The 72089-nt window shown below is 32.8% G+C and overlaps 3 protein-coding genes across 3 annotated transcripts; 2 read left to right on the top strand and 1 right to left on the bottom strand.

Annotated features, from left to right (window-relative positions):
• Window positions 1-1433: 1433 nt before the first annotated feature.
• On the bottom strand, window positions 1434-10504 carry LOC127736897 (putative ankyrin repeat protein RF_0381). Its single transcript, XM_052247462.1, has 4 exons — window positions 10466-10504; window positions 9220-9788; window positions 3930-4239; window positions 1434-1492 (listed from the first exon to the last, which is right to left on the bottom strand). Exons 2-4 carry the CDS (start codon window positions 9766-9768, stop codon window positions 1434-1436), a joined length of 918 nt encoding a protein of 305 aa, XP_052103422.1. The 5' UTR covers window positions 9769-9788; window positions 10466-10504.
• Window positions 10505-12718: 2214 nt separating this feature from the next.
• Window positions 12719-19255, top strand: LOC127737846 (putative ankyrin repeat protein RF_0381). The gene is made up of 3 exons (XM_052248789.1): window positions 12719-13283; window positions 14374-14686; window positions 16469-19255. The coding sequence occupies exons 1-3, from the start codon at window positions 12729-12731 to the stop codon at window positions 16906-16908; spliced, it is 1308 nt and encodes a 435-aa protein (XP_052104749.1). The 5' UTR covers window positions 12719-12728; the 3' UTR covers window positions 16909-19255.
• A 10088-nt stretch (window positions 19256-29343) lies between these two features.
• On the top strand, window positions 29344-48683 carry LOC127737845 (uncharacterized MFS-type transporter YhjX-like). Its single transcript, XM_052248787.1, has 11 exons — window positions 29344-29466; window positions 34530-34719; window positions 36974-37100; window positions 38668-38807; window positions 39120-39237; window positions 39377-39432; window positions 40995-41115; window positions 41635-41757; window positions 42673-42882; window positions 43753-43852; window positions 48548-48683. The coding sequence occupies exons 1-11, from the start codon at window positions 29385-29387 to the stop codon at window positions 48601-48603; spliced, it is 1323 nt and encodes a 440-aa protein (XP_052104747.1). The 5' UTR covers window positions 29344-29384; the 3' UTR covers window positions 48604-48683.
• The last annotated feature ends 23406 nt before the right edge of the window (window positions 48684-72089 follow it).

Raw genomic sequence — 72089 nt, 5'->3', positions numbered from 1 at the left:
ATGTACGTGAAAACATAAGAAATTTACAGAATAAGCATAATTTTTACAGAATAGAGAAAAATTGCCACAAAAATGACATTTACAGAAATGAAGTCTGGTAGCCGGAATATGACAGTTGTTTTTCACTTGTTCTGTTGATTAATAGCGTCTGATTTTGTCAGTTTTTATGGACTTCCCCTTTTTGAATTTGCCTTGGAGTTCGATATTTTTGTTATCCTTCTTAAATACAGAAATAAGCACTAAGCATTGTCCATAATATCTTATTTGGTGAAAGAACAGAATATGTATTGTAACGTTAACGCCAAAATGAAAATAATACAAGAAAAAAACTGTAACTTTATTTGGTTATATTCAAAAACAAAACACATCCTCATATAACAATACTTATTTCAACCTATCCAAAGAATGTTCGTAAATTCAAGTAACTCTCTGAAACTGGTTACTGGACTTTCATATTTTATTTCATATGGCTGTAAGAAAAACTAATTTTACATAATAAGTAGCAAATAATTTGGATTTAGTGAACGAAAACTGTTTTTATTTTGTATCACGTATCTTTCCATATGTTGTCACTGTACAATGCTTGTAAACTTTAGAACACCTGGTCGGTCAGTAGTGTTTAGCGATCTATTCGCCATAGCTCCATATTATGCAATCTGCTTGGATAATGATATAAAAAAAAACGGGGAGTATCCCTCCTAAATTTGTAAATTTAAAATGGCGCCTTAGATTCACAATCGACGTCATTGAGGGACATTTCAAAAGGTATCGACGTAAAAAAAACCCTGTGAAAAACATCTTTTTGGAAACTGCTTCACTGAATGATGTTGTATCATACGTTGATGGAGATCTGCAATTTAGGTGCAAATTGAAAATGTAAATTTAATTTACTATTTTTGACGGGATTTATCGAAATAATAGCTTACCATGTGTTCTTTTATACTAGATGGCAACGGAAGCAATTTTATTTTATTGCTTATGTTTGATCGTATCGCTTTGAAGATTATCAATGTGCACAAATTAACAAGTGATGCTGGATTTGAAGCATAGTAACTAAGGAAATGTAACATCTCCGGATTGTTTTTGAGGGTTAATGGAACATCACTAACTATGATTGAGTCTTTTAAATATGACAATGTTGACACGTTGTATCCATGTAATACCATCAGTTCTACAATATCCCACGATCCCTGACGTATAGCTAGTTCAAACGGGCTGATATCGTAATAATCTCCTTGCCTGAAACATCGGCCAGTTAAATCAAATCGACAGTTCCAGTCTATGAGTACTCTGACTATATCGATATCCTTTTGCTGAATTGCCATCACAAGAGGTGTAAGTCTAGAGTAAGGGACTGAAACATGAATATAAGATGTTAGGTGTAAGTTTAGAGTAAGGGACTGAAACATGAATATAAGATGGTAGGTGTAAGTCTAGAGTAAGGGACTGAAACATGAATATAAGATGTTAGGTGTAAGTCTAGAGTAAGGGACTGAAACATGAATATAAGATGTTATGTAAAATCAGATCAATCAACTGTTCACATAGTTTTGCCTATTTATAAAATGCCAATTACAAACATTTCTTTATTCATTCATTGATTCGAGTTTCTTTGATTAGAATTTTCTTATGTTAGAGGGATTTCTCTTCCTTGGTGTATCTAGTTTAAAAAAAAAGAGTTCAAAAATGCGTCCGATGATCCCGCCTTCCATGCAACATGGCCGTCAAGACTAAAAATAAAACACAGGAGTAAAATGCAAGTATTGTCGTTTATCTTGAAAACCGATATAGAAAATCTGACCGGAGAAGAATTGTTCAGAAAGTAAAGAAATACCTATGTCCATTATGACCAAAATTGTCAGATGACTCCTTATTGCCTAAAATGACAATTTGACACCTTTTTGGCTAATAAACTGTAAATTAGCAAAATGATCTGCAGGACAACATCTACAAACAAAACCGAAACAAAAATGTGGACAGCAAAATACGATCTACAAATAAGAGTGCACACGCTGCAATGTGTAACCGGCTTTACTGATCATGATTACATTTTATGTTTAAAGTTTTTAGGTAAAGGTTCTTCTACAAATATCGCATACAATTACATTGTCAATGATGCATGAAAAATGAGGTCAAGGTCAGATGAATACTATCAGACGGACATGTACAGCTAACAATCATTCCATACCCCAAATATAGTTGACCTTTTGCTCACAATTGCTGAGTAACGGACCTTATCACGAAAACTGAGTCATACAAGTGGGTTCAAGGTTATGTGAACACTTACATTGAAATCCTCCCTTCGAAGTTGAAATCATCCCTTCGTAAATTTTACGGACGTCATCACGAGTTGGTTGACCTCTTTGGAATAAATGTTTCACAGATGATATTGGATATGTTCCTTATGTCGTAACTACAATACCCTTCCCTTTTCACGAATGTGACCTACCCAATTAGACTACTTACCGGATTTGTAATAACATAAGCAACACGACGAGTGCCACATGTGGAGCAGGATCTGCTTACCCTTCCGGAGCACCTGAGATCACCCCCAGTTTTTGGTGGGGTTCGTGTTGCATAGTCTTTAGTTTTCTATGTTGTGTCATCTGTACTATTATTCGTCTGTTTGTCTTTTTATTTTTGGCCATGGCGTTGTCAGTTTGTTTTCGATCTTTGAGTTTGACTGTCCCTCTGGTATCTTTCGTTCCTCTTTTACAATTAATTCAATCACCAATTAAAGACGACTTTTTCTATTAATATCTTAGAAACAGACCTCACCACGAAAACTGGACTAATCATGAAAATGAGGTCAAGGTAAAATAAATCCTAGTAGACAGACATGTCTTACTTTGACCTATAATGGTTTACTTTTATAAATTTTGACTTGGATGGAGAGTTGTCTCATTGGCACTCATACCACATCTTCTTATATCTATGTTTACCTTACAATCATTCCATTTACACCAAATACAGTTGACTTACATGAATTGCTTATCGTATCTGAGAAAAGGATCATGAAAACTTAATGTTGACCAATAAACTATGAAACAGAGGTCAAAGTCATATGAATCCCACCAGACATGCACACCTTAGAACAATAACTCCATACGCCAAATATATCAAAATAAAAAAGAAAATTTCAGAAGATTAATAGAAACCGGTATGTCGCTCCGAATTCATATGCTATAGGACTACTGGATACCACTTACAGAGGAGGATCCAGAAAAATATATGGGGGTGTCTCGAAGGACAGAATTTTAAGTGCCGTATTCAAGAAATGCATTCGAAGAACATGCGAATTGAATTTACTAGACTATATAAGTGATCTACATGCTATACTATGTTAATTATAGTAGACCTGCATGAATAAAAGACAAATATGCGTTCTTGTCCTAATGCATGGTTACACGCAGGGTGGTTTCAAATGACCAAGTTCACTTCTTGCACTGGCAACTAGTCATATACTCATTGTTTAAATTTAATCATTATAGCTGGCCTTTGCTAGTCTTGTATGTTTTTTTAATTTTAGTTCATTTATATGTTTTGGAGTTTAGTGTGACGTCCATTTTCACTGAACTAGTACACAATTTTATTTAGGGGTCAGCTGAGGACCACCTCCGGGTGCGGGATTTTCTCGCTGCGTTGAAGACCCATTGGTGGCCTTCGGCTGTTGTCTGCTCTTTGGTCGGGTTGTTGTCTCTTTGACATATTCCCCATTTCCATTCTCAATTTTATATGAAGGATAGTCAATGGCTGCTGATAAACGTTGTCGGCATTTCCCCCAAAATCAAACCATCAGTACAAGTATGAAGGTGGGAAGGTCAATGAGATAAAAGTGCACAAAAGGTGTATGCTTCTCTCTTGGAAAATAGCCACAAGTCTTATCTTCGGATAAATTGAAACACTTTTTTCAGTGAAAAAAAACTTACATCTCATATTTACATCGGCCCCATGATCCAAGAAAAGTCGAACCATTTGATGGCATTTGACATGTTCAGCCATAATGAGAGGATTGGAAAGTTCTGTTGTCGTCAAGTTCATATCTGCACCTGCTTGTGTCAGAAGTACGGCAATGCACATGACGTCATCGGTAATTTTTGGCCTTTGTTGGTAGATTGGAACATGATGATCCAGTAGATTGGTTAAAGGTGTTTTACCAGATGTGTCCACATGGTTTGGATCGGCGTTAAGTTTCAACAAATATTCAACGGCATCTACTTTCTTTGTAATCGATGCAAGCTGTAAATAAGCAGAGATATTATTTGTATCTGATGTAAATGCGCATAGAAAAATTGTTTATTGCTGTGTCTAAACAATACAAAATATAAAGAACTATTTAACTTAAAATCGCTCAACTCGATAAGAGTTCGGAAGCATTGCTTTATAGTAAGTGGTAATAAAATGGGCTCAGCTTGATACGAGCGCAGAGGTCAAACCCTGAATAGTTGGGGTAAGTATAGACACTACATTCAAACTTGACACAGCTCTGAAATCGGATTAGGATTAAATATTTGTCACAGCATAGGTTTCTGACACAGACTAAATGTGGTCAAAGAACTAAAAAAATTTAAATTGGACTTTTACTTCTTATGATTTAATATCCAATACAGGCGGTGTTGCCACGATGTCACAAAAGCAAGGGTTCGAATCCCGCTGAGGAACTAACAAAAATTTGCTAACGCAAATTTACAGATCTAACATTGTTGGGCAAAATTTGAGACGAATTATATATATATAAATTGAAAACAACGTTCAAACCTATGATTGCGTTGGATAAAAACCGCAATTTTTATACGTGTGCATGCAAAACAAATTTCTTGGTAGAGGGGTCTAAATACAGCACAAACAACATTTTCGAAAAGACCAAAAAAGTAAAAAAGTATATTTTAACAAAACGCATTTGACTAACAGGTCGAACAACAAATGTTCTTAAATCCTGCTGACTGCCATTGGCGATTGCCAAATAAACGGATCACAAGGTGTAATAAATGGATCTTAACTAATTTATGTCTCGTCAGTGATGTTAGGAATCGAAACGGTTATTGGAAGGCCAAAAAAACGGATCACAAGATGTAACAAAATAGATCTTATTATTAATTTATTACCAAACAGAAAACAATAAACTTGCGGAAAAGATGGTATACAGCAAACATGAGGTGCAAAAATTTGTACACCATATCCGGATTTCGACAATTAATGTCTCTTCAGTGATGTTAGGAATCGAAACGGTATTTGGAAGGCCATATAATTTACCTCAATTTAGGATAGACTCTTGAATTTTGAAAGAGTCAAAATAGGATGAACGGATCATATAAACCCGAAGGCAAATATAATACAAGCGCAAACGAAAAAATATAAACAAGTCTAAATTGAAAACAACGCTCAATCCTATGTTCTGAAAATTAATTTACACAGAATAACAAACAAACCTACCACGAAGTTATTCAAAATTATTACAAAAAAAAAATGAAAAAAAAAAACAATTTCCAAAATATCATTCATCATTAATACAATGTCTTTAAAAAATTTATAAAACTTACCTTTAACTATTTTTAAAAATACCTAAAAATGAACAGTAAATTTCAAACTATATGTGTACATAATTTCTTTTCTAAAAATCGAATTTATGCTGTTTCTATTTTTAACTTTGAATCTACTTACAATTTCTATTAATTGTGCAATAAAACTCTGAATTTGGATTGTGATTAAATATTTGACACAGCATGCATAGGTCTCTGATACAGAATGAATGTGATCTAAGAACTTAAAAAATTGAAATTGGACATTTACCTATTATGGTCCAAGATCCAAAATCTGTTTACATGGTTAGATTCAGCATATCAAAGAATCCCAAGAATTAGTTTTTTTTTTTTGAAATCAAACAAAACAAGTTTTAATTTTGGACCTTTTGGACCTAAATATGGACCAATTTAATAACAGAGCCCCAAATCCTAAATCTAAATAAACGGTAAGATTCAGCGTATCGAAAAACCCCATATATTCAATTTTTGTTGAATTCAAACAAATTTAAATTTTGGACCCCGATTTGGACCAACTTGAAAATTGGGCCTACAAACAGCATATTAAAGAACCCCAAGAATTATTTTTTTTGTTAAAATCGAACTAAGTTTAATTTTGGACCATTTAGACCTTCATGTGGACCAATTTGAAAACCGGGCCCAAAATCAACAATCTTATAACAGGGTTAGATTCACCATATAAAAGAATTATCTTTTTGTTGAAATCAAACAAAGTTTAATGTTTGACCCTTTGGATCTTAGTGTGGACAAATTTGAAAACATGCCCAAAAAACAAAAATCTAAATACATGGTTAGATCCGGCACATCAATGAACCCCAATAATTCAATTTTCGTTAAAATCAAACTAACTAAAGTTTAATTTTTTAATCTTTGGACCTTAATGTGGACCAATTTTAAAACGTGGCCCAAAATCTAAATACACGGTTAGATTAGCACATTGAAGAACCCCAAGAATTCATGACTTTGAGTTAAACCCCATTGCAATTGGTCAAGAAATAATCAATTTATACAAAGTTTTAGAAAAGTATTGTTTTTGGCCTCTTTTTCCTAAACTGTTAGGGCCATAACCCCCAAAATCAATCCCAACCTTTCTTTTTTGGTATGAAACCTTGTGGTACAATTTCATAGAGATCCATAGACTTTTACTCAAGTTATTGTCCGGAAACGAGAAAAAATGCTTGTTTTTGGCAACTAATTCCTAAACAGTTAGGACAATTACTCCTATAATCAATCCCAACCTTCCTTTTGTGGTATGGAACCTTGTGGTACAATTTTATAGAAATCCATACATTTATACTCAAGTTATTGTCTGGAAACCAAATGTCTTTGGACGACGACGACGACGACAATGTCATACCATTACGGTCGTATAAAAATGCTTTATCTATAGTCTTGACAATTTCTGCAAAATCGTTTTACATATCATAACGTATAATCAGAACTGAAGAAAGAAAATATGACTAAGTTTGGCCTTATAATTTATAAATTTTAATCCCGCAATCAACTAACAATTGCTCTGATTATATCACCAGCCCAGTAGACTGCACTCCTTTGCTGACATGAAATATCATTGATAATGTAATATTATTCCATAAATTACAAACCATAAAATGTTAAAATCAATCGAAACACTAAGGGTATTGTCAGATTTTGCGAATTTGTGGTTTTCATTGCGCTTCAACTTCATGATGTCTTTTGTTTTCATTCTGTTTTGATTAGAGCGAGGCTGGAGCTGACATGAAATATAATTGATGCGTGCATTTTCGGAAAATGTTCTGTTCATAAATCGAAAACAAATCACTAGAAACACTTGACAAAAGTTTGGTAGTTTGTGGTTTTCAATGCTCTTCGTATTTGATATTCTCCTCGTGCGTCACTGGCGAGTCTTATGCAGACGAAACACCTGCCCAGCGTAATCACACCTTGATTATAAAAAAGTAATCACCCGGTCTGGAAAAAGTATTAATCGGGTAAGAATAAGAGAAATTGCATTTATCTTGTGATTTAATATTTTTGCTTATTTTCTGTTCCTTTTAATCTTTTTTTAGATTTTGATGATCTTTATTGCAAGCCGTTTTACTATTTATCATGACTTCAAGGTATCTAATAAATTTTATCTTATGTAGTTAATAAGATATTTTATATAGTTAATAAGATATCTTATATAGTTTATAAGATATCTAATATAGTTTATAAGATATCTCATATAATTTATGAGATATCTTATATAATTTTCTTTATAAGAAATCTTATAAATTATGTGAGATATCTAATAAAATATAGGATATCGTATAAAATATATGAAACATCTTATAAAGTATATAATTTTCTTTATAAGAAATCCTATAAATTATGTGAGATATCTAATAAAATATAGGATATCGTATAAAATATATGAAACATCTTATAAAGTATATAAGATATCTTCAAAAAATATTTATAAGATATCTTATAAACTTTATAAAATGGTTTATATACTTTATGAGATATCTTATATATTAAATGAGATATCTTATATAATATATGAGATGTCTTATATAATATATAAGATATATTATATAATATAGTTTTTATAAGATATCTTATAAACTTTATAAGATATCTTATATACTTTATTAGATTTATTATATACTTTATACGATATCTTATAAACTTTAAAAGATATATTCTTAATTAATAAGTTATCTTATAAAGTATATAAGATTTCTAATGAAGTTTATAAGAAATCTTATAAAGAAAATTATATGAGATATCTTATAAATAATATAAGATATCTCATATAATATATAAGATATCTCATATAATATATAAGATATCTTATAAATTACATGAAATATCTTATATAGTATATGAGATATCTTATATACATTATAAGATATCTCATATAATTTCCTTTATAAGATATCTTATAAACTTTAGAAGATATCTTATAAAGTATAAAAGATATCTTATAAAGTATAAAAGATATCTTATAAAGTTTATAAGATATCTCATAAAAACTAGATTATATTAAATATCTTATATATTATATGAGATAGCTTATATATTATATGAGATATCTTGAAGTTGGAATAAATAGAAAAACGGCTTGCCATAGATCTTAAATTATTTTATGCAACTGTTGGCTTCGAGCTTTATCCAAAAACATGCATACCAAAATATTTATCATAGTGCGTGTAAGTCATAATGTAATACATTTTAATTTATAAAGGCTCCTTGCTAATTTTCAGATACTTTGAGATTTTTGTACCAGACGATGGTTTGTTTCCTGAGAGTTAACCTTAGAAACAGGTAACGCATTGAGGGAATTGTCCCAGGATTAGAAACGCACACTGTTTCGTATAGTCTAAAGAATTTGAAATATTCAACATGTAAAAAATGGCAACTTAATTTTTAATCAGATTTACAACTTGAAAACCAAATAATTTGAGTTGAGTTTTGAACCATAAAGTGTCTAGTATAGGAGTTATAAATAATGTAAAAAAATATGTATTTTATCATTTATTTCATCTTTCTATTTAATTTTGAATTTGATTTCCGCAATAAAGTAATTCCCTTCCTTCTCTGGCTTAGATTATATCATAAGTTTCAATAAATATTATTTCGCAATAAAGTAATTCCCTTCCTTCTCTGGCTTAGATTATGTCATAAGTTTTAATAAATATAATGGTTTACGTACATGTAATGCAGTTCTGTTGTCTCTAAAGCTCTCTAGGTTAACATTGGCTCCTGATTCAAGAAGCATCTTCATTAATGGAAAGTAACTGTCTATATCCTTTGACGACATCAATAACATAAGTGGTGATATACCGTTAAAAGTTTGAATATTTACGTCACATCCGCTTTGTAAAAGCAAATTAATTGCAGTTTCTGAACCATCTTCTACTGCAACATGGAGAGATGATCTGCCATGCATATCCTGGGCATCTACTGTTTTCCTGTCTTTTTCAATCAACATATTAGCTATATCTAAATAATTTGTACTGATACAATACATAATAGGAGGCATCCTCCATTTATCTCGTATACTGACGGAAGCACCATGATCCAGTAATATTTTTACACAATCAATCCTTCCTTTTCCACAAGCAAAATGTAAGATAGATTTACGATGAGAATAGTTATCATAGCACTGGTCTACATCAGCACCATTGTCAATAAGTCTCTGAAGCTCGTTACTATTGCCACAATCTACAGCATTATAGAGTTGTGCTGCTAGTACTGCCATATTGAGATATGCATAAGGGCCTACAAATTATGAAAATAAAGAGCAAACAAAAGCTTACAAAAGTATGAGGCTTTACTGCTTCGTCATTTTATTTCACTTTTTTCATAAATCATAGTCTTCATCACAGAAATAACCTCTCTCTGCATATAATGAACCCGTCTCCTTTTTTTTAAATGTCGAAGATGGCAACAAACTGTTCCGTAACTCCGTATCAAAGTCAAAAATATATTACAAGTTACAATAAATAGCCCTTACTCAAATAAGTTTTTTTTTTCTGTGAATTCGAGTATTATTTGATACAGTATAATTCAAATTTTTTTAATTTTTAGTTGTGTTTTTGATATCTTTAATATCTATATTATTACGTTAAGAGCTTTTGTTGTCATGATCTATATTACAAACAGTTTAAGAACCTGTGTTGTGTTTGTAGACTTGATGGTCTTTTCGTCGTCTTTAATATTTTTTTTTTGCCATGGTGTTGTCAGTTTGCTTATGAGTTTTGCATACCCCCTTGGTACCTTCCTTCCCTTTTTAAAAAGAAGAGGAGTCGGGATTGAAAAACAATTTTGATGCGATAACAAAATTGCGACATTTCCATTAGCTGTTTGTAGAGTTTCGTCAAGGACTAGAATGCAAGTTTTACTACTATTGCTTGCGGACTTTACTTTTGGTAATGTTTAAAGATAAACTGACTTACTTTCTGTTATGTTGGTGCTACACAGATTACGCACCAACCCCAAAAGATCGGTATGTAAAACCACAGAGAGCATTCGAAGATCAGTTATTTATATACGCAATTATTATATTGCAATGCATACACAAACTGGTATGTGTTGCATTTGATAATTAGGATTTAAATCGGCGTATGTGCAAAGTAACAATAGATGTTAGTTTTGTTCACTTTTTTTTTTTTAGAATTATAAAAAAACATTGGAAATAAATAGTATGGAAAGTAAGCCATGTAAATATTTATTGCAGAAATAAGCCAAATTTTAATAATCAACTTTTAAACTACTTTGATTTTACTACCCTATGAAATATAACAAGAGATATATTTTCCTTCCAATGTCAACTTGTGTTCCTGCAAAATTAGTATTCCCGTTGTGAGAATGTAATCCCATTCTCATTCTCATAATGTCAACGTTTTTTTTTAAACTATATCCTGGCATAATATGGTCTAACATTCTAATTTTGTTTTAAATAAGTGGTTACAAGATTTGTTTTACATATTTATATTGACATATTTTATATGCTTATCTGTTTTTGTTTCGGATAAAACATATACCACTTGGTATTGTCACAATCATTCATATCGTGTGCAATTTACCGGTAACCATTTTAAAACACTTTCCGTCATCTACATGTTATAACGATGAGGCCAATATTCTATTGAGTTACCTTACGGTCATTTATTTTCACTACATATAAATTGAATGCTGATTTTGTAAATTTGAGCAATAAGAAAGCGAGTTTTGTAGAGAAAGCGTCTCTGCGCTTCATGCAAAATGTGTTTCGTCACTATAATTCGTATTGCTCAAACTTACAATATCGGCGTTCAATTTAAAATGAAAATCTAATGTTTCTTTTTATTTTATATTAGATTAATGTACATGTTCACTGCAAAGGAATATTGTTTCCAACGATAATATGTAATTAAAATTAAAGTTAAAAAAAAAAAAACAACAACAACAACAACAAAAAACAGCGTTAATATGTTTGGATATGGGCTTAATTTAATGTTGAATAGAAACGGAAATACTACGACTTATTAGATATCAGTTTTTAAAGTTTGGGCAAAAGTAAATCAGTCATTTTCTTGCCAAAAAAATAAGACGAAAAGTATGGTCAAGACCGATTATTTACAGACGGTTACGCATTGAGGGAATCCTCCCAGGATTAGAAACGCTCTCTAGCTGTTTCGTATAGTCTAAAGAAGTTGAAATAATTTATATGTAATTAATTAATATAATGTATGGTAAAGGCTTCATGAAACGACATAGATAATCCATATGCTTAGTGAAGTTACTCAAAATGTGTGATTTCAAATAAAAACGCAGTAAGTATAATAACATATATAAGATATTAGGAATTTCTGTATTTTACCATAGGAATCTACTAGGCAGTAGGACTGCAGTTGTTAAATTTATGACAGTACAAGTATGACTGATAAGGTAATTTACGTTATTTACTCTTTTAAAAAAAATCATAATTACACGGTCAGTAGAATATTAAAAGGAGATGCTCGAAGATCGAAATAGAGATTGTTACTTTGATGATATTAATAGAAAAACACACATGCATGATGTACACACTTAAGTGCCAAGGGGCTCTTTGAGGGGTGATTACACGTGTTGAATTATCATAACAATTGTTGTATTTCTTATTTTGTAAATTGAAGATGTAACCAAAGAATTGTATATCTTAGATGTTATATAATTATCTAATTTACAAAATGCATTGCTGCTATAAGCTTAATGTAAAACAAAAGAAGCACACATGTTTGTTTGATTATCGTATACAATAACAAGTTTAATGTGATACGAAAATACTCTGTAATATAATTTTAGCCAATGAGATATAGCATGGTAACAGTCAGAATGAAGACACTTACATATAGAACTACTCGATAACGTTACTCTGACTGAGCCGACCCGTCTCAATTTGCTGTTACTCAAAACACAAAGCTTGCTAGACAAGGAATCAGCAATTACAAAAGTCGAGTATTGAACTCACGACCTCTACCAATAATTCTTTTTTTTATCTTATATCTCTATTAATCGTAAAACTTAAAAACATATGTAAATATTAAAAATAAATTATAAAAGCAAAATATTGAAAGTAAAGAAATGAAATAAGACTGTAAAAATACTCTCTTCATGTTGTTAATTAAGTATATGTAACTTATATTTCTGCCTGTTATTATTTATGATTATTATTATTACAGAATTTTTGTAAACAAAATGGAAGATCTATCAAGTCGTTTGTACTATTCAGTTGTCGATGACAATATCGATGAACTTCGGAGACTTATAGAAAATGGAGCGGATGTAAATCAGATTTTCGAAGATTCTGATAGAATCAGTACAAAATCTATTTTACATATTGCAAGTGAAAAGGGGAGACTCGGTTGTGTGAAAGTTCTTCTGGAAAACGGTGCCTCGGTAAATGTTCGAGATCCATGGGGTATAACACCAATTAGATTCTGCATAAACGCAGACAATGAAGAAATAGCTGACCTTTTAATAAGACAAGACAAAGAATCTGCCGATTCCAAGGACAAATATGGAAAATCGGTTTTACATGCTGCAGTAGAAGAAGGGTCAGAAAAGTTTGTGAAGCTGTTTCTTCGCAATGGCGCTGATGTTGATATAACCACAGACGTCGGGGTCACTCCTCTGATGACACTGATGACGACAAAGGGACTTGATAACTATTTTGTAGTCATGAAAATACTAATTGATGCAGGTGCAGATATTCATGCTCATGATTTTAGAGACAAAAGGACAGCGCTGCATGTAAGATTATTATAACTAATAATACATGACAACACAAGCCCAATATGAAGACACAGGAAAGACTTAAATAAATTATTCTAAACACAAAAACCCAGAGAAACAGAGTATATGTTTGAGACATGGATTGTTATGAGCCTGTTTTCGAGCATGACAGTCATCCTATTATCCAAATACAAACGGTGAAAATGAAGCTCTTATTTCACACCCAAATTATTTGCTATTCTGTCCATCTGTCCATCCGTCAGTCCGGCAAATCAGCTTTCCACACTTTTTTTCTTCGTTCTTGAAGATATTGATTTGATATATGGTATATAGTTTTATCATGACAAGTTATAGATCAAGTTTGAATTTTGTTCCGGTCTGATGATTTAGTCCAGAGTTATGGACCATAACTCTGGACCATATCTAATGTTAGACTTACTATGTTAAACCATATTTCTGTTCAAAGGGAGATATCTCATTTTTAAAAGACATTCTTTGTTAAATTATTTGAAGAATTTTTTGGCAGGTTTGTTTGTTATTTAGTATAAACTAATTTTCTATAAAAAAAAATTATGAAGAGAAATCCTTTAATTAGATAATAATCAATTTTTTTAATGTATATATTTCAATACATTACATTGTGTAGATAAAAGTTGTTGACATTTTATAGATAAGTTACAAATCTATATTAGTTTGTGACAAATGAAAGAAAAAATATTTGGAACTATTAATTATATTTGATTATAATTTGAAAATAGATATACACTGTATTACATCATATCTAATTTTAGAGAACTATTAATCATATCTAATGGTTTTTTTCACTCATATAATCAGTTTTCCACACTGTTTTTAGTCATGCTTGAAGATATTGACATGATATTTACTTTTTGTTTACACCATGGCAAGTTATAGAACAAGTTAGCATTTTGTTCCAGTAAAATGAATTTTTACCCGGTAGGGGACTATGTTTTGCCATGCAATACTCTCAGAACGCTTGTTTAAACTAGATATGACATAGATATTGGCATGTTTAAAGTATGCTCCTCACCCTTTCTCGTCAATTCTTCATCGATTTTGAATTCATATCAAATATTTGTCGTTTCAGCTTGCCGCTATCACAAAGAAGGTAGACGCGGTTGAACTCTTGCTTAGTCTCAATGCTGATCCAAATGAACTGGATAAAGGTTTAAGAACCCCATTGACTAACTTAATGTGTCACCATATTTCACTGAGAGGTCGAACAATTACGGACATACAAGATGACGTCATGACAATTGTCATTCTCTTGACACAAGCAGGAACTGATTTGAACAATAATACGACAGACTTCGCAAATCCTTTGATAGTAGCAGTGTATCTTAAATGTTCGCAATTGGTACGCTTTTTCCTTGATAATGGTGCAAATGTCGATCTAAAATGTAAGTAAAGATCTAAAAATGCATGCGGAACATGATAATAGGTTTTGCTTGTAACTTATTTAAAAAAAATATTATACAGTGACATCTATTTGGTATCAATCAGTTAGTTAATTCAGGGGAAAGGTTAGTTATGTCATTCGACACCAATGTATTTGCAAATGAATACAGGGAGGTAATGGAGTTGACGCCAATTAGACAGCAATCTAATTACACAAAGGAATACATCTAGAGATCAACAAACACAGATATACCACTTTATACGTGCCTTTACAAATAATCATTACCGGTACTTAAAAAACTGAAAGAGAAAAACCAATGTAATCAAAATGTGCTTTGTTCATGTTTTTAGCAAAACAGAGGTGGAAGATACCAAAGGGAAAATTAAACTCATAAGTCGAAGACAAACTGACAACACCATGGCAAAATACGAAAAACACGACCAAAAAGACAAACAACAGTATGCAAAACACAACACAGAAAACTAAAGACTGAGCAAGACGGACCCCACCAAAAACCGAGTTTATCTCAGGTGCTCCTGAAGGGTAAGCAGGTCCTGTGCCACCTTTCGTGTTGCTCATGTAAGTAAAAACCCGGTGAGAAGTCTAATTCGATGATGTCACATTCGGGGAAAAGAGGGCGGGATTGTGGTTACGTCAATTAGAACATCCGTCGTCATCTGTAAACAGATATTCCATAATGTTCAACCAAGGCGTGATGGTGTCCGTAAAATTTTGGAAGAGGAGTCTTCAACTTCATCACTTGGAACCCTTGGTTTAATAGCTTCCCTGTAAGTAGCAACCTGCTATAAAGAAAATCATGATAGAAAATACATGCTTTGGAATATCGTATCAACTGGGAAATATCTATACTACTAAAGGAAGAGACCGATTTCATTGAGCCGCAACAACTCTGAAACCATACAAAGTCGGAAATATTTGTGATATGACGTATAATTGTAGTGTTTTGTACTTCCTAAATTTGTCTTTGAAACAATCTTTTTTCCACAGAAAACGCAATTTTTTGGAGAAAATATCCAAATTCGGAGACCGCTATCTATCCGTGTCTTATACGCTTTCAGCCGACGTACTGCCCGCGAAATTCAAGTGAAAGTAAGAAGAAATGATAGAAAATAGGACAGTTAGGCCTATAAGGATCCTGTATTGTATTGTAAGTGCATCAATTTGCTAAATTAAACGACATCCACCCTTTTTACTCGGGTGCAGAACTGTCCAAAAATGAAATGAGCGTTGAACTTGTCGAAGTGATCTCCCCCCCTTTTTATGTGTAAACACAGGCACCCGACGTCCACACTCTTTGTTTCATCACTTGCCTAATTGTACCGCGATTTCGCGGGCATCTTCTTGTATACTCTATATGCAGACGCTCCTGTCGGGATGTAGGAACATAGAAATGGAAAGTTCACAATTTTGAAGCTGAAATTATTTCTTTTGTCGCTAAGTGTTGTTGCCAACGACCCCTCATTTGGTGAAAAGTCATTACAAATGTCCTTTTGTACTTAAGACAGACATGTGTTATTATTATGATTTTATAGAAAATATAATTGCACAAATCAATAATTTTCAATGACATATTAAACACCTCGTTTTGTTTGGAAACTCACTCACAAAAACGCATTTTATACTAAAAAAGGTAGAGAAAAAACATATAACACATAACCCTTTTGTGAAATTGTTGGGTTTATTTTTCGTTTCCTTTTATATCATACATATTCAAGTATACAAATTTATTTAATAATATTAATAATGTTTTTGACTTTTCCAGTGCCTTTCTCTGGAGTAACGCCACTTTTGATTGCTGTAAAGCAAAACGACATCGACTCTATAAAAGCTTTGATGAATTGGAATTGCCGACTTGATATCGTTGGACGATGTCGTATTCGTGGCAATGACTATGAACTTGATCCATTTGAACTTGCCATCGACCAAGCATATTGGGATATCGTTGAAATGTTGTTGTTGACTGGATACAATACTTCTAAACATTTGTATCTTCGAGATTTCGATTCTGATGCTGATAGGCCATGTTCTTTGAAAGACAATCCTGATATGTTGAATGTATTACAATTGACTGCTTCAACACCTCAGACTTTAATGAAATGTTGCGCATTAGCGATAAACAAAGCTTTAAAAACTAACATTTCAAGCAAAATAGATGCACTACCTCTGCCTGTCAGTATAAGAGATTACTTAAAAATTCAATGATGACTACATTATATATATATATATGTGTGTTTAATACTCAATTGTCACATAATACATGCTTAATTTTCTTTTTCTTCATTGCGTAAAATTTTATTTTCGTTAATTTCTTCCATTTCGGATACCAACACTTCCGTAGTTATGTGATTGTTATAGTGATGATATATTCCACAGGAGAATAACAATTCGGATTGTTGTTGTTTTTTCTGTATTAGTCCCGACATTATTCAATCTTCCATTATCTTGTTATAGTCACAAATAGCAAACCCCTGATGATTAAAGTTATTCCAGTGATATCGTTATTCTTTTTACCCTTATCGCTTTCATTTACACTATACTAGCAACTACGAGTTGCCCTTTAAATTCATAATTCACAATGTGAACAACAGTTTTAATATTAACACGACCAGGATAGGTGACAGATTTTCAGCATTCATAATCAAAGCAAAAATTTTTGCTGTTATATAATTTCAAACAGTATTCTGTATAATAAGTGCAAAACCATGAAAAGCTGTCCAGAGGAAGGGTCATGTAGCAAACTTTTCAACAGTATTGTCCAACAAGCATTATCTGTCTAAATGTCTGGCCTGGTATGTTCAATTGGTTTGCCTAGACCTGTTCTTGTGAATGGTCTGTAGCAGTCATGAAATGCACATCTAGATCTAACTGTTCAGTGAAAAGTTAAATTGCTATACTACTTAGATTTTCTAAGGTTAACTTAGGTGTGGTCAGTGCTCTTAGGTATTTCTGTGCAGGTTTACCCATCTGTTTTATCAGATTAAAGAGCGAAACCGGGTGAGTCGTCAGGGTAAGCGTCTCCTGATTGGCTTGCATTACCCGCCATGCGAATCCACACTCAATTGTCACAATCGGTAAAACAGATCAGACGACGTTTCTGATATATATAAAGATTTAATACTGGGAATACATGTCGCGAGTGAGTTGGGACACATACACATCTTATCGGTCAACCAGTTCGTGATGGTGACTTAAACTTGGGAAGTGTAGATTTCAGTCATTCTTCTTCATAACTCTGAGCAGTTTTTGTGTAAGGGGCACTATACCAAAACATTTAAGCTATCTGTTGGGTCGTTTATCTTTTTTCGTTTTTAAGTCGGAGATGTCTGTATTATTGCTATTAATTTGTCTTATTATTTTAAAGCGCCAATCGATCTTATTCGTTTAATAATAGTTCGCTCAACGAATTTGGTTTTAGAAATATTTAATTTCCATACATTTAGCAACAGGATTGGAAACGAGACGTCGCAACTTATAACGTTTCTACGTATTTATACATCATTGGATTTCAAATATTGGTTTTTGTTTACTCATTTATATAATACTGTTTTGTTTAAAAACTATTTTCAATAATTATTAAGTCCTCTCCAACTTACACAACACAAATATATGATGACAGCAAAACATGATAACATAGACTTCGGAACAAAAAGTGATGGAGTATAGGTGCAAACACAAAATACTCACTGCTGACTTCGAATAACAGTATATTGCTACCTGTTTCATCAAACTTCGAACTTTAAAAAAACCGAGTTACTTTCGTAAATATATGCTTCATTTCATTTTTAATGTGTTTGTTTTATTATCTTTCTGTATGCCACCCCAAGTGTTTACTCAGGTAAAGAAAAAGGGCCATCACTGGAATTCTTCAGTCCGACAGTAAAACTCTTTCAAAAGTGTGTCGTCCGTTTGACTGTGCAGAATTTATAGATGCGCGAAAAAGTCCGGTCGGAATGGGGCCGTTAAATTGATGCCTCACGTACGGCGAGTGACACGCTCTCTGCACATTGAAGAACTTTAGCAACAACTGTCTGAGGGTTAGATAGGTGGTTTGTTCAAAATGGTGGTAAAATGTCTGCCTCTATCCACATTGCCCTTATTTCCCAGTTGCAGTCCAAATTTCCCATCCTTCGTTCAGATCGATCTATCTTTCAGACTATACCTTTTGTATGAATTAACACTTTTGTTTCTCGTCCAATAATTGCCACTGGACGTTAATAAGCAACAATCAATAAATATATATATATATGTATGTATCATCAGCTTATTGATTAAAGATGTCTATCGATGATCGTTGTAATAGTGCCGACGATCTAAATAGCTACAAATATCACTTTTTAATTTTATCTTATCGGTTGTAGCATAAGGAAACTTAATGTCAAGTCTTCTAACGTTGTTTACTCTACTGTAAGAGTGCATGTGTGCGTGCGTTGATATTAGTAAGTGCAGCTTTAAAACATTATCTCTTTTTAATTTCTTATCTTTATATTTATTATTACATGCTAATTGATATTTTGTAATGTTCTGACTATAATTGTTTACTTGTATTTACGCAGATGTACTAAATTTTGACAATGTAAATAAAGAATAAACAATGTAGATGTTTGTGATTAATTAGTGGGGCTCGTAGGGGGACACGAAGAAATCTGCTAAAGATGAAATAAAAGTTACAGATTTTCAATATCTGGAGCATTCTAAATTAGCATTTGCATCTAAAAGGAGAAAATAGATATTACTTCATTTTAAACTTTTGTTTTCATCCTTTTCTTTTGTGGGCAGGAGGAAGGGTTTACTTAAGGTTTTCAAAATACATGTTTTTCTTTCTTGATTTAAATCTCTATAGCCAGTTTAAATTTTTGTATCTTTGATGAGTTAATGTGGTGAAACTTTCTAAACAGTTTGATTTTTTCTAATATATTTTGTGTACAAGCTAAAACAAAAATAGCTCATTTTTTGTTTGATGGATTGATTCAGTAAATCCTTTTTCATCGTAGGGGATCGTTCACACGACTGTCATTCGGTATATCGGGAAATATGAATGTGAAAGAATAAGTAACGGTGGTCAGGTATTGCGATTGGATCGTTAAAGATCTGGTATAGGACCGTGAATGAAATCTTATCGAGAAGACACATACAACGTCAGTAAATAATCTAATATTTATGAATTATAATGGCAAATATTGGAAAAATAAAACTGTCTGTCAAAATGGTATCACATTATTATCGGTATCCGAGAAAAAACAAGGTTTAAAAGTATACCGTTTTTACAAAAATACATCAGTTTGCTCCTCGAAATTTCAAAAAAATAAAAATGTAAACAAACATTATTTTTTTCCAATTTTTAATGCATAAACTACTTTTCTCTTAAAAATGTCGTTAAATATTAGTGTTTAAAATAGCTCTTAAAGTTATTTTGATCAGAAACTTTGCAAAAATGGGAATATTTGTAAAAAAATTGATATTTCGGATCGTGAAAGATCGGGTACCCCATTTTGAGGCTCGTGAAAGATCTTTTGCCGCTTATTCGTTATCTCAGATTCTTGTAAAGACCCAACAACAAACTGGCAGTATTTGGTCACAGCCTTTAAAATTATTTAAATTTATACATATTGTATATAAGTAATCTCAATAAACATGTATTTATGTGATACAGATCGCTGGCAATTTAACTGTCACTGGTATATCTGAAAATATGATTTAACCGGCATATCGCTGATTATGGTAACCGTACTGTCAAATATATATATATATATATAAATGACTACCACAGATTGTGGTAACTGAAGATAAGATTAAAACAATTTGGATCATCAGGGGAACATAGGTGATGGATCAAAACTCTTACATCGTTCATCTGTAGTTAATGATACAATTTATAAAACGAAATGTTTTTTGATGCAGCAAAGTCTGCAAATCCGAGTAAATCCGAGTAAATCAGTCTTTGAGGACAGTTCTTTTACATCGATCAGAATTCATTAACTCAAACATCACCTGAAAAGATAGCATAAACCAAAACAGTTTTTAATTCTGATTATATTTACAAGACAATAAAGATGCTAAATTTTTTCATTGCATTTTCAGTATCATTATCAAATTTGTTTACTGATATTCTGAAGTATTGCCGCTTTTTTCTTTCGTTAAATTCATATTTCAAAGATTCGATCACATTTATTTTATCTAACTCCTTTAAATTTCAGTTTGGTCTAAGGAGTCTTAGGGCATGACAATTGAATATGAAAAATGGAACAATATCAGTCATGGTAATTTTCAAGTGTTTCTTCCTTCATTGTTAGTGTATTGTTACTTATTAAGTATCTGTTTTCTATTTCGATGTAAAAGAGTGTCCACATTTGCAAACCAAACAAGACAACAAAATTTTAGATTTAAATGGCATGTGCATCTACAGGCACTCTACAGAATCAACCATTGAATAAGTCATTACAAAAATTGGCCAATCAGATAACACAACTCTGTGTCCACACTTGTTATATTTACAAGAATAGTCAATTTACTGGGAGGGAGGGCGGGTTTTTGGTTTTATATTTTAGTTCAATTGTCTTCTGCCTTCCTCCTTGGATCCAAATTGAAGAAGGCTCGTTTACGTCAGATTTTAAGGCTCAATAACCACCGATGAGATTATGGTCTACTTAAAAACTCTCTAATAACCAAACAAAACATATATGGCACAGCACACCGTGATAACTGAATTTAAGTACAAGACTTAAATTCTACTATTGCAAAAATCCATGAAAACGATCAAATCTTTCTTTAAACAAATGATAATTTATATTTGTAATTGTTATAACAAAAGATTGGATTTGCATGAATTATTCAGTTTTACTTTTGTTTGTAAATAGGGCTATGATGGTTCAATGCCGTTGGATCTAATTATTTGATAATACCACACCGACTAGTTGCCTTATAACAATAATAGTCTGTCTGTCCGTCCTTCATAGGTTTTATGTTCAGATTGTCTCATCTGTTTCCATTAATTTTTATGCACATTCATATCTATAGAACGAAGATCCTTATGGTTTTTGTAAAACATTGAAGAAAAATAAAATGTATAAAAAATGCAGAAAAACAACTGTCATATTCCTGACCTGGTCCAGGCATTTTCCTAAGAATATGGTAGGTTAGACCTAGTTTTCTAGCTAGCTCGCCCACTTGTATGACAGTTTTAAATGTTCCGTAATAATGACAAATCGGGTGAATAACGAAAACAGAAATAACTGGTTAATTTGGCCATAACTGGGATCCAGCAGCCAAAAACTGTGTAAACATACATCACAGACATACAACACAACACTACTGAATTAAACGTTCAAACACACTTACAGTTAAATCAAACAAAGACTACAACAAAAAAAGTTTGTGTAGTTGACAATACAGTTAGTATAGTAAAGCATAATGGCATATACACTTTCCCTATAAAATACAAATTTAAATGAAAAAATGAAGACAAGGGTATAAAAAAATGAAAACAACACTATAAAAATCCTATGTGTCTGAATCTCATCTCTGGACCCACCCGCATAAGGAAGGCCCAAAAGCCAAAAACCTGAAAGCTGGACATATACCGAACCACGTCAAGAGTCATACGACCAAATATAATAGACGAACATAAAAGTACAAAGACAAATAAAGAAAAACTGTAGAGTAGATAAAATTCTACACAGAGTCAGCACCTAGAATCTATAACTTAAGCCCATCCTGTATTATTTGTTAAGTAGACACTGCATATTTATATATTATGTCTTGGTACTTTCCAATGAACTTTTTAAGAAAAAGGACGAGACGTTCTTTCACAAAACCCTACTCAACAAACAAAGCTCATACACTGATGACGTTTTACAAACTCTGAGTAGCAGCTGCAAGCGCCTGAAAATCGTATGAGTTGAGAAACTATACTCCATACGCGAATGCGGTTGGTAAATTGCTGCTAAGGTGAGGAAAATTCATATAATTTCAAAATCGAAATCATCTTGTTTGTCATAGACTCTGGTATTGAGATGACCGCTGTAGTCAAATTCGGGGTATATGTCTAAAAATGAGGCTGAGAAAGCTGTTCATTTGGTGTCTGTAAACTCTAGTTCGTGACTATTAATAGGGCCCAATCAATAAAGTGTGTACGACAATTTACGCTCCTGGAGGTCTTTTTTTATATCTTGGATGCCTATTTACATGTACCATTGTCTCTTAAATAAAAACACGTCTAAATATAGGTCTACATGGTCTATATGTATAAATATATATCACCATAGAAAAATGAAAGCATTAATTCACGTTCTTAGTAAATAGTTACAAGCTTCAACCAATTACAAGTATATCGATTGGTAAAAGAAATGTTGTTTTCTGATCATTAATTCTGGTCACGCCTTGTCTTGCACGATCAAAATAATATGTGCCTCATCTTTCACTATCAATTTTGATTAAAAATCAACAAAATTATACTTTTTAAAAAATAATATGAACTTTTTCAAGTAACAACATACTTTTATTTTTACTGGGCTATCTGACACACTAAAGATTAAGTTTCAAATATATCATGATATATTGGAATGTCACCATTATAGATACAAAACGCGATTTTTTTCAATGATTCTCACAGGATTGTGTGTCGTCTTTTGTGTTTTCTTTAAAAGTACTGCATTTTTTCTTTAACTTAGTGCACAGAATTATTAAGGAAGTTGAATCATTTTTAAAGAGGGACGAAAGATACCAGAGGGACAGTCAAACTCATAGATCGAAAACAAACCGTCAACGCCATGGCCAAAAATAAAAAGACAAACAAACAAATAATAGTGCAGATGACACAACATAGAAAACTAATGACTAAGCAACACGAACCCCACCAAAAACTGGGGGTGATCTCAGGTGCTCCGTAAGGGTAAGCAGATCCTGCTCCACATGTGACACCCGTCGTGTTGCTTATGTTATTACAAATCAGGTAAATAGTCTAATTCGGTAGGTCACATTCGTGAAAAGGGAAGGGTATTGTAGTTACGACATAAGATACATATCCGATATCATCTGTGAAACGGTTATTCCATAACGGTCAACCAACTCGTGATGGCGTCCGTAAAATTTACGAAGGGATGATTTCAACTTCACCATTTGGAACTCTTGGTTTAATAGCTTCCTTGTGAGCAGCAATCCTCTATCAAGGAAATCATGATAGGAACTACAAGCCCGGGAATATCGTATCAATTGGGAGATATATACTCCGTATGCAGGCGCTGCTGGAATGTTGCTACATATAAATGGAAAGTTCACAATTGGGAAGCCGAAATCATCTCTTTTGTCGTAAAGTTTTGTTTTCAACCGACCCTCATTGTCAATTTCTAGATGTAAGTCAAGATATGAGGCAGACTTAATTTAACAGACATATATATTTTTTTCTGATTTGTTCAACCTATTGAAAATACAGCAGGATTTTCACAGATTCTGAAGTAGAATTACGCTTGATTGCATTCACGATCCGATACCAGATCTTTCACGATCCGATCGCAATGCTTGACCACGGTTTGTAATTTTTCACGATCCGATCGCAATGCTTGACCACGGTTTGTAATTTTTCACGATTTTTTTTTTTTTTTGATATACCGAATGACACCCGTGGTACAGTAGTTTGTAAACAAAATCTGTGTTGTTTACCATCTCATTGTCATTACCTCATATCATTGTCATTACCATTATGAAAAAAGGCTTTCTCAATCCCATTTTTAAACGTTCTCAATTCATTCATCTGAGATGCACAGTAAAACAATTACTATATGGAAGTTCTTATTGATAATTGACTGTTCCCTCAAAATACAGCAGTTTTATAGTGCCAGTAAAAGTAACATGTACCCTTCGATGTTGTTTTTTTAAGCTCACACTGCTATATTCACTGGTGCACTAGAAAACAGAACACACCACAAGTCCGTCGTATTTTGTTCAAAATGATAATGTCAACAGGACCAATATTAACTAAACTTGACCGGAATGATTTTTCGTGTGTCCTGTAAAATGTTTTGTTTCAAACAACACATAAACATGGTCGCCATGGCTGAAATCATAAAGAACTAAATACAAATACGTGTTTTATATCTTGATAGCATACTAGTAATAGAAAGAGAAATTCCAATTAGTTAAAATACCCTGAATAGCAAAATCTGCCCCTTATACTTCTTACCAAAATGTTCAGACGACTCCCTATAAGAGTCATTGTCCTTACATGACTATGTTTTACAAGTTTTAGCGTTTTCCTATTATCTTGAAAACTATTTTAATAATATAGACATCATATGTAAACGGAAAAAAACGATTAACGATAGATTTTTAACAAAAAAGCCAATATGACCAAATGTTCCTCCTTACGGTGACTTATAGTTGCTTATATCCACGTCCTTTGGTCATTGGGAATAGTTGTCTCATTGACATACATACGATGTCTCCTTAATTTTCATTTTGGCATGAATAATGTATAAAAAGTCATCTATAAATATTAATCATTTTGTTCTGATGGAATAAAGATGTGGCCATCAGGAGAAATGGCAAATTTTCAAAAATATTCTCCTCTGAAACTACAAGGCGAAATGCTTTGAAACTTGAGCTGATTGATGATAGTAAGATCCTTTACAAATGACTACCCTTAAATGTTGATATAATGGTAAACACGGTGTCATTTTAGGCATATTGCTACAACTGAGTCGTGTGAAAATAAGATTTTCATCTTCTCCTATCCTTCTTGGCCAGTTTTAACGTACTTTAACAGAACTGATGTACATGTATAAAAGGTCTTTAATCATCATTGATTTGTTTGTCATTGTATGAAAAACGTTGGCTGAACCTGCAATGTGCAATGTTTTAAAAATTAAGGCGATTTAAGAAATTATATGGTACCTTCTCTCGTCTTAACTTTAAAATCTTAGCTGAAAATTAGTTATCATTATGAATAGTTACCAGGCGAGCGATGCAGGTTGTTGTGAGCCTCTAAATCACCTCAATAGTGCACTTTACTGTGTTAAATTAAATGTCACAAATTACTGATTTGAGAATTTTCGCCAACCTAAGCTTCGAAAATTTTAACCTCAGTTCTTCAAATTGTATTTGTATCTAAATAAAAAAAAACATGAGTGTTAGTTTTTGTTGACATTATACGGAAAACAATAATTATGAAAATATGGGATGCATAAATACACTGAAACGCCCGACAGCAGTGTGCCTTGCTCTCTGTACGTTCAAAAACACCTATACTTGAAGGGTCTGTAGATAGCTTGTTGCAAGGCAAAAATGTCTATCCTTATCCAACACTCCCAGTTTTTCAATGGTATAAGGTAATAATAATGATATGAGGTAACAAATGAGATGGCAATCCAGATTCCCCGCATTTCATCCCCCTCTACAAGCTTTACCGAGCTTGAGATGGCAATCCAGATTCCCCGCCTTTCATCCCCCTCTACAAGCTTTACCGAGCCTGAGATGGCAATCCAGATTCCCCGCCTTTCACCCCCCTCTACAAGCTTTAACGAGCCTGAGATGGTAATCCAGATTTCCTGCCTTTCATCCCCTCTACAAGCTTTACCGAGCCTGAGATGGCAATCCAGATTCCCCGCCTTTCATCCCCTCTACAAGCTTTACCGAGCCTGAGATGGCAATCCAGATTCCCCGCCTTTCATTCTCTTCTACTAGCTTTACCGAGCCTACCTATTAAATGAATGTATCAATTCTGAATAGGTATATGAACTATTTACCACTGGACGTTAAGCAAACAAACTTTTAAGTCATTTTTTTTTCGTTTCCGTGCAGTATTGATCAGCTTAATGTCACACGTGTAATAAACAGCTATATATGAAAGATTTGTTGTAAGTTCTTTTACATTTTATGCAATGTTCCGTGTGGAAAAACAGTTAATCCTTCCTATACAGTGTAGTATATCCTCATTGTCTAAAACCTAAAATCTCATGTTGTTGCATTTTTACATGTATCTGTATTTATAAGTGCAGAAACGTGTTACACCTGACATTTTTATAACAACTTTTTCTTTCAAACAATTCTTGAAAGTTTCGGGATTTTTTTCTCTCCTTTATATTTAATGTCATTTATAATTATGTTTACGTAATAATAGAAATTTGCATTGTGGTAACCAGAGATTAACACAATAAAATTAAGCATAAATAGATTTTTAAGGGTCAATTTTAAGAATTAAAAGATATCTAAGGATCAACATTAGAAATAAAACATATCTAACATTTGTCATTTCGGGGCCTTTTATAGCTGACTATGTGGTATGGGTTTTGCTCATTGTTGAAGGCCGTACGGTGACCGATAATTGTTAACTTCTATGTCATTTGGTCTCTGGTGGAAAGTTATTGGCAATTATACCTCATCTTCTTGTTTTTATATTTATACTAACGGTTACCATATGGTCCAAACGAAAGACAAGCCTTGATACCGCATAGGAAGATCTAGATAGGTCTAGACAAAGTGTGCATTATCTAACAAGAGTGCACACACTGAAATGTCTCGCCTTCTTTACTTATCATTGGTATTATGTTGATAGTCCTAAATATAAAGCTTTATTACAACTGTCACATAAACTTATTATTAACCAAGTTAACTAAACATTGACCAATGAACCATGAAAATGAGGTCAAGGTCAGATGAACCATGCTAGGCAGGCATGTACAGCTAACAATTCTTCCATACAACAAATATAGTTGACCTATTGCTTTTAGTTTAAGAAAAACAGACCAAAACACAAAAACTTAACACTGAGCAATGAACCTTGAAAATGAGGTCAAGGTAAAAAAAAAAAACTGTGTGACTGACAAATAGATCATAAAATATTTCCATACACCAACTATAGTTGAACTATTGCATATAGTATTAGAAAAAAAGACCAAAACTCAAAAAATTAACTTTGACCACTGAACCATGAAAATGAGGTCAAGGTCAGATGACACCTGCCCGCTAGACATGTACACCTTACAATCATTCCCTACACCAACTATAGTAGGCCTATTGCATACAGTATAAGAAAAACAGACCAAAACACAAAAACTTAACTATAACCACTGAACATTGAAAATGAGGTCAAGGTCAGATGACACCTGCCAGTTGGACATGTACACCTTACAGTCCTTCCATACACCGAATATACTAGACCTATTGCTTATAGTATCTGAGATATGGACTTGACCACCAAAACTTAACCTTGTTCACTGATCCATGAAATGAGGTCAAGGTCAAGTGAAAACTGTCTGACGGGCATGAGGACCTTGCAAGGTACGCACATACCAAATATAGTTGAACTATTGCATATAGTATTAGAAAAAAAGACCAAAACACAAAAACTTAACTTTGACCACTGAACCATGAAAATGAGGTCAAGGTTAGATGACACCTGCCCGCTAGACATGTACACCTTACAATCATTCCATACACCAAATATAGTAGACCTATGGCATACAGTATAGGAAAAACAGACCAAAACACAAAAACTTAACTATAACCACTGAACCATGAAAATGAGGTCAAGGTCAGATGACACCTGCCAGTTGGACATGTACACCTTACAGTCCTTCCATACACCGAATATACTAGACCTATTGCTTATAGTATCTGAGATATGGACTTGACCACCAAAACTTAACCGTGTTCACTGATCCATGAAATGAGGTCGAGGTCAAGTGAAAACTGTCTGACGGGCATGAGGACCTTGCAAGGTACGCACATACCAAATAGAGTTATCCTATTACTTATAATAAGAGAGAATCTAACATTACAAAAAATCTGATTTTTTTTTCAAGTAGTCACTGAACCATGAAAATGAGGTCAAGGACATTGGACATGTGACTGACAGAAACTTCGTAACATGAGGCATCCATATACAAAGTATGAAGCATCCAGACCTTCCACCTTCTAAAATATAAAGCTTTTAAGAAGTTAGCTAACGCCGCCGCCGCCGTAGCCGCCGCCGCCGCCGCCGGATCACTATCCCTATGTCGAGCTTTCTGCGACAAAAGTCGCAGGCTCGATAATAAAACCACACATGATTTTGGAACCGACATTAAGATCAATTTAAGGAGACCTTAGAAGCATCGACAACACTAAAACGTGCCCTAGTTTTGTATAAAAATATGTGGGTTGGAGTAAAAAACGTTTGTGAGTTTTAACCCTTTCTTATTTGATTCATCATTGGAAGACTATTCGATTCATGGCAATTAATGCCAGCAGAGCCAATAAAAAGGCACGAATTCCATGATAGAGCTATCGAACTCAAAGTACTTGGTCGAAAGGTAAAGCAATCATGCATTCTTGTGTATTCAAATACTGGCAACTGCACTTCCAAATGAATTTCATAATGAATTTCATAACGAATTAAATATAGGTGGAAGAAGTACAAGATTTTATGTGATGTCCAAAGTAATCGTGTTCAACATATTTTTAATGTAAGATAAAAAGATAAATGTTAAATTTAGGTTTTATTTTCCATAATCAATTGTTCTGTTCGTCAACCATGAAGTATTATGAAAGAAAATGCATTTAGTTTGAATTTAAATTTTGGATTTTAACTAATAACCTATATATGTGATAATTTATAGTAATCTCTATACTGATAAGAGTCTCACGTGACTTGCGTAATGTGACTGACATAAACACAATTATTTATTTTTACATTTGATAAACCTAAAATGACTGTCAAATGGAGGGGGTGTTCTGTTGTAGTTGCTGGAATAATTGTACATTTGACATTAGGAACTATTTACACATTTGGTAAGTAATTATTGGTAAAATGAACATTTTTCTTTTTTAAATTAAAGTTAAAATAAAATTATATATTAAAGTCTGGGACAAGGACTAGCCATGCGGTACATACACATGTATGTGTATCTAATACTATTAAAGTGGATCAGGATGTCTAGTATGGCCCAAAGGTATGAGATGTATACTGTCACAATTGAGAGGGAGAGATCCGTTTGCGCCAAAAATGCGTCCTTTTGCGCCAATACTTTTTTATCCAATGCTACGTTTGCTCCACCTGTTTTAAAATTACATAGTTTCATTTGCGCCAAAAATAAAATATACGATTGCGCCAATTAAAAGAAAAATGACTTCCCTCCTCCTTTATCCGGGCTTGGGACCGGCAGTTTTCACTGACGGAGTTAAAGTCATTTTAAGTCATTTAATGGAATACTTTAAAACATAAAACTATGTACAGCCGGACATCATATATATTTGATTAAGAAGTTAAAGGCTGGAATTTGTAACTCATTACACATATAAAGTCTCTGCGACTGAGTTCTCCTTCTGCATATTTCATGTACTTTTGAACGGCAAAAGTTTCCTTTTCTGATACATGTCTAGTTCTAACTGCTGGTGCATGCGTACTTCGCGATTTAATGTATGTTGTAGCTTGACACTTTACTATATTGTCCAAAAACACAAACATGGAAGGATGGGATGAATAAAAGAGTTCATTATAATTCTTGTGGAATGCCTCTGCTCCATTATTAGTACGTCTTGCGGTAGATGGGGTTTCGGCCCATATGGATGGTGGGAACAAAGCACTGTCATCAGCATATGTGGCTAAAACATAGTCAGCAAACGCTTCTATTTTCTTGTCTTTTGGCATATCCTGTATCAAATCTTCAGCAAAGCAATCACCTACTTCATCTGGGTTCAGAAAGGCTAATCCAAAAAAATGGTGTAACCACTTGCTACTATCACTGCCAACTTTTTTATACTCTTTTGCTAGTCCAAGATTTTGTATTTTACGCCACCATGCTTGGCCAAGATGAAAACGACATGCCTTGATGATAATTCCTGGGAAAAACTCTTTAACGACAACATGCATTCTCTCCTCAAAATCTACATGCATAGATGCAAAATTCATTTGAAGATTAAACCTTTCACAACATTCCTTAAGCAAAGAAAACATTTTTCTGCAGATGTTCCTCTTCATGATGAAATAGCTCCGAACATATGATCTTTGCTGGTCTTTCGGATATATTTTCTGTAGCTTTTCTTTTGCATGCCGTGCGTAGTATTTGACGCTATAACTTTTGTGGATCTGTCTCATGTATATGTGCAAGATTTCCACTCAAAACAGCTATACATTGCTCATTGGTATAAGCTGTAGCACTGCAGTTTTTGGTAGTACATCGCCATCTTATTTCTCCACTTTTTTTAATAGACCTTTTCAACAATTGTCTACATCTACAATTGAGAACGACTACGACAGGTGAGATATGAGGGGTCGTCTCAAAAATAAAATTTAAAAAAATAATATTGATCGCATATGATTATTTTGATTGCCAATTAGACAACTATCCAACTTGACGTGTATAAAAGTAATTGTTGAGTACCGTACCTTATTTTGTTGATAAAGTATTTGCTTATCAAAATTAAACTTATTTGTGAATTGACTATGAAGAAAAGGAAGGACTTCAATGTTTCATTTCTTTTAGACGTCGAGTTTGAAAATGAAAAAAAAAACAAAAAACAAACCTGTATTTTTGTAGTAGATTTTTAATTAATCAATATTTTATGTCTGTTGACAAGGGCGGTACATGTTTCTACAATGTCTGTTAATTTTGGCTTCGGATGCCTCAATGGTATTCATTACTTTATTTCTTTTTAATTCACCAATTTGATGTTCAACTTGAAATCGATATTCAGCGACAATGTAATTTAAATTTCGACTATTTCTCTTTAAATTGTCCGGTTTACTGTGCCGTCGTTTGACCTGAGCCCCGGCAACCAGATGCCGTAGCGGACAAGAGAGAGGAGGAAGCTGATGAATTGCCTCGCCCTAATGTTGTACGACCAAAACAAACTTAAAGCAAAATAGCGCAAAACAATTGAACCTCATTCGCGAGAATTAGCTGGAGTACAATAAATTCATAACAAAATAGATACCAAGATTTTTAAAGGCCCTTGGTGTCTCTGCTGATTCAGATTCAGATTCAAATCGTAAGATTTTTTTTTCGTTCTCTTGCTATTTTTATGACTTCCGCAGTAGGAAAAAAATCACACAATGCAACATATAAAACAGACATTCAGAGTTACCGCATGGTCTGCATTTTGGTTAAAGACCCCATCCCAAACTCCAAAAAAGAAAAAAAAAGGAAACAAAGTTACTATCTTTGATCGAATAAAAAGGAAATAAATATAAGAGCGAAGCATAATGTCAAAGTATCAAATTGTAAACTAAAAATTCTATTGTGACCAACTTGTTCAGGAATTGTTTCAGGAGCATAAAACATGCGGCGGGGTTTTACTAGTTTATATGGATCTAAAACCTCCCCTATGTATGGTCAGAGATGAAACTTAAAAACCATTATGCATGGCAAAAATAGAAAAGAGTAGAAAACCAAAGCTATGTCCTGAAAAGGGGAAGGGTAGGCAGTTCTCGCTTCTTGCCAGACACACGAAGGTCATTTTTCTGCAACAGGGAAAGGAATCTACGACAAAGGGACAAGGTATGTTGTCTTTCGGGACACGGACAACCTATAACGATCAATCGGTTCGGCACTTTCCAAAAAGACACTGCAATGAAAACAAGCTCTGTGAGATGTAAATACCATACGCATCTCTGAAGAGACATTTATTGTCAAAATGCGCATGTGGCGCAGAAAAAAAATGGTGCCGTTAATGTTTCCAGTTCATTAAGGAAACATCTCAACTTTAACATGGTATTTTAAAGCGGAGTAATCCCTCGTAACTAAATGATCGATGTGGCCTTTTCCTTTGACCTTTAAACCAATAGGCTTTTACACCTCCCAAAATTGAATGTGTACAAAAAGTAACGTGAAGATCGGTTGTGATAGACAAACTCTAGCGGACAGACGGCAGTCCTGTTACAATGTTCAATCCGCAAATTTCATAAATAGTATTACAAAAACGAATTGATCGCCATTGGCATGTGGAACAATCTGCATTGACAGACTCGCTTATTTAAATACTCACATAATAACATTTAAGTAGAAAAAAAGGCAGATTACGATGTGAAATGATTGCAGTAATTATATATTTGAAGGTTTAATAAATTCAACGTAAAATGTTGTATAAATACATGTAATTATAATGTTATACAAAAGAGAGAGATATAATTCATTTTTGTTTGAAATATGTTCTTTCGTCAAAATAGTGTAAAACGATAAATCGAAGGTGAAAACGTAATACTATTCACGAATGATTTTCAATTTTGAGACGACCCATTCATTTTACCTGTAAACTGTAGGTGTCATTAGTCGGTGTCGAGAGTTGTTGAAAAGGTCTAATAGAAGCTGGACGAAATTTATGGCCATCTTAAACAACAACTGGCTCCCCTCGATTCGATTCTAATTTCTTTATAGTAATATCCATGTTGTCCAAGCAAAGACTTCTCTTAAACTGATTTTTTTTTATATTCGTCACTGAACACTTTTTATAATTAGTGTTCACCTGTTGGTTTATATACATACCTTTAGTATAATGTTAATCCTATTATTTATACTCACCTTTCACCAACAAGAGTAACAATTATTTCACGAATACAAATTTATAAGACAAAAATAAGAATAAATATATATAAATCTTTAATATGTACGATCAATATGTGTTCAGGTAAATTGGCGCAAATGAGTTCCGAATATTGGCGCAATTGATACATTTGAAAAAAAAAATGGCGCAAATGATACCCCTGAAACACAGTAATTGGCGCAAAAGGACTGCTGACAATTGAGAAATGATCAATCTATGATCTGTTACCTTTTATCAAATAACTATATGTAAATTAATTCTATTAAAAAGTGACAACCAAAAGCAGGTAGAGAAAAAGGTAGTGAATAATATGATAAGCTGTCGATGAAATTATTAGGGAAAATTATAATCATCAAAAGTAGTTTCAATTGCAAAGGTTGTATTAGATCCAGATAGTATGGTAAAGGAAAGTCATGTAAAGTTTGGCCCAATTTATATCAAATGTTACATATTGTTCTCAAGCCATCAATTTGTCAGATATCAGCAATTATATTCTAAAATTTGTCTTAAATATTTGCGTTTACTTAGGACTTGAAACTTCTTTCGTTTTATGCAAAACTGCCAAAATAGTCTCATTTGGAGATCTTGTTAGTTATCTTTACGTATGAGCAAATAAAAAAAAAACACACACACACACCAAAAAGAGATTGTTCAGCAAGTGATGCTTATGAACTAACGTTCCCTTTTTGGAAATGGCATGGTTTCATACCTGATTAGAAATGGAAAAAAAACCTAAAACAAATAAAAACAAAAATAAAATTACAAACAAAACAATTATACAAAAACTAAAAACCAAACAAGCATTAAATGTTGGATAGAGGACAGGCGTAAATTGTTACACTTTAAAGCAACTCCACAAAAACAAGATTGGTTTCATTTAGAAACGCGCTTTCAGATATGATGTCGAAAATTGTTCAGTTAATCAGATAAACTTTACCTTGCTGCCTTGGTTCAGAGTTGGAGCTTTAAGTTGTGACATTGATATGGCCATCAGCCAGATTCATTCTTAAGTTCAGTCAGTGTCATCCGACCAAGTGGTTTCAGAGGAGACATTGGTATTGTCTCTGCTTTCCAGATGCAAAACAACAGAAGAGTGTTTTCAAAATTCAGGTTCAAACGGTTTAATCTAGATCTTTGATTAATTGTCTCTACTGACTTATATCCCACACCTCCTTCGTACATTGATGTACACACAAAGCAGACTGAATACATTAACCCTGTCAATTCTTAAACATTGAATTTCATCAATTTTATCTGGAAACTTTTACGCGTTTGAATGTTGAAATACTAAGAAGTCATTTTCATTATCTTAGGAAACATGACACCTTATATAACGTCTTATCTGCGTCAAAAGGATATCGATAACGATTTGACGTACTCTAGAAGTATTTGGATATTTTCCTCAGCAGCCATGGGACAAGGAGCGTCAATGTTCATTGGAGGATTTATGTATGAGAAGATAGGGCCACGATGGACTACCTTGATCGGGTCATGGATATCCAGGTACTTTACACATAAATTATTTTAAAATACCGTCTCGTCACAAATTATCAGAGACATTTTTCTAACGATTTGAAAATCTCTGTAAGAAACTATCTTTATTTACAAACAACACTAACATTTAATGTTTCGGAAAATTCATACAAGGAGCTGACAGTTAAATATAATTATATCAAATTACGGCGATGAGTCAAAGTCATGGTTATTCGCTATTATTTTTATTGAATTGTAAAGTTTTTGAGTTTTTATGCCCCCGCCGTACCGGAGGAGGCATTAAATTTTACCCTTGTCCGTCTGTACGTCCGTCCGTACGTCCCGAAATTGGTTTCCGTTCTCTTACTTTAGTTTGCCTCAACCAAATGTTATGAAACTTATACACAATGCTTATTACCACAAAACACAGATTAAGTTTGAATTTTAGTGCCATCACTTGTACCGTTCTAGAGTTATGCCCCTTTACAAATTTTTCGTTTCCGTTCTCTAACTTAAGTTTGCCTCAACCAAATGTTATGAAACTTATACACAATGCTTAGTACTACAAAATGCAGATCAAGTTTGCCCTCTTCCAAAAGCAAAAATAAATTCAGCAAAAAGTATTTGGTGACCAGTCCGCGGTCTCGGGTTCACGTTTTGCTTTTCCTTTTATTAAATAAGCAACTTGTTTGCAATGTTTCATGAAGGTATCAGCATTTCCTTTAAAAAGATTTTTGTCCAAGTACTATAAACAATATTACTTAACCCTAAATGACCCTTACATATATATCTTCTAATTGTTGCATCTGGTTGTCTCGTACATGTGTATCTTCTAGTTGTTGCATCTGGTTGCCTAATACATGTGTATCTTCTAGTTGTTGCATCTGGTTGCCTAATACATGTGTAGCTTCTAGTTGTTGCATCTGGTTGCCTAATACATGTGTATCATTTAGTTGTTGCATCTGGTTGCCTAATACATGTGTATCTTCTAGTTGTTGCATCTGGTTGCCTAATACAAGTGTACCTTCTAGATGTAGTATATTACTGTTGTCTAATACATCTGTAATTTCTAGTTGTAGTATCTGGTTGCCTCATACATGTGCATCTTCTAGTTGTAGTATCTGGTTGCCTCATACATGTGTATTTTATAGCTTTAGTATCTGCTTTCCGAATACACGTGTTTCTTCTAGTTGTTGCATCTGGTTGCCTAATACATGTGTATCTTCTAATTGTTGCATCTGGTTGCCTAATACATGTGTATCTTCTAGTTGTTGCATCTGGTTGCCTAATACAAGTGTATCTTCTAGATGTAGTGTCTGGTTGTCTAATACATCTGTATTTTCTAGTTGTAGTATCTGGTTGCCTCATACATGTGCATCTTCTAGTTGTAGTATCTGGTTGCCTCATACATGTGTATTTTATAGCTTTAGTATCTGCTTTCCGAATACACGTGTTTCTTCTAGTTATAGTATCTGGTTGCCTAATACATGCGTATCTCCTATTCGTTATATCTGGTTGCTCCATACGCGTGTATCTTCTAGTTGTAGTATCTGGTTGACTTATACATATGTATCTTCTAGTTGTAGTATCTGGTTGCTCCATACGCGTATATCTTCTAGTTGTAGTATCTGTTTGTCAAATACATGTGTATCTTCTAGTCGTTGTATCTGGTTGCCTAATACATTTGTATCTTCTAGTTGTTGTATCTGGTTGCTCCATGCGAGTGTATTTTCTATTTGTAGTATCTGGTTGCCTGATACATGCATTTCTTCTAGTTGTAGTATCTGGTTGCCTAATACATCTGTATTTTCTAGTTGTAGTATCTGGTTGCCTTATACATGTGTATCTTCTAGTTGTAGTATATGGTTGCCTCGATTATACTTATTCAAAATACAATACTCTTTTAAGTAAAAGGTATTGAAAAAAATATTACGGAACTCAATTTTCTCTTTACGTTTGTATGACTTCAAGATAAAACATTAAGTTTCATAATTCCTACAAATAGAAATGTTTACGCCAAAAGATAACTGCTGCTATTTGCATGCATTTTTAAAATACAGCATACTTCTACCAGAACATGAATATGTATTCAGCATGAACTTGAACAAATTTTGGTCCTCAATGATCTTCAATTTCGTTCTTTAAGGATTAAGTATCAAAGAATCAATTCTGAAGGATTTGCAGAGAAAAGGTTAAAAGGACACATAATGCATTATTTATTTTCTGTATGAAGAATTTATCTTTCACTGTATTTACAATTGTCTTCACTTTGATATTTTTTTAGTGGCGGAGTCGCCCTGACGTATTTCTCCGTCCAGAAATCTTTCGCGCTTGTCGTGGTAACGTATGGTTTAATGTTTGGTTTAGGTGTTGGAATTGCCTATGCTGTGCCTATCAATTGTGGACACAAGGTGAGATCTTAATTGTTAGCAGCTTTATTCGATCAACATCTGAAGTATCATGGTGTTCCATGACCAGAAAATATTAGACACATATTAATCATAAATGGCCTCAATAAAGGTTAAATGGATTTCGTCTTTCCAGGTTATGGTCTGCGTTCTATACTAATCATACTTTCGTCCTTCTTAAAAAACAAAATGTTACAATTTGATCGTTGGACTATTATTTACTTTGAAAACAAGGCTCATCGTTGAAGGCCGCACTGTGACAAAAACTAGACTGAGTGATTGTTTTTTCACATCTTATATGTATATAACCTGGGTTTTGCCTTTTTTAACAAATGTATATGTACACTAACAAGAAGATTATCTTTACAGAAAATGATTTTTTTTTAATTATAGCTGAGGTATTGTCTCATTCAAACTGTGATTCAGAAAAATCAACATACAAATTTAAGGTCTACGTTTTTTTGCAACAACTAGATCCCATCACAATAATTTTGATGTCGTAGTAATCTGTTTCATTCAATAATGTATTTATTTTTTTTTTATAAATGTGATGCTTTAGTTAAAGTATACCTTATCAAAGTTCTCAACCTATTGCATTGTTTGACGTCGTATATTTTAAATACATGGAAGTATTTATACTTTGCATAAACATTTGTATAACAAGTTGTACAAAAGAGAGGCAGAAGATACGAAAGGGCCATTCAAAATTCTTAAGTAGAAGACAAACCGACAAAACCATCGCGAAAACGAAATACGAAGAAAAGATAAACAAAAGTCTACAAAACACTTTATAGAAATTAAATACTGAACAATACGACTCCTTCCTTAAAAAAAACAGAGTTGAGTTTTTTTTTCTAAGGTGCTCCGGAAGGACCGTTCCTGTTCCACATATGTAGGTTTACAAATGTAGCTATATGTGACTTTATTTGATATTAATATTATGAAAAGGAATTGATATATTCTTTTGATAATTTTATCACTGTTATATGATAGTTATTTCAACTGCATGTATATCTTAAACTATATTTGCATAATTTATTTCAAATTTTGTTGACGCACTGCCGTGTCCCCGACGATTAGTATCCCCAGTGTAAAGGGTATTTTCCTAACATGTATAATATATGTTACTCAAATTGTCTCGTAAACAGAACTTGTATACCCAACATTTCCTTTAAAAAAAGGTTGAAATCTGGTCGTTTATGCTAGAATGGGCGCAAAACAACAAGAAAATATAACGGAGAGGTGAACGGATGCACTGACGTGCAGATGAATTATTATTTTCTATTCCCCCCTTATCGATGTATAGGCGATCAGAATTATCATCAGGACATTTAACGAACTTCATTGACGTTGAGAATTAGTTCTCTTTACTAGAGACAGTAATAAATCATGGCTTCGTTTGCTCTATTGTCAAGCTTATGCAACTACTAGTCTGTATATTTCCCCATTATAGAGATACCAACTACAGGATTATGTTGTTCAAACAGCGTTCCGATGACAGTCTTTATTTACTCCAACACATTTATTTAGACTTAATACAGTAATTACTGGTAATGTGTTATTTATATAGTGGTTTCCTGAACATAAAGGACTTGTAAGCGGGTTAGTTGTAGCGGGCTTCGGAAGTGGAGCCTTTATATTTGATCAAATTCAAACAGTTTTTCTTAATCCAGAAAATAAAGAAGCAGATCTGAAAGTTGCGGGAGACAAGTAAGTTATGATATTTAAACACCATCCTTTCTGTAAATTGAAACTTTCAGAAATCTTTATTGATCACATAAAAACAAATATAGTCTCACAGTAGTTTTTTATGTTAAGGATTTGAACTCTTTTCTATGTCTGCCTGGAACATTTACCAGGATGCCAGACAAGAGTCTCAGCTTATATAAAACATTATCCTTATGTCAGAACGTAACAAATTGCATTTATTTCATATTAGTCCTAGATAATTATCAGTACACAAAAATGTTGTTCTCAAGACTACCTCATATCAAAATATGATAGAGCGCAATCTTTTTGTAGATATTTTACAGAAAATGCAGTATTAGATAAAGTACCAAGTTGTTTCCTTTTACTTGGAGGATGTTATGCTGCTCTACAGTTGATTGGATGTTTGATGTTAGCTGATCCTCCTCATCAAGTAAGAATTTGTCCTCACTTTTATATCGATAAGTAATAAAATGAAACTAAATTTAAACGACAAAGTACATCTCTGACCTTTTATAAATGCATAATACTATGAATGCCGCTGACATTTGCTATTTTCTCAATTTATTTAGTATCAGTTGTTACCACAGAATATGGGTGCAGATGAAGACGAAGGTGTAGTTCAAAAGTATGTTGAATAATATTAGGAGATAATAACCAATGAAATAACTTGCCTGCTCCGTCGTCCGCAAACCTCTGTATCTTGCAAACACGTTGATGTTTTTATTTTGGCTGGAGCTATCTTCTTATTAACAGAATTACCTTCCATGATTAATATATATGTTCCGGACCATTTGAGTATTTGGACCACATGCGTATGGTCATGACCATATGTGTATATACTCATATGGTCCGACCATACGCGTATGGTCCGGGTAATTAACTGATGATTAACGTTGAAAAGGTGTCGCATAGTTAAGAGTTTCTTAAAATGAAAATTTGATATATTCAATCATATGGTAATCAATGTTACATGATTAATGAAACAATGTGAATTTTACTTACAAGTAAGTATTATTTTGTTTGTTAGATTAGAATTTCTTAAATATTTCAAATTGTTTTTAGTTATTTTCAAAATGTGTTCTTGCTCCTACTCATACGATCTTACAATAACATTAAGAATTATAATTAGGGGCAAGAAGACATCAATTAAATGAAAATAAGTAAACATTAGAAGACATTTTGTTTCTGGAAAAATAATTTAAACATCAAGAAAAAGAACATGTCTCAAAATAGGTACATGTCTCAAACGCCCGTGGTTTCACTTACGGACGAAAAAGTCGACAACCAGGAACAAGGCGCTTTAAATTGATGCTAACGAAGATAAAATAATAGATACACCTAAATTCAGACAATATATGAAAAAGATAAAGAAATTCGATTAGTAACGTGTGCCGTTTTTGGTTCGGAAAATTTGCTGTGTGTTCCTGCGAATTTATTCGAAAAATACCTATATGGTCTAAATACTCATATGGTCCGACCCATTAATAACCAAACGAGTATAATACTCGTATGGTCCGACCATACGCGTATGGTCAGACCATATGAGTATACGCATATTGTCATTACCATACGCGCATGGCATGACCATACGCGTATGGTCCAAATACTCATATGGTCCGGAACATATATAATACAATGCAATGTTTAATTTTTAGTTATTGCTGCAAAATGAGTGCAATCGTTACCCTTCAGTGTCCAAATCACGTTGATTCTAGAATAACCTTTCATGTGTATTTTTTTAACCAAAGCCGTTTTGGAAGCAAGACTCATTAAATGTTAACGAGAATCAAACCATGTCAAACATAAAACATTTAAACAGTTTAAGATTATCTGCGCTGAGGAAGTTGCAATCTTATTTTCAGCAGAACTACATAATTTGTAAACTGAAAATTAATATAAGAATTTATCAAGTCAATGATGCCAATACTGAAGCACTAACTACTTACTAGCCCGGGAAGTAACAGTTAAACAGCAGCGGCACTGACACGATGGTGGTAAGATAAACGTGATATACCTATTCCACTGTGCATGACCCGTGTTTAGAGAATAGCCTACAATAGAGATGAATAAACCAAAGTATGTGTGATTGTATCTGTTTTGTGTTTGGTATTTAGTTTGTATACACTATTGATGTATCTTTGAACTGTGATTTCACAGCAACCTATCCTTTGTTATTTTTCGTTGCAGTCCAGAAAATGAGGCCAGTTTTACATGGAGAGAAGCGATTAAGCAAACTGCCTTTTACCAGTTATGGTTTATATACTTGTTTAATGGACAAGGTATACAGTTTGTGTCGGGATTATATAAGGTATTGCATTTATCAATATTTTTTTGATTATATATATGTATATGTATATTTATTATCGGTGTTCCCACTGTCTGTATCACTCTGCTCAGCTCTTCATAAAATTGCATATCACGGCTTTGAGACGTCAAATACGTTGGCCTGGCCTTAATAACTTTGATCCAGACATATCATAGACGTCACAATGAATGAATCGACGTTGATAATTTTCATCCGAACTTATTACGACATCTTCCGGTTTGCTGGTGAAACAAAGAAAACACTTTTTTCTGTCATGCAAATACACAAATACAATCCGATAAATGGATTATCAGGTTGTCTGCAAATTGATATTGTAAAATATCACTGCTCGACACAATATGAAGCCTTTAATTATTCTCACAATAAAATTTCAAATATTTTTTGTCAGTTTTTTGTTATAGTATTCATATGTTTATATTTTTTATTGATATGACCATTATTATTTTTCTTTAAAACTTCGACATGATGATTTTTAATATTTGTTATGACTTCCGTAAACAGGCCTATGGACAAAGTTTTATAAAAGATGACCACTTTTTAGCTATAGTTGGATCTTTGGCAGCAGTTTGTAATGGTTCTGGAAGAATTATGTGGGGACATTTAGCTGACAAATACTCATTTAGGGTAATTTGATAAAACATTTACAACTTATTACCGTTCCGGAGCACCGGGGTTCAACTTATTTTATGTTGCTCAAGATTTAGTTTTATGTGTTTTATGTGTAGTGTTATGTGGGACGTTGTTTGTCTGTTTAAAAAATACGAAGATGTGGTATGATTGCAAATGACAACTCTACACCAGAGACAAAATGACGTAGAAGTTAACAACTATAGGTCACCGTACGGCCTTCAACAATGGACAAAACCTATACCGCTTAATAAGCTATAAAAGACCCCGAAATGACAAATGTAAAACAATTGAAACGAGAAAACTAAATGCCTGATTCATGAAAATAATAACAACTATAGGTAATTACTGCCTTTTATTCTTTTGGCCATGGTGCCGGTCTGTCTTTGTAAAACTGTTTCTGACTACCGCCTTAGTATCTTCTTCCCCTTTTTTACAACTTTATTGGTAAGATTTAAACTACAGATGATGATTTTCTGCTGCACTGTTTAGATAGAGACTTACCCCAATTTCCGACGAGTTAATAAACTTTCACTATTTTGTTTACTTAAGAGTCCATGCATTCCCCTTATACTTAAAATATGTTTTTACAATGCATTTAAACACTTAATGATATTTCTAACGAGTACACCGAGTGCATTTTTAATGTTATAGATAATAATGTAACTTTACAGGAGTTTTCGACCTGCATCAGATAGAAAAATGTCTTACTGAAGTAAAAACAAAAGCAGAACACCTATGTACACATACCTTTATCATGTTGTATATGTGTGAAAAAAACTAAACCAAAGAAAATTTGTTGGAAACCAGTTCTACTCCTTATGTCGTCTACTGTATACATTTCACGGGGGAGGGGGAGGTACATTTATCTTTATACGATTGAAAAACTGCCGTTCTTTCTTCTACTTGCAGCTTGCTATGATGTTGTCCTGTGGAAGTTTTGCTGCATTGACTCTTTCATTTGGATTAACAAGTTTATCTGGGAAAGGGTTATATCTTATTTATGTTTGTTTGTTATTTTTATGTTTTTCGGGAAATTTTTCACTGCTACCCACAGCAACGTCAAAAGCTTTCGGCCAAAAAGAGTATCCAATAATATATGGAATGGTATTTACTGCATCTGTAAGTATAGCACACATTTTATACTTTTACCTAAAAAAATAATCCGAACCTTTCAGATTTTACTCAGCAGTCGACGGTTTTAATTCACTTAAATTTTTCATTTGAATTCTATACCTATTTTTTTTTGTATTTCTAATTACCTTTCTGAGAGGTAGGAAACGTACAAGTTAGTGATAGATTAAGGATAGATGGCATATTTTGTTTTTGCCATTTGGAATTATGTATAAATTTTAAAGGTAATCTCAGTATTAGCGCGTGAGAAAGGGAATATGGAATTGATGTGCATGAAGTATATTTTTGAAGATATAACAGTAAATAAATGTAGAAATGTAGAGAATATCAATATTAGTGCTAATCCTCGTTTTAAAAATTTATCAAAGGTCTTTAATGCTTCGATTTTAAACTAACACATAAGAGACGGAACAATTTGACTTAACTCGTATTCTGGTAGTATTTTTTTCTATTTGTATGAACATTTGTTCGATATTATATAATTTATTAATCATTTAGAAAGGAAGGCTCCAATTCCCGCAGGCAAAGTTGATCTTTAATGGAATTAGCTTTTTTTTATGTTACATATATAGCTCCTAATACTGCCTAGAACTCATACGTTCTTGACTTTAAACTTTTGAGTTTGAACGCTCCTTATCAAGAAGAATCCAGATAAGGAATCGGACACACCAAAATAGTATGTTATTTTCATATTATACACGTGAAGTTTATACATTTTTGTTTCATGGACTGACATGTAGAATGAAAGTCCGTCGCAGTATGAACAAGGTTAAACACCCCCTATTATTATTAGCAGTATGAACAGATGTATTCAGATATCAATATGATGAATAATAATGGATTTATCCTTTCTTGTAGGTGATAACCTCTCCGATCGGGGCTATTTTATCTGAGAATCTGAAATCTGTGATAGGGTGGTACGGGATGTACTTGATGTGTGCTGTATTTTCCTTGACTAGTAAGTATTTCAGTATAAATTAGTTATAATGAACAATTTTAATGAAGTGTAGCGCTCAATTACTATTGTGAGATTTAACGGCAGATAATACGTAATTATATCTGCTAATTTGTGAATATTACAGTATTTCATATCGAAATTTGAAATTATCAAGTATACATAATTTTTCTATTACATTTAAAATAAATTATCACTGATATATATAAACCTTTATTGAAATAGTACAAAGAGTTTACTCACGATTTGTTGTGCATGTCTTACGTTCGGATTCCTTGTAAAGTGTTTTACAAATGCTGTTTGTCTTATTTTTATTTTTTTTTTGCCGTGATATGATTTGTCCTTTGAATTATAGTATTTTAGTACTTTTTGTTCCAACCTCATATTCCGCGGGTAATAGTTATACTCTTCATCGGTCAGTGACATACTAATTTATCAGGATTATAGGTCATCTTATTCTCATAACCATATTGCATCGTTAGTTAGATTTTCAACTGGTGTGGTAGTTACGGACGTTGATTGTTTTATCTAATATAAAAGATCATACTATACCATAAGTTTGATTACAATTCTTGCTGGAGTTACGGAACCTTGACTACCTTTTTTATTATTATTGTAACAATGATATCTTGTGAACTCAACTCATAAGACTGTTTGTCCGAAAGTCTGCTTATTTGACACGATTTGTTGTCACCAGCTGTAATATACCCATACTATATATATCACCATTCTATACCATCATCAAGTTTGTTTTGACAATTCTTGCGGGGTTGTGAAATTATGACCTTTCTTTTACTATTGTAATGCAATGACACCATGTTAACCCTTCTCGAACCGATTGTCATAATGTGCACTTGACCATACTTTATTACCATTCTTAGTTTCATTATTTATGAGGGGATTTATCGACTCTGGCCTATCGAGCCTCATTTAACTATAGTGACACCTTGTGCATATAACTCCTTATAGAAAGCTTCTGAAAAAATAAATGCCAGGCTTATTACGTAAGTTAACGAATACACATAGTTTGTGCTTCATGCCGACCTCACGTGTCAAGCCCTTTCCAACTGATTCTACAGTTTGTTCTATGTTGTGCTGTTACACCACTTTCTCATAGGGAGAGGATTGAGCGCTCGTTTACATGTTTGAATTGATTGAAATTTTTGTGGTTTTTGCTGGTTGCTATCTGTAACATTTGTTTTTCATTTATTGTTTTATAATAAAAATAGCCGTTTTTTTTCTCGTTTGAATTGTTTTACATTTTGTCATTTCGGGGCCTTTTATGCCTTACTAAACAATATGGATTTTGCTCATTGATGAAGGCTTATGAGGACCCATGTTTGCTTACATCCACATCAGTTCATCAATGAAAATTCATGTACTAGTAGTTTTGGGGAACATTTCATTATGGTGTAGATCTGATAAATATGTAAAACTAACTGTTGATTTTACGAAATGGGTTTTTGCTGTGTGCATCTTCAGGCAAGGTTGAGGTAATATCACGCAAGCTAAGTTAAGCTTCGGGCTTAAAATATAAGTTTTCGGATACGCATCAAACTATTTAAGGTACTTTTTTGTATTGCATTGGTTGCAGTATCATACATACATTACTAGGTAAGAATGAGGCAATATTACGACAGCTTATTAAGTATTTCTGTTTGTTTTAGATAAGCTTACGACTAATGTTCTAATTCTTTTCTAAGGCACCGGCCTCCCAATAAGAAAGTAGACAGATTAGCGACTATTTGTACTAAATCTATACACACTGAATATAGTTCCCAATAATTCCTATATATGTGTACATGTGTACATTTGAACTGGGCAACGTTTGGGTTATGTCTTTAGAACAGTTCATTTAAGTATGTATTATGTATTGTTTTGTCAATTTGCTGGCTAGTTGTATCTTAGTTTTATTAGCATGATTAGGTAAGTGTATTGATACAATACCAGTACGGTTGACAACTGTTATAATCAGCAAACAATCAGAGTCAAGGTGGAGCTTTACTTGGAATGTCCAACCCATTTAAATGCCACTCATATTGACCAAATTACTTATTGAATTCAGTCTTACATAGTTAAGCAGACACTGTATCATTCAACTCAATACACAATACTTGACTTCATTAATGAATAAACAAATGTTTGATATATACTAGGGATGTCAACGATACTCGAGTATTCGAGTATCGCTCGATAGTACCGAGTATCGAATACCAAAATGATACTCGACTAATCGGTTTATGTTAGAATGTTGTTGCCTTCTTACAGAAATTTTTTTTTATTAAGAGCACTTCCTAGGAAATAAGATATTAATAAAATTAATCAAAATTAAAATATTTGTTCTATAGATTTTTATTAATTAATTGATTAGATTATTGCAAGTTAACATATCTAGTACATGTAGTAAATGAGCTATTAAGGATGGTATAAAATTCCTGGGACTATTAACATAGTCCTAGGTAATAATGTTGAGGGTTTTAAGTCCTTAAGACAACGATCCACAATACGTAAAATGGGTATAATTTTGTGTGTCCATTTTGTAAATGTTTTTCCGAGCGAGTACTCGAGTATCGCTCGGTAAATCCAACGAGTACTCGATTAGTAAATCTTCACCGAGTTGACATCCCTAATATATACAGATGTGACAGATTTAATAATTAACCTATTACTTTTGATCTACACTACATAAAATGACTGAAAGATAAAAGATTAAGGATTAACAAGATCTGTTTTCTTTTTGAGAAAAGACGAAATATGAAATCTGTATATATAAAGCTGAAGCCGGGTGCGGGATTTTCTTGCTGTGTTGAAGACAAATTGGTGGCCTTTGGCTGTTTTCTGCTCTTTGGTCTTGTTGTTGTCTCTTTGACACATTCCCCATTTCCATTCTCAATTTTATCTAGTAAGGGTTATATTGTGATTGATAAATCAGTGCAATAAGGGACGACATCAAAAGTTCAATGTAGGATAAAAAACTTAATTTACATAGTTTTTTCTCTGAAAAATCATTAATGACATGTTAAGATGCCAAAATAAGTTCACCTTCTAAAATTTAACTGTTTATGAAAGAAAATGCACCAAAAATGAAAAAAAAACTCCATCCTTTGGCAATATATTAAAAACTTTAAACACGTAAGTTATGAACAAAAAGAAATTCCTGTATACCTCCCTTCAACTAACTACTCATCTTCAGTGTAATCATTTTTTTTTTTAAATCAATTAGCGATCATTAGAGGAGAACAATAGTAAACCTTTGATTCAATATACAAAATGCTCACAAAACAACTTTTTCAGGCTGATTCAGACAAAGGTCATCATAGTTTCAAGTCTCTTTATCTATTGGTCCAAGATCTCCTACACGGATAATGAATGAACTTTAATTATTAAAATACTCTTTACTTGATAAATTCTTTTTTTTTCTTCTAAAGATGTAAACATAAAACATAAAACAGGGAACATTAGTGGATTAAAATCCTAACAGTGAACATTAGTGGATTAAAATCTCAAATTGCAATTTAAACGAAATTGTTATGTTAATTAAGGGACCTACTATCGTTGACTCACATTTAGCTAATTTTATCCACAAAAAAAAAACTAAATACTTCTTTTCTAAAGAACTGCAGTAAATGCAACTGTATGCAATAGTGCTATATCAAGCTTTTATTGGGGTCAACAACATACCTAAATATAATTTGAAATTATTCAACCATCTCTACCAATCTTTCCTTCAGTGATTTCGATCACTTTGATTACACAAGTCATCACGCACGAATGATTACTTATAAAAAATTTCAAAAGGACTTTTGAACATGAAAGTGTAAGGTTAAATTTATTGTGTGGGAAGCAAAATATTAGCAGCACCTTCATCTGGTATATGTCATATCCGGATTGATTCGTGAAGTCTGGTGTCATCTACAGAGACTTCCTTGAGAGAATACTATCTCTGTCATAGATATCCCTGCTTAATCAGGGTTATTCTTTTATACTTGTCTATGAGCTTCACACGAGCTTCACACGAGCTCTTCATCAATTGTAGCCATCTACTGACCGAAATTCCGAACTAATGTAGAGAGAATGCAACTTTAAACAGCGCAAATGTGTATCGCGCATAAATAGATCACAGTGAGGGTTACAGAAGTAGTTTCGGCAACATAAACTAAGGGAAAAAATTTTAACGGAGCAATCCGAATCAAATATTTGTAGATATGCAAATCATATAAGAATTATCTACAAATCAGTAAATATAATAAAATTGTTATGAAGTCATGAGTTATGTCCCTTAAACGACATTTTATAACCATTTGTTTTGTGTTGTTATGTTTGCTACTTCCTTAAAACCTATACTAGATGAAGGGAAAGTGTCATATCGAAAACTACTAGTGTCCGCAATAGGACATCTGTAAGAAAATCAAGTGAAAATAGTCGTAAATTTCCTCTATCTAGTAGTATTATAAAAATAAAAAGATGTGGTATTATTGCCAATGAGACAACATTTTACCAGATACAAAATGTCGTAGAAGGTTAGCAACTATTGTCTTGAGATGACTTTAACTTTAAAGTGTTCTACGAGTCGATGTCAAAGAAGTTATAGATCTTGAATATCAATTTTATACATCTTATTTCTTTTAGGAATATCTTCTCCATAGAGTCCATACAATTCTGAAAATTGTATAAATAGGTTGTTTTCTTTCTTTGCAGGTGTGATTATTGCATTCAAGTTTAATGTCAGGAAGTCCAATGGCCAGCATATCTAAATGTGCAGTTGATAACTATTTATATTGTAAAGGCTTTTAAGATATTTGTTATATTTTTATAAATACGTTTTGTTGTCTAATGTCTATTTAATTTTTATGTTCGCCATACTTTGAAATAGAAATATGGAATTCTGTAGGAGGTGACTAAAATGTCTAAACGCTAAAATGTCCTATCAATGCGCTTAAATGTGACCCACGACTCCACACATTACACTTGATTAGTTTGATGACAACCGCATTTTATATTGTATCGATACGTTGGCATGTGCAGCTCTATGCACAATTTACTGACTATTAAGTTTTATTGAGCAAATTTCTGACAAAGTAGATTCATATGTCTCAATTAACCAAGATTTCGAATCAGTCATTATGTCTATCCACTGTTTTTATTGAACGATAAGATAATTTGTTATTTCAACAGGAGGTTATAATGATAGTTTTTAATTGGAGGCTAAACGCTGTCCGATTTCGAAATACTAAGGATTTTCTACCCCAGGAATAGATACCTTTACTGTATTTGGCATAACCGTTTGGAATTTTTGGTCCTCAATGCTCTTCAACTTCGTACTTTATTTGGCCTTTTTAACTTTAATGATTCGAGCATCACTGATGGGTCTTTTTTAAGACGAAACGCGCGTCTAGCGTACAAAATTTTAATCCTGGTATCTACGATGAATTTATTTACAACCACTGGGTCGATGACACTGCTGGTGGAGGTTTCCTTCCCGAGGGTATCATCACCACAGTAGTCAGCACCTCTGGGTTGACATGAATTATCATTGATGTGGTCATGATTATAAATTAGCTGTTTACAAAACTTAGAATTTTTCGAAATACTAAGGATTTTCTACCCCAGGAATAGATACCTTTACTGTATTTGGCATAACCGTTCGGAATTTTTGGTCCTCAATGCTCTTCAACTTCGTACTTTATTTGGACTTTTTAACTACTATGATTCGAGCATCACTAATGAGTCTTTTGAAGACGAAACGCGCGTCTGGCGTACAGAATTTTAATCCTTGTATCTATGATGAGTTTATTTGACTGCAATATAAAATTACGCATGTCGTTTTTTCATCCCAATAAAGGATTGGTTATGAAAATTCATGTTAAACGCAGCCAGTCGAAAGATCTTTTAAGTTTAAACAGTTTAAAAAAAAATTAGCATGATTTACATGATTCATTTTGTTAGTAAATACCCAGCTCATCGAGTTATGTAAAACTAAGGATTTCTAAGGATGTCTTTTCACACAAAAGGCCGTCTTCCGTCAGATTTATTACCGTGAACTTGAATAAAACACTGCATATATGTACATGTATTGATCTGGTCTGGAAAAGAAGGCAGATACACTCAAAAATTACTCCATGATGCAGAACGACTGAAATATTCAATACGACAAGTACCAACACACATTGAGTATTACAATGTCTCAGGGTCTTAACTTGCTGAAGTCATATTAACTCTGTCTTAGATGAGTTTATTTAGACCCACATAGCCCTTTATGTTCCTTGCATGGCACATGTTACCGGATATGACGTTGATTTAATGACGAATAATATATACATGCCAATGATGCTAAACCTTGTGATGTGACATTGTTTCACCTCGTTTGGAATTCACGTTATTCTATCTGTTTCACTCTCGCGATTGTCTATTTGAATTGTAAATCTTATTATTTACATATGTTACCGTCATATCCGCCGTGAAAATCCACAGGAATAAGTCTTGTTATATTATACAACTAATATCAAAAGTGTGCAGTAATTTTGTGACAGTTATTGAAATTCATCAAATAGGCTAAGGGTGTTTTGGGAATTGGATGTTGATATCCATTACAAATGACAATCTACATGTTTTCAATATATAACTTTAATGATCTAGTAGTTTAAGATGTAAATGATGTAAAAACTCATCAACGATATAAGGCTTAGAATAGGGTACGCCGGACGCGCGTTTCATCTATATAAAACGTAAGGACAAATCAAAGACGAAGTACGAGAGCATTGAAAACCAAACATTTAAAAATGATGTGTCAAATATGGCTAAAGCTATCAATGTCTGGGGTACAAATATAGCTAAAGCTGTCAATGTCTGGGGTAAAGAAGCCTTAGTGTCGGGATAATCTTTACATTTTACATTTTATAAAAGTAAAGTTATGATAATGATATTTCATGTGAACACAAAAGTTCTGACAACTGGACGGCTGATTCACTCGGGGACAAAACAATCACCTGCAGTGGCATTGACAAAGTGATTGTAAAAAAACTCACCAAAGACATCAGACTTATAATTTGGCACGCCAGACATTTTATTTTTCATTATGGAATTTTTCAATTTTTTTTTTGTCAAAATATGAACTAGGCAAAAAAGATTTTCATAAGATGTTTATAACCATCAACATGTATTGAAAAACAACTACAATATATACAGAAAAAAACTTACCAAAGAAACCAAGCTAATGATTGTTTACGCCATACGCGCGAATCGTCTACAAAAGGGTCATCAATGACGCTCGAATCCAAAAATAAAAAGGACAAAAAAAGTTGAAGAGCATTGAGGACCCAAAATTCCGAAAGGTTTTGCCACATGCCGCTTAGGTAAACTATTCCTGGGTTAACAATTCTTGGTATTTCGAACAAATGACATTTTTATAAACAGTTAAAGGCGTTGTTCATACAAAGTATGGCGAGATATGAAAAAAACCGTCACCATTACCACAGTACTTTTGATCTGTTAAAATTCTCCCCGTTAGACCTTTAATAATAATAATAATAATGACTTTATTTAAAGAGGGTGACTCAATTAGCATTCACTGATTTACCTTGAGGCCATCAGAACTATCTGATAACATATCAGTGAAATATTCAAAGTTTTAATAAGATATTAAATATTTTGATTGCTTTTACAGCAGTTTATCATTACCATTCAAAGCTTCTGAAATGCCTATTTTTCCCAAAAATCTTATGAATAAGTTTTCAATATTGCCTTTTTCCATCTGTTAATGTCAGTATTGATTGTATGTTAGTAGTACTGCTGGTACAATTTTAAGCTCGTTCTGTCTAGTGTTATAAATCAACTTTTGAAGTTTTCAATTTTCCTCATTATATACGCTGTATGACAGGTGATCGATGATGCGTGAATTATTAATGGAAAACATAAGTAGATGAAGTATGATTACCGATGAACTATCCACCCGAGACCAAATGAAGTTGATATAAGCAACTACTCTCTTTTGGATGAGAATTCTGACTTGATATTTCATTTTCATCTTATATCATGTTACTTTTAACGCGTTCATTTCGGATCTATTGACAAAACATTAGCGCATCACTACTTAACGTTTTAAGTTTCCACTGGAAACTTTAACTCTTATCTTAAGATTTATAAGATGATTGACTACTTATACATGTATACTTGTCTCTGGATAAAAGTGTGGCAAAAATAGAAATTAGGAAGTTGATGAGTATTTTGTTTAGTTATATTTGAGTGCTAACAAATACAAATTTCATTAACCTTTTTCGTCTTTTTATAGGGACTAAGAGGCTGAATCAGTTATTTAAATGTGTAAATATTAGGTGGTATACCTTGGCTTTTTCTTTTTGCATTGTTCATAGTCCAGATACATCTGTGAATGAAGATTACATGAATCAAATAACCTCTAGACATTATTACAGGAATCAAATAAACTCTAGAGATATAACACAACACAATACGTCAAACAAAAACATAAATAATCTTCAATGAGTACGGGTTGATATAACGTTGTTGTAAAAATGTAAGGTTCAATTCTAATTTAATTAGTGATTTGTCAGACTGATTTGAAACTATTTCGATAAACGAACTTGTTAATAGAGAGCAAATGAAGTAGTGCACACAATATGAGTTCTCTTAAGAATAAATACATATTAGCTGTAGAAATAAAAGACCTGGCCCAGTATACTTCCTTATATATATATAATTGTCCACGCTGTGCATAAAATAGGGAAAAAAATAAGGCTGAAAATGCACCAAATATTTATATTCAATATGAATATTCACATTTTGTCTATTACAACAACAAATTTTTCAAAAATGTTCTCCATATTATAACGTTCAGGACTAAATAATAATGTCGCTAATAGACGTTACCCCCTGACGACGTCGCCAGCAACCATATCCTTGAAGATCTGTTAAACAGTGAAACCGGTAGGATACTATGGAGAACATTTTTGAACAATTTGTTGTTGTAATAGACAAAATGTGAATATTCATATTGAATATAAATATTTAGTGCATTTTCAGCCTTATTTTTTCCCCTATATATATATATATATATATATATATATATATAAGTACGTCTGAACCAGTGACAACTCTACAACAGATCTATCCATCGGATCACCAGCAGTGATGGTGATACATGGCTGTAAACACATTCTGTATTTATAATTCGTCTAAATAACAGCCCAACCATGTTAGATCTGTAAATTTGCGGAAGCAAAATTTTGTTCTTCCCTGGCCGGGATTCGAACTCATGCTACTGAGATATCGTGGCACCAAATCGCCTTGCACTATGCCCGTTAGGCTAGACCACTCGACCACCTAGGCTCGACAAAAATCAAGCTTTCAGTGGCCGGGTGTTACCTTTCCTCGTCAGTTTTTATCTAGCATCGTAACACAGTACATGATATATAAGGCATGAAGATCAAATATTACAGATCAGCTGAATTATTTATCGTAGAGGATCTTACAAGTTAATGTAGGATGCAGTCACAGAAATAATTATATTATAAGTACGTCTGAACCAGCGACAACTCTACGACAGATTTTATCCATCGGATCACCAGTGTTGGTGATACAAGGCTGTAAACACATTCTGTATATATAATTCGTCTAAAAAACAGCCCAACAATGTTAGATCTGTAATTTGCGGAAGCCTAGGTGGTCGAGTGGTCTAGCGCGCCGGGCATAGTGCAAGGGGATTTGGTGCCACCATATCTCAGTAGCATGAGTTCGAATCCCGGCCAGGGAAAAACAAAAATTTGCTTTTGCTTTGTTCTTAAACCCTGCTGACTGCCATTGGCGATTGCCAAATAAACGGATCACAAGATGTAACAAAATGGATCTTTATTATTAATTTAATACCAAACAGAAAACAATAAACTTGCGGAAAAGATGGTATACCGTAAACATGAGGTGCAAAAATTTGTACACCATATCCGGATTTCGACAATCAATGTCTCTTCAGTGATGTTAGGAATCGAAACGGTATTTGGAAGGCCATATAATTTACCTCAATTTAGGATAGACTCTTGAATATATATATATATATATATATCAAAATTAAAACAATAAATTAAGTGAAAGATGATGTAATTTCTACATGGCACTTCGTTTTATTGTCGAGCCTGCGAGACATAGTGATCCTATATTGAAGGGGTAGATGATTTAATCAAATTTTATCGAATTCTATATGAAAATTGGATAGAGGTTTTCTCATGACAAAAAACAGTATTCAGACCAAAATTTGTAGAAAACATTTTACTCTATTTTTACGTATGCTACTGATAAATGGAATAGACATCAATAACTAAACCTTCGTTGAAATTTACCAAACTTTGACAGAAGCTTCTTCGTGATCAAGCATCTCATGAATGACCTTAGTTTTTGACAGTCAAAATTATACTTTAACACTGACAGCAGCAATCGAAGGCGAGACACAGGCTTCTGCAGAACCCTTTCAATTTTGTGTAAAATCTTTAAGTGTCATTCATCCATATTTTATATTTGTCAGCTTGTGTTGATTTTGTGAAAGATGATTTTTAAAAATTATACATATTTCTGTATATTTTGGTAAGAATAGTTGTGAAGTTCATGCATATTCCTGGCAAATTTGTCAGATCAAATTGCTCATATCTCATACATTTTTTTGCCGAATTTGAAGAACATGTTATGTCAAAATCATAATATCTCCCCTAATCAAATAGTCGAATACAGCATTTTCTTTTAATTTTAAAAAAAGGTTAGAAAAGTAAAATACGAGAAAAATTTGACTTCAATTCAGATATCAACTATAACTGTTATCATTATCATTTACGAAGACAAGTGTGATGACGACCTCATACCCGAGTATTACCTGTTCTGCTGACCATATGGAAAAGGGAACAGCGGCGTTTAATTTTCTGTGATTTGACTATATGTGTTGCTGTTTACCTTTACCTATTGTTCAACCAGATTGTAAAATTGACAATACAATTGGGACATTTAAATTGACCAGTTGATATTGTTTTACACCCCAGTTCTATTGTTATACTTCATAATTTCTATTTCTGAAACATGTGTAAATTGAATAGATCTATTGTTACGAATAACAATGGATTTTGACCACAGGGTGTGACGAGCGGGGTTTCCAGAAAACCCCTGCTTCTACACCCCGCAAACAAAGTCCATTGTTATTCGTAACAATAGAAATTGATTATTTTTTAAATAGCATGACCATAAGAAATTACTGATGGTGTTCACTACAAATTGTTTGATGAAACATTTTAGGAAATTCCAATAAGCATCTATATGGAATACAAAAATAATCCTTTAAATACTCTTTTGCTTGAAGGTATTTTTTTTATCCCAGTCATATGTCTCTATTCTAAAGCATTGATCTTTAAAAAATGGGGATTCTAACCCCTGGACACCCCCCCCCCCCCCCCGGTTACCCAGTGGCCGATCCGGGGTTGGGGGTTCCGCGGGTTGGACCCGACTTTTATTTAAAAGATCAATGCATTTGAATGGTTGGACCCCCACCCCCCTTTTCTCTTGAGTTGGGAACCCCCGGGATCAGCCCCTGGTAGTCGGGTTTTTAATGCAGACACACCTATCCCTTAGTATGTTCGAATATGAATGTTTGTTTATTCTCGAGAAGAGGGGGGAGGGGGTCTTTCGTTTTTGATAAAATCGTAAGATATAAAATACAGTTATGATTACCTTTATTAAACTGATACAGGTAAGTACTTTGGGTTATAATATTGTCTTTGTCTTTAGTCTCTTATACCAAATCCAAAGCTTGCCACAAAATGTCGTCCGTCTTATACCCGTCCATATTAACAACTGTATACCAGGAGCATGATGTATTTTTTTGTTTGTAATAAGAATACACGAAACAGTCAACCTTGACCTGCTGATCCATATTAGCACAGGATTTAACGGGAATATGTAAAACAACTTGACATTTGTAAAATATACTCACTTGTCAAAGTTTGAACGAAGATGACCAAAGAAAGGTTACTAGTGGGGTTTCATGTAATAAAAAAAAATATTTTTATAAAATAAATCATGGTTTGATATTGTCAATAAATATGCTATCTTTTTTTTTTCATTTAATAATCAATGTTAACAAATATAGGGTTTAGAATGGGGTGTAAGTTAGTTATACACCTCGGGATACGGCGTGTCTGGATAAGAAACCCCTCCGGCCTCCGGCCGACGGGGTTTCTTATCCAGACACACCTATCCCGAGGTGTATAACTATTACAGAGTTGAGGCTACCTTGATACTACCTGTACTGATCTTTATTCACCTAACCCAACCTAACAGCATGTTTTTTTCCTGAAGTTTTTCTTCACCTAGGGTTATTCTATTCCTACTATAAAATTGATAGAGAATATTATTGGTTTTCATTGTTTTAAGCCCCCAATATAGATGATTAATCCAATTTGACCCAATAATACAAATCAGTCAAAAATTTTCGTAACTTTTTTTTAATTTGTTTGAAAATCAAAACTGTTTTTACATAATAAATGAATCTTTCAATGTTTAACCCTTATACATAGTATTGTCCAGTTGTCAGTGAAACAAGAGATAGCTATTAAGGTGTTTTACGTATCATTTTTCAGATGGATATATTATGTGTTTCTTCATATATCCCTTCAAATTTCCATTTTGGATTTTTATTCGCAGTGTTTGAAATCTATTGGAATCAATTCGCATAAAATATTTGGATTTATTTTATTTGAATTCAATTCTTAAATGCCATTCAATTTTGCTTCTAAAAATGTGACTTTGAATGGATTGTCATGAATGTATCAACGAGGAAATATTCATTCAAAATGTTTTGTGTGGCTTTCAATGACGTACATGTAAAAGCCAAAATAATTTGAATATACCTTGCAGTGTTTTTCTTTGAAATCTATTAGGATTTTGGTGCATAAAAATACTGTGTTCACTCAAGGGAATTCACTTTTTATAAGATGGGATTCAGTTAATCTAAAAGATAAAAAAAATCAAAACTTGAATGCAAGTAGGAGAAATAAGTTCAACCAAAATGTTTCTGTGGCTTTAAATGTTTAAACGTGATTTTGGGAATAATCATCATAAAGTTCTGGATCTAATATGAAGATGATTCACATGTTGAAATGGGATATATATCATGGAAATGAAATAAAATGTGAATACAGTGAATATAGAAAAATCTAGTGATAAAGTGAATAATAAAAGTAAAATATTCTAAAACATTTCATAACTTAAGAATAACAATTTTTAATGTGATATTGGAAATAATCATTATAAAATTCTGGATCTAATATTGTTAAATTGGGACATATATCGCGGGAAATGAAACTGAATACTGTGGATATATTAATATCAAGTGATATAGTGAAAAATATAAATAAAATATTCCAAAAAATTTGTAAAGTGAGGATAATTATTTTAAATGTTATATTGGAAATGATCAAAAATTACAAATTTCTTGATCTAATAAAAAGACTCTGCACCTGTTTAATTGAGATATATATCATGGGAAATTAAGCAGAATACTGTGGATATAGAAAAAAGATTTAGTGATATAGTGAAAAATGTAAGAAAATATTCCAAAAAAAATAACAGAATTAGGAAAATAGTTTGAAATTACTTCAAATAGTGAAAACTGGAATACTGGATGGGATATCAAACATCAGTGTCAATAAATAAATAAATAAGTAAACCAGTTTATTCATAACTATTATGTTTGATATTTTACTATGCATGAACACTTTGTACAAGGCACGTGTCAATAAGTATTGAACAAATGTCAAAATGAAGGAATGCTCACATTTGTTCTGGTGTTTTTTAATCCTTGAAAATTATGGAAATTATAAAATAATTAAGATTTCAACGAGAATAAAAAATAAATGTTTTGAGTTATCTCCCATTAGAAAGAGCACGAGATAAAAGAGGTCTTTTTCAGCAATATAAAAGAAATCCAAGCACTCATAGTATTTGAATATGAAAACATTAAGAGGAAATGTAGTGCATTATATGACATGCAAGTAAATACCCTGCAAGAAAAAAACATATATATTCTTGTTCTGGCTTGCTCACTCTTGAAATTTGAAATGACACTAAAATAGAAATCTCTCCCTTTTTTCTAATTGTTGTGTTCCTTAAGCAATTGTATGGCCAATTGCTTCAAGGAATACATTCATTTCAATGAAAAGAGACTGTAATTACAATGTGTATTCCCTTTACTTATTTTAGGATTCTCTAAAGAAAAACATGGGGAAATGAAATTAAAAAAAATAAAATCAGCAGTCTTTCGTAAATATTAGAACATGGAATAAGTTTGCATATTGTGGCCATATTCTAGCTTTTTGCATACCATATATACTTATTTAAACTGTAGGCATGTTATGTTATCTTACAAAGATAAAACTTGAAACCTTAATGCCACATGGATAAGTTTTGAAAAACAGTGACAATTGACCAGGTAAAGTGATTGGACAGCATCAAGGTAGACTCTAAATGCATGAATGATTACCTATTGTCAACTCTTAAAAATACCAACTGGTCAATTTAAATGTCCCAATTGTATTGTCAATTTTACAATCTGGTTGAACAATATGTAAAGGTAAACAGTAACACTTATAGTCAAGTCACAGTAATTACGAGAAGAAATAGAAATCCACATAGTATGTTTTATATAAACTCATCATAGATACATGGCGTAAAATATTGTACGCCAGACGCCCGTTTCGTTTTCAAAAGACTTATCAGTGGCGCTCGAATAAAAAAGTTGAAAGGGTAAAACAAAGTACGAAGTTGAAGAGCATAGAGGAGCCAAAAATCCGTAAGGTTTTGCCAAATACAGCTTAGGTAATATATTCCTTGGGAAGAAAATTCTTAGTTTTTCGATTTTTGTTTTTTTGAAAACAGTTAATTTATAATTATGACCACATCAATGGTAATTAATGGCAATGCAAAAGTGCTGACTACTGGGCTGGTGATACTGTATATTTATGAAAACGTTCATATTTATAAGTATAGAAAGAAAGAAAAGTATCAAATTGCAGCCAGGCGTTTCAACTTTGTCGATCTTTATTTCTACAATTAATATGATTACACATATTTTAATCCATTATATTATTTCTGTTGTCCCTCTGAAAAACTGGTTCCCTCAACAGATTTAACCTTTCATTGACTTTCACTTACGAATGTTATCGCTAGTGTTATATGCCGAACAGTTCTTTTATACTGTTCTTACACGATAATTTTACAGATAATATTTATTTCAAGGTAAATTTACAGAGTATTTTTTTAATTTGTCATTCACCAATTCTATTGATGACAAACATGGCAATCCTGTGGTGTAGGTGCAATTAGCTGAAAGTTTGAATTTTATTGTTACGAATGATTTGTGTTTTAAACTTAATCCTGTATGTGTTGATTCGAGCTATTTTGATTGTATAGTGACTGTTTAATGTCCAGCGGCAAATATTATATAGATATTAAGGATATGATTATGAAAACGGGGAGTCGGATTATAAATTTGCTAGCTCACAATCGCATATTATTCTTACTCCGACCCACCATGCACCAAATCTTCCGCTTCCTACATGCCGCGTTTTTAGCAGTGAAGCAACAATTACAATGTACAAGTTTATAGTCTTTTAAAGAGACAAGGAGCGAACCTACGTCATCATGCACTCTGGTTAACACCCTACCACAAGGTAACAGAAGCGGTTATAAATCGTTTTACCTAATTTTGCTTGCCTTAGAAAATTTGTATTGTTTGCCGAACACAAATTCGCTCAATTCGAAAGTTATGTCTTTTAGGGACGTTAAGCAAAATTTTAAAAATAAACTAATCATACATTTATCACATTTAATAAAACCCATGAAATCTTTCTACTGTACCTGAATGTAATTTATTATCCGCAATTTTATAATTGGTGGTTTAAAATCTATATTCTAGTTAGGAATCCACAAATTATTATAAGTGATTGTTAAGAAGGCATATACACAATTTTCAAGACCAAAAGGGAAGACCTTAATGGAACACGCACGGAAACAAAAACTTAACAACACTTGAAGCATCATGTTTGGACTATAAAGCCAAGCAACATATACAGTATACCTAAAACAAAACATAACAGGAACTGTTTAACACTAAATCACAAACAGTACTTAAATATAAAATGTTGTTCATGCTATATGCTCGAATTCCGTTTTGGATCAATACAATAACAGGGCCAACACTGGCATATATATCTATAGTGATGAATGTTGTTGTATTTGTTGCATTGTTCGATAAGAAAATTGTATCACCAGCAACTGTTTTAATGCAAGGACTTGCATTGGCAGATTGTTTAGCAGCATTTTGTACGTAAGGCTTAGAACCGTTGTTCACGCCATTCTATGACGAAATAGGACATTCCGACGAAAAAGACGTGTTTGAAAATAATAAGAGTAATATTTTTATTGAAGAAACCAAAAGTCTAGTCAGTTTGAGATTTCCGTATTGCTTAATACATTTTTTGTTATCTAACCTTGCAGACATGTTTCACCTTGTATCGATCTTACTGACGGCAAGTCTCGGATTACAGAAATTTCTGGCTGTAGCTTGTCCAATATGGAGCAAATTAAACATGTCTAGAAGAAAGTCGGCAGTCATTAGTATTGTCTACTTTCTGTTTTCTATAAGCATTACCATGCCAAGAATGTTTGTAGTTAGCATGAATCGTGGACAAGTTAATACTTGTTTAGTATCCAATCCACATGAAATCGTAGAAAAGTATGTACTCACGTTTCATCCAATTCTATACGCTATTGTGATGGCAATTGCAATAGGTGCAATGATTGTATCAACGTTTGTTATCGTCTATACTTTATGTCGACGGAAGATTATAAGAGGACATGCTACGACGTCTATAAGCGAAAGGAGATCCTGCATTTTGATTATATGTATTATGTTGGTTTTCTTATTATCAGAAGTTCCTCGAATTTACATCAACGCAGTCATTTTTAAAACGTATAGATCCGATTTAAATAGGAAGGATATAGCCGAATACAAAGTTAAAAGACAACTTGAACCAAAAATGATAGCTTGCTACGGTAATATCATTGATGAAACGAAAAAAGACGCAATATTTATGTTTAACATAACGAAAGATGATACCTGTACAGATGACCGTCAGCTTCTACCTAATTTTACAGTCAAAGACTTTATGGGATTATTAAAGCAGACACTATCTAACATATTGGCTCAATTGTATACTGATTTAAAAATAAAACCGGAACTGTCAAGGAATTCTCACAATATCAATATGATAAGTTCAACTCATTTTTACGGTATTTTATAGATTTACTTATAAACCTTCATATGAATTTCGTACGACTATTTATCTGCAGAGATAACCCAACTAGAATTGTTCTTTGGTACCTGAAGGAGTACGCAGTGAGACTAGCTGACCAAGACGAAAAGTGTTCCGGTCAACTGGGTGCTTCCATAGAAAGTTATTTGCCTTTCTTAATTTTAGGCGGTACACCCTATAGTGAACCAATGAACTACATACTCAACATTATTTGGGGGAATGTAGATATGAGCTTGGAACATTTAAAATGGCTGATGGAGATTCTTAAACTCACCATGGTTGTAGGATGCGCGTCAAACTTTGTAATTTACATTGTAATGAGTAAAGGAATCAGAGGAGTCATTACTGAACGAATTGTGTGTTGGAAAAGAAAGAAAAGAGGGTCAGACATTGAAATGCACAGACGATAATAACTTTAATTCGTGTTCCAAAAAAATGTGAAGGTTTTTCAAGGCGAATTGCATGTAGCAATAATATGAACCGATTTTTACAGTTTGTATTCATCCTATAGCTAGATAATCAACTTTTTCTTCATAAATACATGTTTTTATGGTGAATATACCTTGTAGAATCTAAACGCTATCAATACTGTCCATGTCATGCTGGAGTAACTTTAGTTATTAAAGATTATACATTTTTTTAATATATCTAAATTTTAATATAACAATTATACGGGTCCCGAAATTATAAATTCAACTTCCGTTATATAATGTTTTAAATTAATTAATTGTTTTATTCATTGATTGCTGCTTGTTTGACGTCCAGTAATTATTTTCATGCATATTAAGGACGAGAATAAATTAACAATAAACACAATATTCAGATTTTAAAGGTAGGTCGACCTGGATGAAGGGCGAAAATTTTGAACTGTTTCTGCAAAAACGAGGACATGTTGGATAGAGGCAGAAGTTTTGCCTTGCAGCATGTTACCTTCGGACCTCTAAGAGAGTTGTTGCAATTGTTTAACGTGTAGAGAGCGTTGCAAGCGTCCTACATAAGGTCACAAATATAACGTTCACATTCTGACCGGACGTGGCTGCAAATTTATGCATCACGCACATCCAAACGGCCGATTACTTGGGGTTTTTATTTCCAGGTGAGAAGTCCATTGAAGACCATATTTTCATTCCACAGTCGATCCTAAGGGTCTGTAGTGTATTTTATTACGTAGTATATTATTTGCAGCCTGATTTAACCAGTTGTCCTTAGGGACCGACCATTCATCTCTTGTGGGGGGGGGGGGGGGGGCTAGTTTTTTCAACTTTTATAAAAAACTAATTTTTTTTCAGTAACACACAGGAACAAGATTTCTTTAAGTCAATATATAGATAAAATGTTCAAGAAAGTTTGGAATTGGCCATAAAAGATGAATGGCCTGTGCGTTATCTTGAAGTAAATCATGTTTTTGTTAGCGCGCGTATAACGTTGATGATTTATTTAAATGTTCAACGTGTCAATTGGAAGTTAAGAATCATATAATGGTTGTTTGAGGGTTGAGACATTGTAGCCACCATCTGGAATTTCAAAGCTGTTGATATTTTGTTTTACTGGATTAAGCAAACACGGTTAAGAAATACAATCCATTTGTATGAAATTTCCTTGAAATAGAAACATCTTTCATGATATACTATCTTATAGTTATAGTTTGTACATTGAAAGAGGCAACCGTAGTTTATGACGATGTTCAAATCTCATAAATCCATTAAGAAAAAAAATCAAATTAAAAAAACCGAAAGCTAATGGAATCAAATCAACTGTAAAAAGAGTTAGACCGGAAGTGTCAACACAGCATGCGTTTCCTGTTAAACTATAAAGACATACTAGTAAATAAAGAAAAAAAATAAAGACCTGTCATCAATACCAAATTTTCGATATAACTAAAAACATTCAGATGAACCATAAGACAAACATCTGACGAGGAGCATTGCTTGGGGTTGTCTTCTAATGTGTAGTGTTTATCTAGTTACAATGTTATAGATTTCAATCCTTCCCCTTTTAATCTTGATCAGTAGAATAACAAAGTTAATATAATATTTACGATTGATGCTTATATTATTGTTGACGGTTCCCTTGATACGAAACAACAACCGAATTGGTCGGTCAGGTCACCTGCTACATACGATTGCATCCAATCAAATTGGGACTATTACAACTCGTTGTGTGCCTCAGGTCGAGCATTAGTGGACCTTTAATCCATCTGCTGGTATACTAAAAAAAATTTCAATGAAAAGTCTAATTAGTTAAATTCCGAAATGTTAGTTTGTGTTGATCTAAATAAGACCAAAAACCTATCCTATGTTCCACAAATCAAGATGAAAGATTTCAAAATGAGGTAATCATGTTATTATTATGTTTGCTGGCCTTAAAAAAACTAAATTTGTTTGTTTTGTCAGTTTGTTTGTTTGTTTGTTTTCTGCTTTTGTTGTTTTGATAATTGTGCTGATGACAGATCTTTTATGGTGTCTGTTATATATAGATTCTACGATTGCATCAAATGTGATACGATATTTCTCCGCTCGATACGGAATTTTAGAAACTGCCGAGAGTGGAGAAATGTTGTATTGCACGAGATCCGGAAGTAGAATCTGTTTCTCTAATGATTTTAAGACGATATGTTGACAAACTTTTTCACAAACTTTTTTTTTTTAAAGTTGTGTTCTTTATATGTGACATCATCAGGCATGCTCGCCTTTTTTCGTGACGTCACAATATTTTTTTTAGAGGATAACAAAAACAGCTGACGCCATAATTGAATTTTGGCCAAGGATTAACCGAGATTAAACAAACCACACGGTGATTATAAAAAAAAAATCAACCTGTCTGGAAAAGTAGGCTATAAATCGGAATAGAATTAGAGAAATATTTTTCACTTTAAAAAAAATTATTGTTATTTATATCTATCACAAAGAATCCACTGAAAATGTGACCCCTGAAATAATAATATGAATAAATAAAACAACTACTATTATAGAAAATTAAGGAGACTATTTGATATATTGTGAATTTGATAAAATGCAAACACTTCTCTTTTCAAATAGTATGAGTTCACCATCAAAATAAGTTGTTTTTCATGGTTCTATCAAGAAAGTGTACAAACACATTGACCTGTTTAAACAAGGTCAATTACATGAAATATATTGTAATTTTGTAATAAAAATTGTCGAGAGTTTTATGATAAAAGTTAAACATGTTGAAATCTTCCAATTAAGTTTTTTCCCGAAATATCAGATGATTAGGTAAGAACAGATTAGTTGATTTTTCGAATTTCTTGATTTATAAAAATAAGAAGATGTGGTATGAGTGCCAATGAGGCAACTCTCCACAAGAGACTAAATGACACAGAAATTAACAACTATAGGTCACAGTACGGCCTTCAACAATGAGTAAAACCCATACCGCATAGTCGGCTATAAAAGGCCCCGAAATGACAAATGAAAAAACAATTCACAACAGAAAACTAGCGGCCTGATTTATGTACAAAATAATGAACGAAAAACAAATATGATATGCAGCAACAAACGACAACAACTGAATTACAGGCTCCTGACTTGGGACAGGCACATACAGAATGTGGCGGGGTTAAACTAGTTTGAAGGCGCGCCAACCCTCCCCTAACCTGGGACAGTGGTGTAACAGTACAACATAAGAACAATGCCTAAAAATCAGTTGAAAAGGGCTTAACTCGTCAGATCGATACAAAGCAGAAATACATCTAACAAAAACAGACACCAAGTACAGATCCGAAAGTACTCACAGTTACTGACAGCTAGTTCAAAGCCAATAACAACTAATAAGAAAATCATGCATCTAAGACTAAAATATCAATCAGCACATATCCAACATCCAATGGATTTAATGTAAATATAGCATAGATTCGAATTTACCAAAAACAGTAACAAAGTCAAAACATATTATTTACACAGGGTTTGAAACACAATAAAATGTAAAGTTATATAAAACAAGATGAAGTCCATGACAATATTATGTAAAACATGCTATTCCAAACTATGTTATTGAAAGAGAGTGCCACAGGTCTGTCATCACACGATTAAAAAAATACCAAATTAACAAAGCAATACAGCCCACAATTTCAAATAAATACAACACACCTGACGAACAGCCTCTACTTCAAACATTGCTAAATAAACTGTTAAGTACTGAATCCACTGAAATAAGCATGCCTTCTTACACTCTACAATGTGTATCTACATTGTATTTTTACAGCTACACCATGACCAGAGCAATTACTACAAGCTCGGTTAATACCACTGAAAAGTATATTTCAGTATAGAATTTCAATATAGAAAAGGAAAGTAATGTGTGTGTCGTAATTTTTTAAGTGGATCACTATTAGTCCGAAAATTTAGAACAAGAGTGCACACGCTGTATCGCCTGTTCTATTTACCATTGAAATCATGTTGAAAGTTTGTAATATGAAGTTTTTACTACAGTTATCACATAAACATAAAATTATCAATTTTCTATGAAAATTAGGTTTCGGTCAGATGAACCATGCTAGACAGACATGTACACCTTACAATCATTCCATACACCAAATATAGTGGTCATATTGCTAATAGTACCTAAGAAACAGATCAAACCACAAAATCTTATCATTGAACAATGAACCATGAACATGAGGTCAAGGTCATATGAACCCTGCCAATCAGACATGTACTCCTTACAATCCTTCCATACACCAAATATAAGAGCCCTATTGCTGTTAGTATCTGAGAAATGGACAAAACCACACAAACTAAACATTGACCAATGAACCACGCAATTGAGGTCAAGGTCAGATGAAACGTGCCAGTCGGACATGTTTACCTTGCAATCATTCCATAAACCAAATATAGTTGACCTTTTGCTTATAGTATCTGAGATACGTACTTGACCACGTAACTTTAATCTTGATCACAGATCCATGAAATGAGGTCAAGGTCAGTTGAACCCTACCCGACATACATGTAGACGTTGCAAGGTACCCAGATACCAAATAAAATTATCCTATTGCTCATAATAAGTGAGTATTTCACTTTACAAAAAAACAAAAAAAATTTCAAGCAGTAACTGAACAAAGAAAATGAGGTCAAGGACAATTAACATATGACAGACGGAAACTTCGTAACAATAAGGCATCGTCATACAAGGTACGAAGCATCCAGGTCTTCTACCTTCTGAAATATAAAATTGTAAAAAAAATTAGTTTACGCCATCGTCGCCACCAGATTGTAATCCCAATGTCTCGCATTCTGCTTTCGTCGCAGGCAAGACAAAACACTTTTATCACTTTGATTTCAAACAACATATCACTTTGTATTCAAAAACGATGAACTAGACTAGATAGTACAGGCAGAAAACAATCATTAATATATAATTAAATACAATGGTTTAACACCAACAAAATGAAGTTTACTAAATATTAAAAAGCAGCTGGAAGAAGGTTATACAAGAATGTAAACAATACAGATTAGTTTGATTTCATGTTCTAGTAGAACCCTTAATTCGTTGTTAAAACATCAAAATGTATCATACATTGAAAAGGATTGACAGTTGCAATGCACATGACTGTATCTAAATAAAAGGAGACATTCTTATTGAGCCATTATCTTAAATGTCTATATTAATGCATTCTATAGTATATGTGGCATTGTCTGATAGCACAACTAGATCAACAGCAACTATTCTTAAGCAAGAATTGGCATCAGTGAACGGTTCATCAGCTTTGTATAAAACATGTTTAAACATTGGTCATATCAAAGATTGATTAAATAAGACACGATAATCAAGATGAACTACTGAATTTAAGAAATGACAGTCAGTCAGATTTCTACCAAAGGAACCAAAATGTTTGAGTTCCCCATACTGTTACAATCATTTTTGTTTATCTCAATGATTTGTTCCACCTGTTATCAATCCTCCTTATGACACCGTTAGAATTGTCAAACGGACTTTTCCAATATGGAGAAAATTCAACATTGTTGTAAACATACAGTAAATTGATATGACAAGAATATTTGCAGTTTTCATGAATGGTGGACAACATAATACATGTTCTGTATCTGTAGTAAATTAATTTGACAAGAATATTTGCAGTTTTACTGTATGGTGGACAACATAATACGTGGTCTGTATCTATAGTAAATTAATATGACAAGAATATTTGCAGTTTTACTGTATGGTGGACAACATAAAAATATTTGCTGTTGTAATGTATGGTGGACAACATAATACGTGGTCTGTATCTATAGTAAATTAATATGACAAGAATATTTGCAGTTTTACTGTATGGTGGACAACATAATACGTGGTCTGTATCTATAGTAAATTAATATGACAAGAATATTTGCAGATTTACTGTATGGTGGACAACATAATACGTGGTCTGTATCTATAGTAAATCAATATGACAAGAATATTTGCAATTTTAATGTATGGTGGACAACATAATACGTGGTCTGTATCTATTGTAAATTAATATGACAAGAACATTTGCAGTTTTAATGTATGTTGGACAACATAATACGTGGTCTGTATCTAAAGTAAATTAATATGACAAGAATATTTGCAGTTTTACTGTATGGTGGACAACATAATACGTGGTCTGTATCTATAGTAAATTAATATGACAAGAATATTTGCAGTATTAATGTATGGTGGACAACATAAAAATATTTGCAGTTTTAATGTATGGTGGAAAACATAATACGTGGTCTGTATCTATAGTAAATTAATATGACAAGAATATTTGCAGTTTTACTGTATGGTGGACAACATAATACGTGGTCTGTATCTATAGTAAATTAATATGACAAGAATATTTGCAGATTTACTGTATGGTGGACAACATAATACGTGGTCTGTATCTATAGTAAATTAATATGACAAGAATATTTGAATATTTACTGTATGGTGGACAACATAATACGTGGTCTGTATCTATAGTAAATTAATATGACAAGAATATTTGCAGTTTTACTGTATGTTGGACAACATAATACGTGGTCTGTATCTATAGTAAATTAATATGACAAGAATATTTGCAGTTTTACTGTATGGTGGACAACATAATACGTGGTCTGTATCTATAGTAAATTAATATGACAAGAATATTTGCAGTATTAATGTATGATGGACAACATAAAAATATTTGCAGTTTTAATGTATGGTGGAAAACATAATACGTGGTCTGTATCTAAAGTAAATTAATATGACAAGAATATTTGCAGTTTTACTGTATGGTGGACAACATAAAACGTTGTATGTATCTATAGTAAATCAATATGACAAGAATATTTGCAGATTTACTGTATGGTGGACAACATAATACGTGGTCTGTATCTATAGTAAATTAATATGACAAGAATATTTGCAGATTTACTGTATGGTGGACAACATAATACGTGGTCTGTATCTATAGTAAATTAATATGACAAGAATATTTGCAGATTTACTGTATGGTGGACAACATAATACGTGGTCTGTATCTATAGTAAATTAATATGACAAGAATATTTGCAGTTTTCATGTATGGTGGACAACATAATACGTTGTCTGTATCTATAGTAAATTAATATGACAAGAATATTTGCAGTTTTACTGTATGGTGGAAAACATAATACGTGGTCTGTATCTAAAGTAAATTAATATGACAAGAATATTTGCAGTTTTACTGTATGGTGGACAACATAATACGTGGTCTGTATCCATAGTAAATTAATATTACAAGAATATTTGCAGATTTACTGTATGGTGGACAACATAATACGTGGTCTGTATCTATAGTAAATTAATATGACAAGAATATTTGCAGATTTACTGTATGGTGGACAACATAATACGTGGTCTGTATCTATAGTAAATTAATATGACAAGAATATTTGCAGATTTACTGTATGGTGGACAACATAATACGTGGTCTGTATCTATAGTAAATTAATATGACAAGAATTGTTGCAGTTTTCATGTATGGTGGACAACATAATACGTTGTCTGTATCTATAGTAAATTAATATGAAAAGAATATTTGCAGTTTTACTGTATGTTGGACAACATAATACGTGGTCTGTATCTATAGTAAATCAATATGACAAGAATATTTGCAGATTTACTGTATGGTGGACAACATAATACGTGGTCTGTATCTATAGTAAATTAATATGACAAGAATATTTGCAGATTTACTGTATGGTGGACAACATAATACGTGGTCTGTATCTATAGTAAATTAATATGACAAGAATATTTGCAGTTTTACTGTATGGTGGACAACATAATACGTGGTCTGTATCTATAGTAAATTAATATGACAAGAATATTTGCAGTTTTCATGTATGGTGGACAACATAATACGTTGTCTGTATCTATAGTAAATTAATATGACAAGAATATTTGCAGTTTTACTGTATGGTGGACAACATAATACGTGGTCTGTATCTATAGTAAATTAATATGACAAGAATATTTGCAGTTTTAATGTATGGTGGACAACATAATACGTGGTCTGTATCTATAGTGAATTAATATGACAAGAATGTTTGCAGTTTTGCTGTATGGTGGACAACATAATACGTGGTCTGTAGCTATAGTAAATTAATATGACAAGAATATTTGCAGATTTACTGTATGGTGGACAACATAATACGTGGTCTGTATCTATAGTAAATTAATATGACAAGAATATTTGCAGTTTTACTGTATGGTGGACAACATAATACGTTGTCTGTATCTATAGTAAATTAATATGACAAGAATATTTGCAGTTTCACTGTATGGTGGACAACATAATACGTGGTCTGTATCTATAGTAAATTAATATGACAAGAATATTTGCAGTTTTAATGTATGGTGGACAACATAAAAATATTTGCAGTTTTAATGTATGGTGGACAATATAATACGTGGTCTGTATCTATAGTAAATTAAGATGACAAGAATATTTGCAGTTTTAATGTATGGTGGACAACATAATACGTGGTCTGTATCTATAGTAAATTAACATGACAAGAATATTTGCAGTTTTACTGTATGGTGGACAACATAATACGTGGTCTGTATCTATAGTAAATTAATATGACAAGAATATTTGCAGTTTTAATGTATGGTGGACAACATAATACGTGGTCTGTATCTATAGTAAATTAATATGACAAGAATATTTGCAGATTTACTGTATGGTGGACAATATAATACGTGGTCTGTATCTATAGTAAATTAATATGACAAGAATATTTGCAGTTTTAATGTATGGTGGACAACATAAAAATATTTGCAGTTTTAATGTATGGTGGACAACATAATACGTTGTCTGTATCTATAGTAAATCAATATGACAAGAATATTTGCAGATTTACTGTATGGTGGACAACATAATACGTGGTCTGTATCTATAGTAAATTAATATGACAAGAATATTTGCAGTTTTACTGTATGGTGGACAACATAATACGTTGTCTGTATCTATAGTAAATTAATATGACAAGAATATTTGCAGTTTCACTGTATGGTGGACAACATAATACGTGGTCTGTATCTATAGTAAATTAATATGACAAGAATATTTGCAGTTTTAATGTATGGTGGACAACATAAAAATATTTGCAGTTTTAATGTATGGTGGACAATATAATACGTGGTCTGTATCTATAGTAAATTAATATGACAAGAATATTTGCAGTTTTAATGTATGGTGGACAACATAATACGTGGTCTGTAGCTATAGTAAATTAATATGACAAGAATATTTGCAGTTTTACTGTATGGTGGACAACATAATACGTGGTCTGTATCTATAGTAAATTAATATGACAAGAATATTTGCAGTTTTAATGTATGGTGGACAACATAATACGTGGTCTGTATCTATAGTAAATTAATATGACAAGAATATTTGCAGATTTACTGTATGGTGGACAACATAATACGTGGTCTGTATCTATAGTAAATTAATATGACAAGAATATTTGCAGATTTACTGTATGGTGGACAACATAATACGTGGTCTGTATCTATAGTAAATTAATATGACAAGAATATTTGCAGTTTTACTGTATGGTGGATAACATAATACGTGGTCTGTATCTATAGTAAATTAATATGACAAGAATATTTGCAGTTTTACTGTATGGTGGACAACATAATACGTGGTCTGTGTCTATAGTAAATTAATATGACAAGAATATTTGCAGTTTTACTGTATGGTGGACAACATAATACGTGGTCTGTATCTATAGTAAATTAATATTACAAGAATATTTGCAGTTTTACTGTATGGTGGACAACATAATACGTGGTCTGTATCTATAGTAAATTAATATGACAAGAATATTTGCAGTTTTAATGTATGGTGGACAACATAATACGTGGTCTGTATCTATAGTAAATTAATATGACAAGAATATTTGCAGTTTTACTGTATGGTGGACAACATAAAAATATTTGCAGTTTTAATGTATGGTGGACAACATAATACGTGGTCTGTATCTATAGTAAATTAATATGACAAGAATATTTGCAGTTTTAATGTATGGTGGACAACATAATACGTGGTCTGTATCTATAGTTAATTAATATTACAAGAATATTTCCAGTTTTACTGTATGGTGGACAACATAATACGTGGTCTGTATCTATAGTAAATTAATATGACAAGAATATTTGCAGTTTTAATGTATGGTGGACAACATAATACGTGGTCTGTATCTATAGTGAATTAATATGACAAGAATGTTTGCAGTTTTACTGTATGGTGGACAACATAATACGTGGTCTGTAGCTATAGTAAATTAATATGACAAGAATATTTGCAGATTTACTGTATGGTGGACAACATAATACGTGGTCTGTATCTATAGTAAATTAATATGACAAGAATATTTGCAGTT

This window comes from Mytilus californianus, unplaced genomic scaffold, assembly GCF_021869535.1.
Source record: "Mytilus californianus isolate M0D057914Y unplaced genomic scaffold, xbMytCali1.0.p SCAF_4, whole genome shotgun sequence".
Classification (NCBI taxonomy): domain Eukaryota; kingdom Metazoa; phylum Mollusca; class Bivalvia; order Mytilida; family Mytilidae; genus Mytilus; species Mytilus californianus.
This window is presented reverse-complemented; position numbering and strand designations above follow the sequence as displayed.

Excerpts from the sequence above, each read along its gene's own strand:
- LOC127736897 (XM_052247462.1), bottom strand. The coding sequence starts at position 9,768 with ATGGCAGTACTAGCAGCACAACTCTATAATGCTGTAGATTGTGGCAAT. Across the intron at positions 4,240-9,219 it reads ACAACAGAACTGCATTACAT|CTTGCATCGATTACAAAGAA; the intron begins GTACGTAAACCA and ends GCTTATTTACAG. Across the intron at positions 1,493-3,929 it reads GGCCGATGTAAATATGAGAT|TCCCTTACTCTAGACTTACA; the intron begins GTAAGTTTTTTT and ends TTCATGTTTCAG.
- LOC127737846 (XM_052248789.1), top strand. The coding sequence starts at position 12,729 with ATGGAAGATCTATCAAGTCGTTTGTACTATTCAGTTGTCGATGACAAT. Across the intron at positions 13,284-14,373 it reads ACAAAAGGACAGCGCTGCAT|CTTGCCGCTATCACAAAGAA; the intron begins GTAAGATTATTA and ends TTGTCGTTTCAG. Across the intron at positions 14,687-16,468 it reads TGCAAATGTCGATCTAAAAT|TGCCTTTCTCTGGAGTAACG; the intron begins GTAAGTAAAGAT and ends TGACTTTTCCAG.
- LOC127737845 (XM_052248787.1), top strand. The coding sequence starts at position 29,385 with ATGACTGTCAAATGGAGGGGGTGTTCTGTTGTAGTTGCTGGAATAATT. Across the intron at positions 37,101-38,667 it reads CTATCAATTGTGGACACAAG|TGGTTTCCTGAACATAAAGG; the intron begins GTGAGATCTTAA and ends TTATTTATATAG. Across the intron at positions 39,238-39,376 it reads TAGCTGATCCTCCTCATCAA|TATCAGTTGTTACCACAGAA; the intron begins GTAAGAATTTGT and ends CAATTTATTTAG.